Genomic DNA, 68,000 nt, shown 5'->3' with positions numbered 1-68,000 from the left:
TTGGCTCCCTCCTCCGGGCCCTTCCCTGCGGCTGGGAACGGCCGGGGCTGCTCGGAGGTGCCTCCATCCCCGCGCTGCCTACCGCTCGGGGCACGGAAAAGCGGCAGCAGGAGCGGGATGCTGCGCACAGGACAGCTCCCAGGCGGGATTTGCCCTTCCCAGGCTCCTTTCCAAAGATTTTCCAGCCCTGCCCGGCTCCTGCGTCAGGCCGGGATGAAGGAAAGCTCCCGGCTGTGGAGCAGCTGTGCCGGGGGAGGCCGGGCTTGCCGTGACCCCGAGCGCTCCGCGGCTCCCCTTACATCCCGGGAGGCTCGGGCAGAGCCGCCGGCTTTGTGCGACATTCCAGGGGGGCTGTGCTGCGGTTTAGGTGTTCTACACCCCTCCGAGGGCGGCAGCTCGGCTCCAGCCTGGGTGAGGGTTTGGGAGCTGGGAGATCCAAGCCGAGCTGGCCGAGGCTGTCCTGCTCCACCCCAGTTCCCAAATCCAGTGCGGGGAAGCAGAGTTGCTGATGGGTTTGGAGTTATCCCGGCTGCTGGCAGCGGCTTTCCCCGCGCGGATCCTGATTAAGGGATTTAACCTCCCTCCTTCCGGGCACAAAGCCTGTGCTGTTATTTTTCCATCGCCGGCTCAGGAGCCGGGAATTTGTGGGGCTGGTTTGGAGGCGAGCCCCGCAAATTCCTGGAGGATTCGGCTCCCTGGCCGGGCTGTGCCCTCGCTGTCCCGGTCAGGACCTGGGGCAGAGGCAGGAGGTGCATCCAGAAGGACTAATTAACTGCCTGTGCTTCTGGTTGTGCTAATTGTGGGGTTGGAGCTCTCCCCAGGGCCACGGGGCTGTCACAGGTGCTGCCCTTGGGGTGACAATTCCCACATCCAACCTCCTCCCGACCTTTTCCTCTCAGCTACACCCTGCACGGGGCTTTGAGTGGGGAGCTTCCCTCTGGAGCTAGGCTGGGAGAACTCAGAGCCCTTCTAGGGCCTGAAGGGGCTGCAGGAGAGCTGGAGAGGGACTGGGGACAAGGGCTGGAGGGACAGGACACAGGGAATGGGGACACACTGGGAAAGGGGAGATTGAAATGGGATTTTGGGAGGAATGAGGGTGGGGAGGGGCTGGGATGGAATTCCCAGAGAAGCTGTGGCTGCCCCTGGATCCCTGGAGTGTCCAAGGCCAGGCTGGAGCACCCTGGTCCATGAAAGGTGTCCCTGGCCATGGATGGGGTGGCACTGGATGGGATTTAAGGTCCCTCCCAGCCATTCCATGATTCCATGACCACCCCATGGGGACCTCCCTGCCTCTCTGGGTGCTGCTCCCCCTCCCCACGTGGCTCCCAAAGGTGGTCCCAGGCTCTGTCCCCAGCCGGTGATCCCAACCCAGCCCTCCGGTGCCCTTTGCCCGGCGCTTGGGGCTCCTGGGGCTGTGTTTGCTGTGTTTGCTGTGTTTGCTCTCCACGGCCACTCCCTGCCCTGCTCATCCCTCCCTGACTCACCTGGGCTGGCCCAGCCCCAGTGTCACCTGTCCCCACCACACCCCACCCCATCCCATAAAGGGGTTGAATGGCCCCAGCGGCAGCTCGTGGCCTTTCCACCCCTCCAGGCACCACCTTTTCCCTTCGTTGTGGCTGAGGGAGGAGGAAAAGGGATTTCTGAGGCGCCCTGCCCTAAAATGAGCTTTTCCTGGGTGCCTGTGGCTGCTGGCTCTGGAATTAAGGAGTGGGAAGGGTCAGGGAAGGCAGGTTTGGGATGGAGCCAGAGCAGGACACAGCCAGGACACTCCTGGGAGGAAGGGAAAGTGGCTTTATTTCGGGATGAGGTCAGGGAGGGAATGCAGTCTCCTCCGTGCCTCAGTTTCCCCAGGCTAAGCACACTGGTCCTGTGGGTGCTGCTGCAGTTTTCCACGTGGCCTCGTGGCTTCTCTCCCTGAATTCCTCATCCAAGGAACTTTTCCCGTGTGATTTTGGGACAAAGCAGGAGGAACATCAGCCCAGCTGGGGCAGCTGGGGCAGGATCCAGCATTTGGGATTCAGCTGGAATGAGCTATGCTCCATCCTGCCAGCTCGGGATGAGGCTGGCAGGGCCAGGGGAGCCAGGAATCCAGGGCTGGAAGGTTTTGCTGCCATCAGGGACCCTTGGCTCCCTTCCCTGGGTGCTTTGGCTCCGGGAGTCAGTGGCACCAGGTGTCCCAGAGCGATTCCTCCGGGATGGGGTCAGCCTGGCAGAGCTGCCAAGGGAGCTGGGAGAGGGAGGGATGCTGCGTGAAACCTAATTCTTGGTGGAATCCTATAGCCCAGTTTCTCCAGGACGGGGTCAGAGCTGCCTGGGGAGTTGGCAGAGAGAGGGATCCTGCAGGAAACCCATTTCCTGGTGGAATCCCACAGCCCAATTTCTCTGGAATGGGGTCAACCTGCGAGAGGTTGGGATCCTGCAGGAAACCCAATTCCCGGTGGGATCCCACAGTCCAGGACGTTTCTCTGGAATGGGGTCAGCCTGGGAGAGGTTGGGATCCTGCAGGAAACCCAATTCCTGGTGGGATCCCACAGTCCAGGACATTTCTCTGGAATGGGGTCAGCCTGGGATCCTGCAGGAAACCCAATTCCCAGTGCAGTCCCACAGCTCACGGTGACCTGGCTGCTCTGGTGACATCTCAGGAACCCCCAGCCAATCCCACATACATCCCAAGGCAGCTCCCAAGTGCCTTCAGCCTCCTAGGCACCTCTGGCCCAGCCTTAATTACTGCCATGAGCTTAATTAGCGTCATTACCCTGGGAATGAGCACCCAGCCCAAGGGCTGGTTTAGATTTTAATGGGTTTATTGCTCTGGGGAGGGACGGACTGGGACATCCCAGGGCTGGGGCATCTTGGGGACATCCTGGGAGTCTCCCTCGCCAACATCCCGCTATAATGCTGGAAAATTTCCACAGGGAAATCCCACCTGGCCATCGTGCAGAAGGTGAACAACGAGGGTGAGGGTGACCCCTTCTACGAGGTGCTGGGGCTGGTGACGCTCGAGGACGTCATCGAGGAGATCATCAAGTCCGAGATCCTGGACGAGTCCGACACCTACAGTAGGTTTTGGGGCTCCCATCCCCTGCTGGGGGGTCCCTCGTGGTCCCCTCGGGTCTGACCCTCTGCTCCCCACAGCCGACAACCGCAGCAGGAAGAGGGTGAACAACCAGAAGAACAGAAGGGACTTCTCGGCCTTCAAGGACCCTGACAACGAGCTGAAGGTCAAGGTGTCCCCCCAGCTGCTGCTGGCTGCCCACCGCTTCCTGTCCACTGGTCAGTCTGGGTTTGGGAGGCTTCCTGTGGCTCAGGACACCCCCAGGGAGGGTTCCTGGATGGAGCTGGGGGAGATCAGGGTGTCCTCATGTCCCTGCCAGCTCTGGTCACTGCAACTCACTTCACCTTTGGGGTGAAGAAATTTGGGCTCTTGTGCCCCTTTTTGTTCTGTTCCCTGCCAGAATGGGAGGGGACAAGGCTGGGGATGGGTGTTGTGATCCCTCGGGTCTTGTTGGCCTCTTTGGGACCCCTGGGATGGACATTCCGGCCCTTTGGAGTCCTTCAGGGTGGGAATTCCAGCCCTTCAGGTCTCCTACATCATCCCAGGGTGGGAATCCTGGTTCCTCGGGTCTCCTACACTGTCTCAAAAAGGGAATTCCAGCCCCTTGTGTCTTGTTGGATTCTTTGGGACCCCAGGGATGGACATTCCAGCCCTCTGGAGTCCCCTGGGGTGGGAATCCTGGTCTTTCAGGTCTCCAACACTATCCCAGCATGGGAATTCCAGCCCCTCGGGTCTCCTATGCCATCCCAGGATAGGAATTCCAGGCCCCTGGGCCTCATTGGCTTTTTTGGGACCCCTGGGATGGACATTCCAGCCCTTTGGAGTTCCCCAGGATGGGCATCCCAGCCCCTCAGGGCTCCTGCAGCAGGCTGAGCAGGGCCCTGTCCCTCTGCAATGATCCCATTCCCAAGGCTCTGCTGCAGCCCTGGAGCTGGGATTGGATATCCATCAGCCCATCCTGAGGGATTCCCCTCCACCCTGAGGGATGAACACCATCCCTGACCCCTTCCCCCTCTGCAGAGGTGACGCTCTTCACCCCCAACTATATCTCGGAGAAGATCCTGCTGCGGCTCCTCAAGTACTCCGACGTCATCCAGGAGCTGAAGTTCGACGAGGAGAACAAGAAGTCGCCGCGGCACTTCCTGTACTGCAAGAACAAACCCGCTGACTACTTCATCCTCATCCTGCAGGTGCTGGGGGTGGGAATTCCCAGGGGATCCAGCCCCGGGCAGGCTGTGGGACAGGGATGTCATTCCCAGGGATTGACGCTGTCTCTTCCGGCAGGGCAAGGTGGAGGTGGAGGCTGGCAAGGAGTGCATGAAGTTCGAGGCTGGGGCGTTTTCCTACTACGGAGTGATGGCCCTGAGCCCCACGCCGGGGGCTGGTGAGTGTCCCCAGAGCCTCCCTGGGACATTCCCGAGGTTCCAAACCTTCCCAGAACCATCCTGGGGGACAGCATGGCTCCCCTTGGAATGCTGGAATGGTTGGGAGGGAGCTTGAGGCTTCCTCTGTCAGGGACACCTTCCCCATCCCAGGGTGCTCCAACCTGGCCTTGGACACTCCAGGGATCCAGGGGCAGCCACAGCTTCTCTGGGAATTCCATCCCAGCCTCTCCCCATCCTTATTCCTTCCCAAATCCCATCTGAATCTCCCCTTTCTCAGTATGAAGCCATTCCCCCTGAGCATGTCTGGGTCCCCAATTCTCACAGATGTCCTGGATGTCACCGTGTCACCCTCCCACATTCCCAGGGGACAGAGCTGCCCCTCCTGGCCTTGTCCTCCACCTCTGCCCCCAGCCCCAATTCCAGGGCAGTTCCAGGGTCCCTCTTTGCCTGGGGACAGGTCCTGTGCCAGCCCTGCTGTCACCTGTGGCACCCTTGGGGTTGTGTCCCTTGTGTCCCCTGGGCTGTGCCAGCTCCTGGTGCCCACCCTTGTGCCTCTGGAGGATGGAAAACTGTCCTGGTGTCACCCAGCCCTGCTCCTGGTGACATTGGGAGCCCCTGGGGTGGTGTCCCTTGTGTCACCCAGGCCAGCTCCCTATGCCCACCCTGGAGGATGGAAAACTGTCCTGGTGTCACCCAGCTCCACTCCTGGTGACATTGAGGTCCTGCACCCCCTGGGCTTGTGTCCCTTGTGGCCCCCAGGCTGTGCCACTTCCTGGTGCCTCTGGAGGATGGAAAAGTGTCCCAGTGTCACCCAGCCCCACTCCTGGTGACATTGGGGTCCTGCACCCCCTGATGTCCCCTAGGCAAGAGGAGCAGGTGGCTGGCACCAGCTGGCACCCATGGCTGAGGTGTCCCTGTCCCCCTCCTGTCCATCATTCCAGTGTCACCCTGACTTCCCAAACACATTCCCCGTAATTCCCACCCCATTCCTCATCCCACATGGGGTGCCTGAGCCACCAGTTTGGGGATCCCAGTGCCCCAGGGCTGGGATTATCCCCTAGTCCCTTCTCCCCTGGCTGGAGCAGGAGGGGGACAAGTTTTCCTGCTGCCTCTGTGGGATTTTGGGACAAAGCAAGAGAAACATCTGGCCGTGGATCAGCTGGAATCCCAGCCTGAAACTAAACCTAAACAACTTCCACGAGGGAATTCCAGAAACCATTTCTGGCTCTGGAATGGGGCAAAATATGAGAAGAGTTTAACTTTTAGAATCCCAGGTTCAAACTAAACCTGAATAACGTCCATGAGGGAATTCAGGAAACCAGTTCTGGCTTTGGAATGGGGCAAAATATGGGAAGAATTTAACTTTTAGAACCCTAGCCTAAAACTGAACTTAAACAACTTCCATGAGGGAATTTGGGAAACCAGTTCTGGCCTTGGAATGGGGCAAAATACAGGAATGATGGGCTATTATGAGGTGGTCATGGCTGGATATGGTCTGGGCTGAGTCCTGGGGAGAGCAGATGGGATTGGGAAGGTCAGGGGATGCAGGTGGGTGACCCCAACCCCTGTCCCACTGGCATTGGGAGGGTTGGGTGACCCAGGTGGGTGACCCCAGCCCCTGTCCTACTGGGATCGGGAATGCTGGGTGACCCAGGTGGGTGACCCCAGTCCTGTTCCACTGGGATTGGGAGGGTTGGGTGACCCCAGCCCCTGTACCCCACAAAGATCTTCTCCCCATTCCACTGGGATTGGGAGATGCAGGTGGGTGACCCCAGCTCCTGTCCCCCCAGAGATCCGCTCCCCGTCCCACGTGAGCGGCCTGAACCGCTCGGCCTCGCTGAGCTACCACGAGCGCTCGGACTCGGCGTCATCGCCGGTGAGCGGCAGCAACAACCAGCTCAACGCGGCCGGCGCCCAGTACGTGGCTGACTTCAGCGTGCGCGCCCTCACCGACCTGCAGTTCGTCAAGGTGAGCTTCCCGGCGGGAACGGGGCCGGGAAAATCCCCAAGTGGGATCCGTGACCCCGGGAATACCCCTGGAGCAGCAGGATCCCTGACCCTGGGAACTGGGCTGGGAAAAACCGAAGAATGGGATCCCTGACCCCGGGAAAACACCAGAGTGGGATCCATGACCCTGGGAAAACCCCTGGAGCAGCGGGATCCCTGACTCTGCTCCCTGGGAATGCAGCCGGGAAAAGCCCCAGAGTGGGCTCATTCCTGACCCCAGGAATGTGGGAATACCCCTGGAGCAGTGGGATCCCTGACCCCATTCCCCATGAGAACCTCTGGAGCAGGATCCCTGACTCCATTCCCTGGGAATATGGCCAGAAATACCCCTGGAGCAGTGGGATCCCTGACCCCATTCCCTGGGAATATGGCCAGGAATACCCCCATAGAAGTGGGATCCCTGACCCCATTCCCCAGGAATACCCCTGGAGCAGCAGAATCCCTAACCCCGTTCCCTGGGAATATGGCTGGGAAAACCCCCAGACCGGGATCCCTGACCCCTTTCCCCGGGAATACCCCCAGACTGGGATCCCTGACCTGGGAATTCCTGGGAATATGGCCAATAGAACCCCCAGGGCAGTGGGATCCCTGACCCCATTCCCCAGGAATACCCCCAGACCAGGATCCCTGACCCCATCCCGCTGTCTCCCGGCGCAGATCACGCGGCAGGAATACCAGAACGGCCTGATGGCCTCCCGCATGGACAGTTGCCCCCAGTCCCCCGACAGCAATGCCCCCAAACCGGACCCGGGCATCCCGGAGAAACCGGAGCCCTCGGCGCCCGCGGACGAGACCACGAGTCTGCTGAACGAGAGGAACTGCCTGAGCCGCCGGAGCAACCACAGTGCCCTGGAGAACTCCATCTGACCCCGGCCCCGCCGGCGCGCTCCGCACGGCACGCAGGGACCCTTATCCCGGTAGGAATCGCTCCGTGCCGGACGGGCCGGGACGAGCCGGAGGCGGCGGCGGGGATGGAGGAGCTGGGATTCGCTGCTGCTCTCCGGACTGGCTTGTTTTGGAATTCATGGAAGCGGCGCCATCTTTGCCGGCACCGCGCCGACGGCTCAGGGAGATTCGGGTCTCGTTTGCTGCCCTGGGGACCCTTGGGATGGACATCCTGGCCCTGCCAGGACCCTCGGGATGGACATCCTGACCCTGCCAGGACCCCTGGGATGGACATCCTGATCCTGCAAGGACCCCTGGGATGGACATCCTGATCCTGCAAGGACCCCTCGGATGGACACCCTGACCTGCCAGGACCCTCAGGATGGACATCCTGATCCTGCAAGGACCCCTGGGATGGACATCCTGACCCTGCCAGGACCCTCAGGATGGACATCCTGATCCTGCAAGGACCCCTGGGATGGACATCCTGACCTGCTAGGACCCCTGGGATGGGTGTCCTGGCCCCTTGGGTCTTGTTTGCCACCGTAGGACCCCTGGGATGGACATCCTGACTCTACCAGGATTCCCTGGATGGAGATCCCGACCCTTCAGGGCCACCCAGGATGGACATCCCAGCCCTCCTGGTCTCCTACACCGTCCCAGGATGGGCATCCCCAGCCCCTCGGGTCTCGTCTGCTTCTTTGGGATCCCCAGGATGGACATCCTGTTCCTTTGGGGTCCTCCAGGATGAGAACCCCACCCCCTCGGGTGGGAATCAGGGCCCCTCAGGTCTCCTGCGCCATCCCAGGATGGACATCCCAACCCCTCAGGTCTCCTACACCACTTTGGGATGTCCCAGGTTGAGCATCCCAGCCCTTTGGGGTCCCCCAGGATGGGAATTTGGGTGTCCTACACCATCCCAGGATAGAATCCTGGCTCTGCCGGGTGTCCTACACCCTGCTGGGACCCCGGGATAGGTGTCCCTGTCCCTTGGGCCTGATCTGCCATGCTAGGATCCCCCAGGATAGGAATCCCGGCCCTTTGGGGTTTCCTACACCATCCTGGGACAGGAATCCTGGCCCTTTGGGGTTCCCTACACCGTCCTGGGATGGGAATCCCGGCCCTTTGGGGTCTCCTGGAGCTCTCTGGGACCCCCCGGGATGGGAATCCCAGCTCTTTGGGATCCCCTACACCATTTTGGGTCCCCCAGGAAGGGCATCCCGGCCCCTCAGGGCTCTCACACCGCTCCAGGATATTCTGGGATGGGAATCCCGGCCCCTCTCCAGTGTTTTGGGATCCCCCAGGACAGCAGCGTTCCCTTCTCCGCGCCCACCCCCCTTTTCCCGCTGGCCCGGGGGGCTCTGGGGGACGCGGGGATGGGGAGCTGGGGACCCCCGGAGCCAGCCCGGGACCCCCGGGGGCTCACAGCATCCCGGGGGGCTCCGGTGCCTTCCCCCCCCAGCCCGGGGGTGTCTCAGGGTCTCGGGGTTCGGGGTGTGGATTTCGGGGTGACACAGCGCTAGTGACCAAAGTTGTACAGGCAGGAGGGGGCCGAGGGTCTCCCCAAACCCCCCGGGACCCCCCGGTTGAGGGGCAGGGAGGGGGGAGACCCCCCCCTAAAATAAGCACAAGTTCCCTGGGTGAACTCCAGTAAGTTATTGGGAGAAGGTTTAATTATTTTTGTTAATCACATCTCGACGATCAGTTCCTAGGTCCTTCCGCGGGGAGATTTTAGAAATAATAATAATAATTAATAATAATAATTAATAATAATAATAAGCCAGGGCAAAAAAAAAAAAACCAAACAAAAAAAAGCAAAAAAAAAAAAAGCCCCTTTTTTATTAAATCTTCCTCTATGCAAACCCCCCCCTTCCTCCCCCGGGAATTCCTATTTATTGTTCAGGTTTGATTTGTATATTTGGGGAGCTCGGGCCCCGGGGGGGGCGGGGGGGGCCGGGCCTCCCCCTCCCGGTTCTGCCCCCCCCTCTCCCGCCGCCCCCTCCCGGTTGTGAAACCGACCGTGGAATTTTATTTCATGGGGTTTTTTGAGGGTTTTTTTGCCAGATGGGTTAATAAAAATCTATATCTGTACCTGGGTGCTCTCCGTGCTCCGTGAGGGGCGCCCGGTTACCGGGGGGGGGCGGGCAGGGCGGGCGGGGATTGGCTGTGCTCGCTGAGGCGGGGAGGCGTGTGATTGGCTGCAAGGCGGGGCGAGGCGGGGCTATGGGGGAAGGTGAGTGGTGATTCGCTGCGGGGCAGAGGGGGCGGGACAGCGGGGGGAGCGCGGGTGGTGATTCGCTGGGATGGGAGCGGGCGGGGCGCGGCGGCGGGACGTGAAGTAGGAGCTGCGTGAGGGGGCGACGGCGGGACCGGGACAGGGACAGGGCCGGGGCTCGGAGCCGGCCGCTCCACCCCGGCCCGGGTGCCCCGGCATCACTGGAGCCTCGGGGATGGATCCCTACCCGCCCTTTCCAGAGCCCCCGACCGAATCCGGGGGAGAATCCCGGGGCCACCACCCGGCGCCTGCACACCCCTGGAAGTGCCCAAGGCCAGGTTGGACGGGGCTTGGAGCAACATGGGACAGTGGGAGGTGTCCCTACCCATGGCACTGGATGGGATTTAAGGTCCCTTCCCACCCAAAGCATTCCGTGGTTCCATGAGGTCCCACCCGTGTGGAGGTGCTGGTGACGCTGGGGGTGTCAGGCCCTGGTGGAGATCCTCATCAGCCGCAGGAGTTCGGCACACCCCAGACCATGGAAGAACGGGAACGGGGTGGGTGTCCCACCCGGTTAGATCCCCGTGGAATCCCTCCGAACCATCCCAGCAGGAACCGGAGCCCTTCCACCGCGGAATTCACTGCTCCGACAAACGCTGCTGTCCACTTTTTAGTGCTTTCTTTAGGAAATAAAAGCCCCTGGAAGGCGCGGGAGGACCTGCACCTCCCTCCTGGGGTGACCCCGGCACCGGGCGGAGGTGACACAGGCAGAGTGTCACCCCGGGGCTGTGTCGTCCATGGGGGTGGCTGGGCTGTCCGGTGTCCCCTCAGGTGTCCAGCAGGTCCAGCACGGCCGGGTGGGCTCCGTCCCGGGGTAGCCGGCCCCGGGCATCGCGGAGGGCAGCGAGGGCCGGGCGGTGCCGCAGGAGGAGAGCGCAGAGCTCGCGGTGGCCCTGCTCGGCGGCCTGGGGACACCTCCGTCACCCCCGGCTGACACGGAGACCCCTGAACCCCCCGAAACGCAACCCTGGGGGAGGAGAAGCCCTGTGCCTCCACCCACTTTGGGCAGGGGGATCCCCCCGAGCCCCCCACCCACCTTACGTGACAGAGGGAAACCCCCCCATTGCTCCCACCCACCTTGTGCGGAGGGCTCCACCTGTGCCCCCCACCCTGTGCCCCCCACCCACCTCGGACAGGCTGATGTGGGAGGGGGACCCTCCATGTCCCCCCACCCTGTACGGGTGTCCCCCAATGCCCCCCACCCTGTACGGGTGTCCCCCGTGCCCCCCACCTTGTGCAGCCCGGTCCTGCCGTCGCCGTCGGTGGCCGCGGGGTCAGCGCCGTGCGCCAGCAGCAGCTCGGTGACAGCGCGGTGGCCGCAGTAGCAGGCGCGGTGCAGCGGGGTGGCCCCGCCGGGGGTCCGCGCGTCGCAGGGAGCGCCCCGCTCCAGCAGCAGCCGGCAGACCCCCAGGTGCCCGTTCCGGCTGGCGTAGTGCTGCGGGGATGGAGGGCTGGGCGAGGGGCCGAGACCCCCGGGACACCCGTGCCAGCCGGGTACCCAACGGGTCACGACCCCCGTGCCCGGGCCCGGTATCCCCGGTGTAGCCCCGTTTCCCCCGTACCAGGGCAGTGTACCCGCCAGGCTGGGACCCCCGTTCCCCCCAGGACCCCCCGTATCAGGGCCGTGTACCCGCCAGGCTGGGACCCCCAGAACCCCCCGTACCAGGGCAGTGTACCCGCCAGGCTGGGACCCCCGTTCCCCCCAGAACCCCCCGTACCAGGGCCGTGTACCCCGCCAGGTCGGGCTCCGCGGGGTCCCCGCGCCGCTCCAGCAGCTTCAGCACCCGCGCCTCGTCCCCGTCCCGCGCCGCCGCCCAGATCCCTGCGGGCAGCGGGGTTGGCTCAGACAGAGACCCCCGGGCCCGCCCCGAGACCCTCAGAGCCCCGCCGGTACCGGTACCCCAGCCCAGAGCTCCCCCGGTGTCCCTCCGGTACCGGTGCTGCAGCCCTGCCCGTGCCCCTGCTGTACCCCAACCCCTGCCCAGAGTCCCCCGGTACCCCCGATACCCCAACCCAGAGCCTCCCGAGCTCCCCGGTACCGGCACCCCGGCCCCCCAGAGCCCCCCGGACCCCGCTCGAAGTCCATCTCGGACAGGCTCTGGTGCACGCTGGGCACGGCCACCCGGCCCGGGCAGCACGGACCGGCCATCGCCACCCGCCCGGGGCAGCACGGACCGGGCGGCGAGTGGCGACCACCGGCCATGGCCCCGCCGGGACCGGGGGGACGGGGGAGACGGAAAAGGCCGAGGGGAGACGGAAAGGGCCGAGAGGAGACGGGGGGCGGCGGAGAAGGCCGAGAGAAAACGGAAAGGGCCGAACGAGGCCGGGAAGAGCCGAGGGAACCCGGGAAATGCCGAGTGAAGGCGGAAAGGCCCGAAGAGGGATTAAGGGGCCGAGGAGAGACGGAAAGGGCCGAAGTGGGAGGAAAGGAGACGGAAAGGGCCGAAGTGGGAGGAAAGGAGACGGAAAGGGCCGAAATGAGGCAGGGAGGACCGAAGGGAGCCGGAAAGGGCCGAGAAGAGCCGAAGGGCCCCGAGCCCTGGCCGTTATGGCGCATGCGCACTCTCCGCACCCCCTCCCCGCAGAGCCCCAGTCCCGCCGCCAGGGGGCGCCAACGGCCGCGCAGAGCCCAGCCCTGCCCCTCCCCCCTCCTTCCCCCCCCGGGGTCACCAACCCCCCGGGATGGGGACAGGGACACCCCCGGGATGGGGACAGGGACACCCCTGCAGGGATTGGGGCACCAGGGAAGTCCCTCCCCTCTCTGTGGCTCCCACACCCCCGCAGCTGTGGGAACCCCCTGGCATCACCCCCTGACACCTCTGGGGTCACCCCGAAGCAATGGGGATCCCAGGGGTCACACTCACGCCGGCATGGGGGTCCCAGAGCTTCCCCGCCCCGCTATGGGGACCCTGGGCTCCCCCATCCTTCCAGCTATGGGGTCCCAGGGATTGTCCCCAGATACTCATGGGGTACTCAAGCCCCCCTCCCCAGCTATGGGGTCCCAGGGCCCCCCGCCCCCCCTCTATGGACACCCAGGGACATCCCCCCAGTTACGGGGTCCCTACGCCTCAACCCCCCCAGCAATGGGGCTCCCAGGGTTCTCGTTACCCCCGTTATGGGGTCCCAGAGCTCCCCGCGATATTGGGGTGTTCCAGGGCTCCATTCTCCCCCATTATGGGGTCCCAGGGCTCCCATCTCCCCCCGTTCTGGGGTCCCCATGCCTCACCCCCCAGCAGTCATGTTCCCAGGGCTCTCCCTCCCCCTTACAGGACTCCCCCAGCCCCATTTCCCACGGCCCGGCCACCCCCCGCCCCCGTTCCCAGCCCCCGTCCCGTTCCCCGCAGCGTTCCCAGCCGCAGAGGCTCCCCGGGGATCCCCGCGCTGACCCCCAACATCCGGGGCGCCCCCCCGCCTGGGAACGGCTCTGCTCTGCCCTTTTATAGCCGCACGGAGATTTTCCATGAGCTCAGCGGGGGGGCACAGAGCCCCCCAGCCCGGCCGCTGCCCCCGCGGGCGCCGCTGCGCACAGAGAGACAATCCCGGGCTTTTTCCAACTCCTTTTATTATTAATATAAAAATACTCACGTATTTACAGCAAATAAATATATTTCGGTAACAAATAAATTACACTGGGGGGGGTTATACAAAAGGGGAGGGGGTCGTGCAGGGGGGGCAGGCGGGGGAGGGGACAAACGGCCAGGGCAGGGTGGGGACAGAGCCCTGGGAGGGGACACGGCGGGAGGGGGGAATAGAAAAGTTGTCAGGAAGAAAAACCCGATCGGTTCGGAAAGGAGCCCAAAAAAACGTCCTGGGGTCGCTGCCCGCGGGGGACACGGGGGGACACGGGGCCCGGGGTGTCCCCAAGGTGTGTCCCGCCAGGGGGACTCGGTACCGAAGGCGGAGGTGGTGACCGGGAGCAGCTCCGGGGCCCAAGGCGGGCAGCGGCCCAGATGTGACTCGGTGGCACCAGGGCAGGGCTGGGTGACAGCGCTGTCCCCAGGGTGGGTACCAGAGCCAGGGTGACAGGGCTGTCCCCAGGGCAGGTGCCAGGCTGACACTCCTGTCCCCAGGGCGGGTGTCCCAGCCCCAAAGCAGATACTGGTGCCAGGGTGACACTCCTGTCCCCAAAGTGAGTGCCAGGGAGCCCATCCTGTCCCCAAGGTGGGTCCCAATGACAAAATATCAGTCCTCAAAGTGGGCACTGGCTCTGGAGTGACACTCCAGTCCCCAAGGCAGTACTGGGGTGCCACTCCCATCCCCGAGGCAGATGCTGGGGTGACACTGCTGTCCTCAGGGTGGCTCCCAGTGCCAGTGCAGCAGTCTCCAAAGTGGGCACTGGCAGTGGGGTGACACTCCTGTCCCCAGGGCAGTGGCTGTGCTGGTATGTCCATCCCCAGCCAGGTGTCTGGTGCCCAGGCTGGCTGTCCCATGCCCAGGCTGGCTGTCCAGTGCCCAGTGCGGGTGTCCAGTGCCCAGCCTGGTGCCCGGCTGAGGTAGCTGCGCTCACACGGACGACTCCTCGGGGTTGGAGTCGGGCAGCGGCTGGCGCTGCTGCAGCTTGCGCCGCAGCTCCTCGGCCAGGTCGGCGCAGGCCGGGCGCTCCTCGTGGCCCAGCGCCAGGCGGATGTAGCCGTTGGAGGCCGAGCCGCGCAGGGGGCCCAGGTGGATGCGGGTGGGCGAGTGCAGCGGCTGCCCGGGGATGGCGGCGGGCGGCGAGGCGGCGCCGGGGCCGCCGTTGCGGCAGCAGGCCGTGCCGGCCGTGCCCGCGTGGCCGGGCACGATCTTGAGCGAGCCGTCCGAGTAGTAGTAGCTGGAGGGGTCCCAGAGCTTCTCGTCCGAGTCGGAGGCGGCGCTGGGCACGAAGCGCGGGCTGGGCGGCTCCTTGGGCAGCTCGATGGGGTACACCAGCGTGCTCTCGATGGCCTTGGCGCCCTTGCCCAGCTCCTCGCGCAGGCGGCGCCACAGCGACAGCACGGCCAGCAGCAGCGCCAGGCACAGCGCGCCCAGGCACACGGCCAGCACCCACACCGCGCCCGCGCCGTCCGGCGCCGCCCGCGTCTCCAGCGGGGCTCCGGGGCCGGGCAGCACGGCCACGCGGTACTCCTGGGCGGGCAGGCGGGCGCCCTGCTCCTCGGCCAGGCAGCGGTAGGTGCCGCTGTGCTGAGCGCCCGCGCCGGGCACCACCAGCGCCCGCAGCCGCGCCTCGCCCAGCACCAGCACCTGCTCGGACGCCAGCGCCCGGCCCTCGAACGTCCACAGCGCCCGCGCCAGGTTGGAGCCCAGGCGGCACGTCAGCACCAGGTCTGTGCCTGCCACCACCGTCACGTTCTTGGGCGTCAGCGGCCCTAGGGGACAGCGGGTCAGTGGGTGAGGTGGGATGGGATGGGGTGGGATGGGATAATGGGATGGGATGGGGTGGGATGGAGCCATGTGGCACCGGGAGAGGCTCACCTTGCTGGGCCACCTGTGGCACGGAGCAGGCGCCTGTGTCGGAGCTCAGCACGTCCTGCACCAGGTGGGACCTGCAGGACAAGGGCAGTGAGGGGTGCCCTCGTGGTGTCCCCTGCCCAGGGAACTCTGCACCCACAGGATGTCCTGAGCAGGAAGGGACCCACAGAGATCACTGATCCACCCCCTGGCCCTGCACAGACATCCCAAAATCCCACCCTGTACACCCTGGGAGCAGTGTCCAAACACTCCTGGAGCTCTGGCAGATTTGGGAATGTCACATTCCCTGGGGAGCCTGGGCAGTGCCAGCACTCTCTGCGGGAAGAACCTTTCCCAAAATCCACCCTAAACCCCCCAGCACAGTCCCAGCCATTCCCTGGGAGCTGTCCCTGTCCCAGCCAGCCCTGCTGTCCTGCTGTCCCCATGTCCTGCTGTCCCCATGTCCCCACATCCCGCTGTCCGCATGTCCGTACCCGTTGGTGCCATCGGTGGGGACGCAGGCGCTGCCGTTGCGGCTCCAGGCGCAGTAGGGATCCCGTGCCAGGACACAGTCGGTGCAGGACTGGTAACGCCCGCAGTCGGCCAGGGGCAGCTGTGCCACCTGCAGCCGCGAGCCGGCGAACAGCAGCTTCTGTGGGGGGACAGGTGAGTGACACTATAGGGACACTGCCACCGCCACCCCCTACCCCAACAGCAGCTTCTGTGGGGTGGGGACAGTGGTGAGTGACACCATGGGGACACTGGGTGGGTGTCCAGCTTCTGCTGGACAGAGGTGAGTGACACCGCAGGGACACTGCCACCCCCTGCCCCAACAGCAGCTTCTGCGGGGGTGGGACAGGTGAGTGACACCGTGAGGACACTGTGGGGACACTGCCACTGCAACCCCCTGCCCCAACAGCAGCTTCTCAAGGGGGACACAGTGAGTGACACTGTGGGGACACTGGGGGGACACTGCCACCACCATCCCCTGCCCCAAACAGCAGCCCCTGCAGGGGTGGGGACAGGTGAGTGACACTATGGGGACACTGGGGGAACACTGCCACCACCACGCCCTGCCCCAACAGCAGCCCCTGCAGGGCGGGGAGTGGCTGGGTGACCCCGCGGTGACCCCATGGTGACACTGGTGACACCACCGTCCCTGCACGCTCACCTTGGTGGCTGCCAGCACCAGGCTCTCCACAGGCTGCGCTGGCTCGAACACCTGCAGCTCCTCCACCAGGTGGATGTGGCTGCCCAGGTCCAGCGCTTTGTGCACCCAGCCGTCACCTGTGGGGACAGGGGACACTCAGGGACAGGGCCACCTTGGCCACTGTCCCCATGGTGTCCTGTGCCCTTGGCACCCTGTCCCCTCACTGCCCTGTCCTTCGGTCCCTGTCCCCTCAGTCCTCATCCCCTTGGTCCCCATCCTGTCCCCTTGGTCCCTGTGTCACCTGTTCCGACGAAGAGCACCTCGTAGACGGCCCTCTCCAGCCCTGCCACTCGGTCTCGGTCCCCTCAGTCCCTGTCCCCTGGTCTCTGTCCTCACAACACCCTGTCCCCTCAGTGCCCTCTTCCCTTGGTCCCTGTCCCATCAGTGCCCTGTCCCCTGTCCCCTCAGTGTCACCTGTTCCAATGAAGAGCACCTCGTAGACAGCCCCATCCAGCCCAGCCACACGATCCACCACGAGCTGGGTGAAGTTGGCATCCTTCTTGAGCAGCAGCGGGCGGCCGTGCTGGGGCGGCACCGCCTCGTCCATCAGCGGGTGCTTCTTGGCGAAGTTCAGCGTGTTGTCCGGCAGCTCCAGCGAGCTGGCAAAGCCGTTCTGGCGGTGCCAGTCCGTGATGCACTGCGGGGCACGGGACATGGTGAGGGCATGGGGGACACAGGGCATGGCCAGGGTGTGGGGGGCATGAGGCATGGTCAGGGTGTGGGGGGCACAGGGTGGATCCCAGTCCTGCTTAGGAGGGCACAGAGGGCACGGGGATGGATCCCAAATCCTCTCAGGAGGCACAGATCGATCCCAACCCCTCAGAGGGTACCATCAGCCCCACAGACGGACCCTAATCCCTCAGAGGGCACCACCAGCCCCACAGATGGACCTCAATCCCTCACAGGGCACCGCCAGCCCCATGGACAGATCCCAACCCCTCAGAGGGCACCACCAGCCCCATGGACAGATCCCAATCCCTCAGAGGGCACCACCAGCCCCATAGATGGAACCCAACCCGTCAGAGGGCACCACCAGCCCCATGGATAGATCCCAACCCCTCAGAGGGCACCTCCAGCCCCACAGATGGACCCCAATCCCTCAGAGGGCACCACCAGCTTCACAGATGGATCCCAACCCCTCAGAGGGCACCACCAGCCCCTCAGCCAGCCCCACCCACCCCACAGCCATCCCCAGTGTCCACACTCACCGCGCCAGGCCGGGGGCTGGGCACCTCGTCTGAGTAGCGTCCCCATTTCTGCGCCTGCTCCCGGTACTCCTTGTAGGGCCCCTCGAAGGCCTTCTTCACCTCCAGGATGTGGTAGCGGCAGATGGCAGACACATCCACGTCCCCCCTGTGGGCACACGGGGGTTGGTGGCATCCACTGCCACCATCCCACTGTCCTGGTGCTCCTGAGAGGGCTTGGGACCCATCCCACCCCCAGGACCAGGCACCACAGTGACCATGGGCACAGGGACAAGGCCACCATGGGCAGCAGGACAGGGCTGCTGTGGTGACCATGGGCACAGGGACAGGGCACCACGGTGACCATGGACATAAGGACAGGGCCACTGCAGGCACCATGGGCACCAGGACAGGACTACCATAGTGACCATGGGCACTGGGACAAGGCCACTATGGGCACAGGGACAGGGCTGCTGTGGTGACCATGGGCACAGGGACAGGGCAACCATGGTGGCAATGGGCACAAGGACAGGGCCACTGCAGGCACCATGGGCACCCAGACAAGGCCACCATGGGCACCAGGACTTGGGCACTGCAGACATCATGGACACAGGGACAAAACCACCATAGAGACAGGGTCACTGTGGGCACCACGGCCACCAGGACAAGGCCACCATGGACATCAGGACAGGGCCACCAGGGCAGCAGGGCACTGACCAGCGGGCGCGGAAGACGCCGAAGAAGGCGGTGTCCTGCCAGCGCTGCCCGCGCAGGGTGAACACGGCCTGCAGGCGGTTGAAGTGCAGCTGCTGCTCCGGCGCCGAGCACAGCAGCCGCGCCTTCAGGAACGTCGTCCACTTCTTCTGCAGCGTCCGCGCGCCGCCCACGTCCCCCTGCGGGCACAGCGACAGCGGGGTCACCGGGGACACCGGGATAGGGCCACAGGGGTGACCAGGGACACCGGGATAGGGCCATTGTGGTGACCAGGGACACTGGGATAGGGCCATTGTGGTGACCAGGGACACCGGGATAGGGCCATCATGGTGACCAGGGACACTGGGATATGGCCATCGTGGTGACCAAGGACACTGGGATATGGCCATCGTGGTGATCAGGGACACTGGGACACAGCCACTGTGGGCGCTGGGACAGGGCCACTGTGGGCGCTGGGACAGGGCCACCGTGGTGACCAGGACAGGGCCACCATGGGTACCAGGACAGAGCCCCTGTGGGCACCAGGACAGGGCCATCGCAGGCACCAGGACAAGGCCACCACGGTGACCACGGGCACAGGGACAAGGCTACCATGGGCACCAGGACACAACCACCATGATCACCACGGGCACTGGGACAGGGCCACCACAGGCACCATGACAAGGCCACCATGGGCACAGGGACACGGCCACCACTGGCACCAGGACAAGGCCACAGTGGGCACCATGACAAGGCCAGCACAGGCACCATGACAGGGCCACCATAGGCACCCGGGCAAGGCCACCATGGTCACCCCATGGCAAAACCCCCAGCAGAGGGGGGCAATGGTGGGGAAAATGAATTCCACCATCCCTGTGCCCATGAGTGGCATGTGCTGGAAGGTTCTGGAAACCAGGACTGGTGCCAGAACAGAGGAATCAAAGAAAGCCTATAGATGAAAAGATTATGCTAGTAATAATAATAACAATAGCAATAGTAGTAATTATTGTAGTACTATAATAACTGAAATAGAAACAGAAATGCAATCATTCCATACCCATCCCCTGCTGGGGGTGCATCAGGGTGGACAAACCCCACACACCCAGCACCAAAGCCATGTCAGCTTCCCACCCCACCAAAGGCTCAGGGCGTGTCCCTGCCGGTTCCCCGGTGTCCCCAGGTGTCCCCAGGTGTCCCCAGTGTCCCCGTACCTTGCAGACCCGTGCCACACGAGCCACCAGCTGCTCAGCATAGCAGTCGTACTCGACGGCGCGCTCGCTGAAGAAGAAGTACACCTTGTCGTCATCGCCGGTGCTGCTGCCCGCGCTCTCGGGCACGAAGGCCGACGCCACAAAGTGCGGCTCTGCAAGACCACCGTGCCGTCAGCCCTGTCCCCTGCCTGTCCCCTGTCCCCTGTCCCCATCCCCGTGCCCACCGTTGAGCCAGGAGGTGAGGTACTCGGTCTTCATGGAGTAGTGCGGGCCCAGGTTGCGCAGGATGACGGGCTCCGTGCCCAGGAAGTTGTTGAAGGTGGCAGAGTAAAGCTCGCCGTCTGTGACAAAGGGGTTTAGGTGTTTAGGGGGGTGTGGGGGGCACGGGGACACCCCCAGGGCCCCAGCAGTGTCACCTACCCACGATGAGGCCGGTGTGGCCCTTGGTGGGGTCGTAGGGACACTTCCCCTTGCCGTCCTCAAATGCCACCTGGTCCAGGGTGAAGCCGGACAGCTCCTGGGGGCACAGGGGTGGGTTGGGGTCCCAAACCCTTCCTAGCTCATGTCCCCCCACACCCAGAGCAACCCTGGGCATAGGGACACCCCCTGGGTGACCCTCCTGGGCACAGGGACGCCCCCCTGGGTAACCCTCCTGGGCACAGGGACACCCCTGGGGCACCCTCTTGGGCATAGGGACACCTCTGGATGAGGGACAGGGACACCCTGGGTGATCCTTCTGGGACAGGGATGGTCATAAACAACCCATTAAAGGGACAGGGACACCCTTAGACCACTCCCCTGGACATAGGGATATCCCCCAGCTGATCCTTCTGCGACAGGGATGCCCCTGGATGAGCCATTAAGAGGACAGGGACACCACTAAATGATGCTCCCAGGGACAAGGACATCCCTGGATCACCTTCCTGATGACAGGGCCACCCCTGGCTGATGCTCCCAGGAACAGGGACACCTCTAGATAACCCATTATGGGGACAAGGACACCCATCCATGATCCTCCTGGACATGGGGACACTCCTGGATGACTCATTCTGGGGACAGGGACATCCCTGGGTGACACTCCTGGGAACAGGGACCCTTGGATGGTGGTCCTGGGGACAGGGACACCACTGGATGATCCCTTATGGAGACAAGGACACCCCTGGACCACCCTGGACACAGAGACTTCTCCCAGATGACCCATCTGGGCCACTCCAACACCACCCCAAGGGCACAGGAGACACCCCCAGGCCTCCCTCACAGACACAAAACCATGTCCTGCACACAGGGACACGCCAAATGCCACCCGCGGGGACAGGGACATCCCGCAGGGACACTCCTGGGCCTCATCCCCAGGGGGCAGGGGAGAAGCTGGGGTCCCCACAGGTTTTGGGGTCCCACTCACGATGTAGGTGCACTTGGGCTGGAAGGCATAGGTGCCGCAGGCGTAGAGGTGGGAGCTGTTGTAGCTCTGCAGGAAGCGCACGTAGTTGAAGCAGTCGGTCTGGGAGGGGACAGAGGGGACATTCAGGGGGTGACAACACACGGGGAGCCACCCCTGGGTGCCCCAAACCCCCCACAGCACCCATGAGTGACCAACCCACCTGGTTGTTCTTGCCCTTCTGCACGCACTCTGCTTTCTTCTCCAGGGGGGCCTCCCATGAGATCTGGGGGTGACAAAGGGTCAGGGGCTGGGATGTCACCCCCACCCCAAATCCCCCCTGTTCAGGGTGTCCTGGGGTCTCACCGCCGCCTTGAGCTCCACGGTGCCGGTGGCCAGGGCGAACACGGCCTCGCGAGCACCAACGTACAGCAGCGCCTCCGCCTCGTCCAGCGTCAGCGTCAGGTAGTGCGACACCCCGCCCTGCGAGAAGCGCTTGGCCGCGTCCTGCAGCTCTGCGGGGACACGGGACACCGCGCTGGGACACCACAGCTCTGCGGGGACGCGGGGCTGGGACACCACAGCACCCCCTGGACCCCATCCCACAGCTCTGTGGGGACACGGGCACAGGGGACACAGGGCTGGGACACCACAGCTCTGCGGGGACGCGGGGCTGGGACATCACAGCAGCCCCCAGCCCCACTGGATCCCATCCCACAGCTCTGAGGGGACATGGGGACACGGGGACACAGGGATGGGACACCACAGCATCCTCTGGCCCCACTGGATCCCACTCCACAGCTCTGCGGGGACACAGGGACACTGGGCTGAGACCCTCAAACAGCTCTGCGGGGACATGGGGACACCGGTCTGGGACACCACAGAATGCCCTAACCCCACTGGATCCCACCACACGGCTCTGCAGGGACATGGGGACAGCAGGTTGGGACACCACAGTACCCCTCACTCCCACCAGACCCTGTCCTACAGCTCTGTGGGGACTGGGGGACACTGGGCTGAGACCCCCAAACAGCTCTGTGGGGACACAGGGACATTCGGATGGGACACCACAGCACTCCCCACCCCCACCAGACCCCATCCTGCAGCTCTGTGGGAACACAGGGCTGGGACCCCCACCCGTAGCTCTGTGGGGACACTGGGCTGAGACCCCCCGACAACTCCGTGGGGACATGGGGACACTGATCTGGGACCCCCGCCCACAGCTCCATGAGGACACCAGGCCAGGACCCCTGCTCCCCCCCGCCCCCACCGGCCCCCCCGGAGCCCCCTGGCCCCATGGCACACAAAGGGCTCTTTGTCACCGGCGGCGCCGGACGAACACAGTGGCCTTTGCAGGGACCCCGCGGCCCCCCCGCGCCCCCCCCGCGCCCCCCGGCCACCCCCGGGCCCTGCAGAAAGGAGCCATTGACGGGACAGCGCCAGGGCCCCCGGGCAGGGACAGGGACAGGGACAGGGGCTGGCACGGCACGGGGGCGGCACGGGGACGGCACGGGGACAGCGGCACGGCAAGGGGTGGGGGACCTGGGCACAGGGACAAGGGACACGGCATGGGGACAGTTGCACAGTAAAGGGGTGGGGGTCCTGGGCACAAGGACAAGGGACAGTGCACAGGGACAGTGGCACAGTAAAGGGGTGAGAGTCCTGGGTGTGGGGACAAGGGACACTACACAGTAAAGGGATGGGGACCTGGGCACAGGGACAGGGACACTGCACAGGGACAGTGGCAGAGTAAAAGGGTGGAAGTTCCGGGCGTGGGGACAAGGGACACTTCCCCGGGACAGTGACACAGCAAAGGGGTGGGGGTCCTCGGCATGGGGACAGGGGACACGGCAGAGGAGTGGGGGTCCCAGGAGACAAGGATGGGGACAAAGGACACAGCATGGGGACAGTGACACAGTAAAACGGTGGAGGTTCTGGGCGTGGGGACAAGGGACACAGTACAGGGACAGCGGAACGGCAGAAGGGAGGGGGTCCCGGACGTTGGGAAAGTGACATAGCACAGGGACGGTGCTGTGTCCCCACAGCAAAGGGGTGGGGACAGGAGACATGGCACAGGGACAGCATGGGGACAGTGGCACAGTGAAGGGACCAAAGGCTCAGGCACAGGACAGTGGCATGGGGTGGGGTCTGGCATCAGGACAGGGGACACTGGCACGGAACAGGGATAGATGACAGGGGGCATTGCCACCAGACGGGGACAGAGGAATGTGGCACGGCACGGGGACACAGGGCATGGCACAGGGACAGGGACGCTGGAGCTGGCATGGCACAGGGACACAGGGCACGGCAGATGGGGACACAGGGTGACAGCACGTGGCAGGGACAGAGGCTGCTGGCATGGGAGGATAGAATCCTAGAGTGTTGGCAGGGCAGGGGGACATGGCAGAGGGATGGGACAGGACATGGCAGAGAGATGGGACAGGACGTGGCAGAGAGATGGGACAGGACATGGCAGAGGGACGGGGACAGGGGACATGGCACAGGGATGGGACAAGGGACATGGCACAGGGATGGGGACAGGGGACACGGCAGAGGGATGGGGACAGGGCACAAAGTACAGGGATAGGGACAGGGGACACGGCACAGGGATGGGGACCTCAGGCAGTGGCACAGGACTGGGACACAAAGCAGTGTCCCTGGGTGTCCCCCCTGTGCCCCCACAGACCCCCAGCTTTGGGGACACCCACCCTTCCCCACAGTGCTGACAAGACTTAGGGGGGGGTTAAAAGCCACCTGAGGTGACGACAACAGCCACCACCGTGTCACCCCACCATGATCAGGGGACACAACCAACCCTCCCACACTGTGTACCTCAGTCCCCCGCTGTCCCCGAGCCCCTGGGTGTGTCCCCGGTACTCACCCGCGTAGGGGACAGTTCTCCTGGGCACGGCACTCCACGAGGCCCCCGGGCTGGTGGCAGCGGCGGCGGCAGCGGCGGCGAGGGCCAGCAGCGAGGCGAGGGCCAGCGGCCGGCCGGGGGCCATGGCGGCGGGGCGGGGGGGACCGCGCGGGGTCCCTGGGGGGTCACACGGCCCCGTTAGGGCGGCGGCGGCGTCACGCGGGCAGCGCGGGGACAAGGCGGCATTGAGGAGCGCGTCACGAGGTGGGGGCACCCCGCACAGCCCCGGGGGTGTCCCGAGCCTGCCCCGCCCCGGGGGGAGCCCACGGAACGGGAAACGGGCCTGGCCGCTGCCCGCCCCCCCGCGTCCTGCCCGGGACCCCCGGTGCCCCGGGGCTGCCCCCGCCGTGCCCCCCCGCCCGGGCCGGGCAGGATGCGGCCGGGAATTGTTCTGCCCTGCCCGGCGGGAAGCAGGAAGTTGGGGGGGCCCGGGGGGGCCCCGCGCCGCCCGGGAAGGATTTCCGGGAGGGTGGGGGGACGGGAACGGGCGTGGGAATGGGGGACACCCCGGCGGGGCTTCCTGGGGCAGGGCGGGGGCTCACGGTGCCACGGGCACAGCTGGGGTGTCACGGGCACATCTGGGGTGCTATGGGCACAGCTGGGGTGTCACGGGCACAGCTGGAGTGTCACTGGCACAGCTGGAGTGCCGCTGGCATGGGCAGGGTGGGATGATCCTGACCAGAGTGACGGGCACAGCTGGGGTGTCACAAGCACAGCTGGGGGGCCATGGACACAGCTGGGGTACCAGAGGCACATCTGGGGTGTCACGGGCACAGCTGGGGTGCTGCTGGCACATCTGGGGTGTCACGGGCACAGCTGGGGTGTCATTGGCACGGGCAGGGTGGGATGGCCCTGACCAGAGCACGAGGGGCAAAGAGGGGGTGCCATGGGGATCAGTTGGGGTGTAACAGGGAATAATGGAGTGCCCTGGGCATGGCTGGGGTGCAACAAGGACAGTTGGGGTGCCCTGGGCAAAGGTGGGGTGCCCTGGCCATGGCCAAAGTGCCACAGGCACAGCTGGGGTGCCCTCAGGGTGCCAGGCAAATCTGGGGTGGCACGAGCCCAGCTGGGGTGCCACAGGCAAAACTGGGGTGCCACAGGGAGAGTTGGGGTGCCATGGGCAGAGCCAGGGTCACACAGGCAAAGATGGGGTGTCATGGGCATGGCCAGGGTGCCAGGGCCACAGCTGGGGTACCACGAGCACAGTCACCGTGCAACAGGCAAATCTGGGGTGCCACAGGCACAGCTGGGGTGCCCTGGGCACGGTCAGGGCACAACGGGCACATCTGGGGTGCCACAGTCACAGCTGGCGTGCCCTGGGCACATCCGAGGTGCCACAGGAACGGCCACAGCGCCGTGAGCACGGCCAGGGCTCAACAGGCACAGCTGGGGTGCAACAGGCACAGGCACGGGGACAAAAGCACAGCGAGGGTGCCACAGGCCACAGCCACGGCCGGGCTGTCCTGGGCACAGCTGGGGTGCCAGGGCAGGGCCGGGGTGCCCAAAGCGGGGACAGGCACCCTCAGGGGACAGCGGGCACGACAGGTCACCGCGGTCCCGAGCTTGGCGCCGGACAGCCGGGGGTGCCACGGGGGCCTGGGGTGCCACGGCCCCGCAGCGCTGCCATCCCGGCCGGGGGTCCTCATGCCGGTCCCACCCCGGGGTCCCCACACCGGTCCCATCCCGGGGTCCCCACGGCGCTGCCCTCCCACCCCGCTGTCCCCACGGCCCCCCCGGCGCCCCCCGCTGCTCGTACCGGGGGAATTCCCGGTGCACCGACGGATGCGAGCGGCAGTGGGGGCGGGGGGATTCCGGCCCCCCCATCCGCGGCGGGGGAGCCGGCGGCGATCCCCGGTACCGGGAGGAACAAAGCGCCTCCCCCTCCTCCTCCCGCCCCCGCGGCTCCGCCACAACAATACCGGGGCGGGGCGGGGGGGCCGGCCCGGCGCGGGGGGGCCCGCACTCACCTCGGGGCGCGGCGGCGGCGGCGGCGGCGGGGCGGGAGGCGGCCGTGAGGGGCGGGGGGGCCCGGGGGGGCCCGGGCGGCGCGGCGGGCGGCGGGAGGCGGCGGCGCGGGGCGGGCGGCCCGGCGGGGCCCGGGCGGGGCTGCGGAGGGAGGCGGCGGCGCGGGGCGGGGGCCCGGGGGCGCGGGGGGGCCCGGCCGGGGCGCGGGAGGCGGGAGCGGCCGTGAGGGGCGGCGGCGGGAGCGCGCCGCGCGGCTCCGCGGGGCTCCGCCCCGTGCGTGACGTCACGGCCCTGAGGGAAGGGGGCGCGGGTCGGGTCGGGTCAGATCGGAACCGCTCGGGTCGGGTCGGGTCAGATCGGAACCGCTCGGGTCGGCTCCGGTAGGATCGGAACTGTTCGGGATCGCTCGGGTCCAGTCGGAACCGCTCGGATCTAGTCGGAACCGGGTCCAGTCAGAACCGCATCCGTTCGGAACTGCTCGGCTCAGATCGGCACAGAACCAGTCGGATCTTACTGGAACCAGTGGGCTCAAGCCAGCTCAGCGCAGCCTGGCTCAGCTCGGTCCGGGCCGGATCCAGAACCAGTCACCCCAGCTCAGCTCAGCTGGCCTTAGCTCAACCCAGCTCAGATCAGAACCAGCTGGGCCATATTGGAACCAGCTGCCTCAGCCCGGCTCAGTTCAGCTCAGTTCATGTTGGATCAGAAGCAGTAGGAGCATGTCTGGAACCAGTCAGCTCAGCTCAGCTGGGCTCAGCTCAGCCTGCTTTGGGTTGGATCAGAACCAGTCAGCTCAGCACTGGTCAGTTTGGATTGGGTCGGATTGGATCAGAACCAGTTGGCTCACCTCAGATTGCATTGGAACCAGTTGGGCCCAACTGGAACCAGTCAGCTTAGCTTGGGTCAGAACCAGCAGGTTTAGCTCAGCTTGGCTTGGCTTAACCCTGCCCCACTCGGCCTGGGCCTGGCTCAGCCCACTTCAGCCCCACTGGCCTGGCTCAGCTCAGCCAGGCCCAGCTCAGATCTTGGCTTGGCCCAGTTTGGGGTGTCCTGGTTGGGCTCAGTCCAGTTCAGTCTACTGTAACCAGTCTCAGCTCAGCCCAGTTTGGTTTAACCCAGCTCAGTCCAGTTCAGCTCCACTCGCCTGGCTCGGCTCATCTCAGCTTGGTTTTACTCAGCCCAGTTTGGCTCAGCTCATCCCAGTTCAGCCCAATTTAACCAGGCTTAGCCCAGTTCAGCCCAGCTTGGCCAGTCCCAGTTCAGTTCTGCTCATCCCAGTTCGGCCCGGCTGGTCCCAGCTCAGCCCAGTTTGTCCAGACTCAGTTCGGCTCAGCTGATCCCAGTTCAGTCCAGTTCGGCCAGTCCTAGCCCAGCTCAGGTTTTGGGGTGGCCATGGCCCTGCTGCCCCGGGCGAGGGGGGGACACCCCCGGGATTTGGGCAGGACCCTCCTTTCCTCCCACAGCTGGGGCAGAGGGACACCCTGGCACCTCCTGCTCCAGCTGTGCCAGGTGACTCTGGGGACACAGGGGGTCAGGGACACGGTGGGACCCCCTGTGCCTGTCACCCACCTCCGTGCCACACTCCCCGGTGCCACACCCGGAGCCACCCCCAGTGCCACTCCCGGTGCAAACCCTGGTGCCATTCCCGGTGCCACCGCCAGTGCCGTTCCCGGTGCCGTTCCCGCTGCCAGCAGCCGGATCCCGCCCCCTTTGTGCGGGAGCACATTAACGGATCAGCGCTGCCCCGGAGCCGCGGGGCTGGGCCAGTCCTGGCGCCCGCTTTCCGGGGCCACCGGGCACCTGCGGCCAGCCCGACACGGCACCGGGCACCGAGAGGCTCTCCCGGCTGGCACTGCCCGGGGCACCAGCCCGGGATACCTGACTGGGAATGCCCGGGATACCTGGCCAGGAATCCATGCCTGGGATACCTGCCTGGGAATCCTGTCCGGGATATCTGACCAGGAATCCTGCCCAGAGTCCCTGCCTGGGATATCTGCCCAGGATATTTTCCCAGGATACTTTCCCGGGTTACCTGCCCAGGATACTTTCCCAGGATATCTGTCTGGAATACCTGCACAGGAATCCTGCTGGGGATCCTTACCTGCCTGGGATATCTCACCAGGGATCCTATCCATAGTCCATACCAGTGTCCCAGCCCGGGATAACCCACCAGGGGTCCCTGCCCAGGGTCCACACCTGGGATATTGGACCAGGAATCCTACCCGGGGTCCATGCCTGGGATCCCTGCCTAGCAATCCTGCCTGGGATATTTGTCCAGGACACCAGCCTGGGGTCCCTGTCCCTGTATCCTTCCCGGAATACCTGCCTGGAATACCTGCCCCTGTGCAGCACACCTGACCAGGAATCCTTCAGGATCCTGCCCAGAGTCCCTGTCCCGGCGAGGCCGAGGAAGGAGAGGAGGAGGACAAACCCCAGGTGGCACCATCGGTGTGGCAGCACAGCCGTGTCACCTCCAGGGACAGGACAAGGTGCCCTGTCCCCGAGGAGCCGCGTGGTGCCATCCGTGGCCGGGCTGACACAGCCGGCAGGCACTGCTCCAGGCGCTGGCATCGCGCTCGGGTAATTAACGGGGCAGAGATAATGAGGGCGCAGCGGGCACGCTCAGCGGGCACTTCAGCGGGCAGATGGCATCGAGCTTTGTCCCCGGGGCCAGTGCAGCGGTGGCACCGGGGGGAGGGGGGCTCTGCCCATGTCCCCTGTCACCCTGAGATGCCCAGGGACCCCCAATGCCTGGGGACCCCCCGATGCCCAGGGGACATCCTGCTGTTTAGGGACTTCCCAGTGCCCAGGGACACCCCAATCCCCGATGTCCAGGAACCCCTCAGTGCCCAGGGGCTGTGGGGACAGTGTGGGGCTGATCAGGGCCCCCCTTGGAGCACAGGAAGGGTCCTGGGGACAATGTGGGGGTGACCAGAGCCCATCTTGGGGCACAGAGAGGTCCATGGGAGCAGTTTTGGGGTGACCAGGGTCTCCATTGGCACACAGGGAGGTCCATAGGGACAATTTGGGGGTGACCAGGGTCCCCTCTGGGGCACAGGGAGGTCCATAGGGACAATTCAGAGGTGACCAGCATCCCCACTAGGGCACAGGGAGCTCCACGGGGACAATTTGGAGGTGACCAGGGCTCTCCATTGGTGCACAGGAAGGTCCATAGGGACAATTTGGAGGTGACCAGTGTCCCCCCAGGCACACACGAAGGTCCATAGGGACAATTTGGGGATGACCAGTGTCTCCATTGGTGCACAGGGAGCTCCACAGGGAGAATTTGGGGATGACCAGTGTCCCCTCTGGTGCACAGGGAGCTCCACGGGGACAATCCGAGGCCGGCGAGGTCCTCTTTGGGCCACCACGTGTCGCTTACCCGGGAAGGGGCGTGGCCTAGAGGCGGGGGCGTGACCCACGGACAAACAGCCAATAGGAGGCGGCGGAGGCAGCGCAAACCACGCCCCCTCACCCGCCCCGCCGCGTTCAACCCCCGCGGCGCTCAAACGTCAATCAAAGCGTGGCGGGAGGGCGGCTGAGCCAATCACAAACAGGTTCCCCCGTGGGGGGCGGGACTTGACTGACACCAACCAATCACAGCAGGGTGGGCGAGGCCCCGCTGCCGCCGCGCACTCCGGGTCGCGCCGCCGTTTCCGGTTGCCCCGGAAGTTCCGGCGCTCGCGGTCCCGGTGCGGCGGCGGCGCGGCCTGCTCCGCTCCTGCTCCCGGCTGCCTGCCCGCGCCCGCCGCAGCCATGGCGGACGTGACCGCCCGCAGCCTGCAGTACGAGTACAAGGCGGTGAGTGCGGGCTCGGTGCCCTGAACCCTTCCCGGTACCGGGAATCCGCGCGGCGCTCTCCAACCCCGGCCCGGTGCCCTTCCCTGGCTCCCTCCGGTACCCTGAGCATCTCTCCGGTACCGTGAGTTCCCCTCAGTGAATCCCCTCACCCCCTCAGGCCCGTTTCGGGACCCTCAGCTCTCCTCAGCCTCACATTGGGGTTTCTCTGACCCCCCAGCCCCATTTGGGACCCCCAGTCCGGTTTGGGGTTCCCCAGCCTCCCCTCAGCCCCATTTCGGTACCTTTGGACTCCTCATCAGCCCTGATTTGGGGTTCACAGATCTCCCTCAGCTCCACTGTGGGATTCCCTGACTCCCCTCAGGCTCACTCTGGGACCCCCAGCCCGCCCTCCGCCCCATTTCGGGAGCAATTTCAGGATTCCCGTCCCCACTGGGATCCCTCAGACCCCTCAGCCCCATTTCAGGACCCCCAGATCCCCCTCAGGACGTTCTAGTGTCCATTTTAGGACCGCTGAACACGTTTCAGCATCAATTTGGGACCGCTCTGACCCCCCCAGCCCCATTTCAGGACCCTCTAGACCCCATTTTGAGACCCCTGAACCCCTTTCAGCCACAATTCAAGACCCTTCAGGCCCCCCCAGCCCCATTTTAGGACCCCCAGATCCCCCTCAGGACCCTCTAGACCCCGTTTTGGGACCCCATAACCCCTCTCAGCCCCATCTTAGGACCCCACAGCCCCCTCCCAACCCCATTTCACCACCCCCAGACCCCTCTCAGGGCCCCCAGCCCCATTTCAGGACTCTCTAGTCCCCATTTCAGGACCCCATAACCTTTCTCACCCCCAATTCAAGACCCCTCAGCCCCCTCAGCCCCATTTCAGGACCCCCAGGCTCCCTTTAGGACCCTCTACTCCTCATTTTGAGACCCCTGAATCCAAATTTAGGATCCCTCAGATCCTTCCCAACCCCATTTCAGGACCCCCAGATCCCCCTCAGGATTCTCTAGGTCCCATTTTGGGATCCCTGGACTCCTCTCAGCCCCAATTTAGGACCCCACAGTCCCCTCCCAGCCCCATTTCAGGACCTCCAGCCCCATTTCAGGACCCCATAACCCCTCTCAGCCCCATTTCAGGACCCTCTAGTCCCCATTTCAGGACCCCAGAACCCCTCTCAGCCTCAATTCAAGACCCCTCAGATCCCCTCCAGCCCCATTTCAGGAGCCCTGAACTCTCTGAGGTCCACTTTGAGACCCTTCAGATCCTCCCCAGACCTCTCTCAGGACCCCCCAGCCCCATTTCAGGACCCTCTAGGCTCCATTTTGGGATCCCTGGACCCCTCTCAGCCCCAATTTAGGACCCCACAGCCCCCTCCCAACCCCATTTCACCACCCCCAGACCCCTCTCAGGGCCCCCAGCCCCATTTCAGGACTCTCTAGTCCCCATTTCAGGACCCCATAACCCCTCTCAGCCCAAATTTAGGACCCCTCAGACCCCTCCCAGCCCCATTTCCAGCCTCCCACCCCCCTCCCCATGCCTCCCTGCCCCGTGTCTCACCCCATTCCCATGTTCCCAGAACTCCAACCTCGTGCTGCAAGCTGACCGCTCCCTGATCGACCGCACACGGCGCGATGAGCCCACGGGAGAGGTGCTGTCCCTGGTGGGCAAGCTGGAGGGAACCCGCATGGGGGACAAGGCGCAGAGGACAAAGCCCCAGATGCAGGAGGAGAGGAGGGCAAAGTGAGTGGGAAACTCAGAATTCTGTCCTGGGATAATGGGGTGGGACGTTGGAAATGGGAAGGTTATCCCAGAGCAGAAAACCCCAAATGCAGGAGGAGAGAATGGCCAAGTGAGTGAGGGGAATTGGGAATTTCATCCTGGGATAGCAGGGTGGGATTTGGGAAGCTGGAGGGAACCCGTGTGGGGGCCAAGGCGCAGAGGACAAAGCCCCAGATGCAGGAGGAAAGCAAGGTAAAGTGAGTGAGGGGGACTGGAAATTCTGTCCTGGGATAGCAGAGTGGGATGTTGGAAACAGGAAGGTTATCTCAGAGAGCAAACCCCAAATGCAGGAGAGGAGGGCAAAGTGAATGGGAATTGAGAATTATATCCCGGGATAAAACTGTGGGATTTGGGGAAACTGGAGGGGACAAAACCCCAAATGCAGGAGGAGAGGAGGACAAAGTGAGTGATGGGAACTGGGAATTCCATCCTGGGATAATGGGGTGGGATTTGGGGAGCTGGAAATTCCATCCAGGCATAACAGGGATGGTGGAAACGGGAAGTTATCTCAGAGGAAGAAACCCCAAATGCAGGAGAAGAGAAGGGCTAAGAGAGTGGGAACTTGGATGGAATTCCCAGGATAGCAGGGTGGGATCTGGGGAGTTGGGAATTCCATCCTGAGATAGCAGGGTGGGACTGGGGGAATTGGAAAGTTATTCCAGAGGAGCAAACCCCAAAGGCAGGAGGAGAGGAGGGCCAAGTGAGTGGGGATTGGGAATTATATCCTGGGATAACAGGGTGAGGTTTGGGGAAACTGGGAATTGCATCCTGGGATAATGGGGTGGGATGTTGGAAATGGGGAAGTTATCCCAGAGGAGCAAACCACAAATGCAGGAGGAGAGAAGGGCTAAGAGAGTGGGGATTGGGATGTAATTCCTGGGATAATGGGGTGGGATGTTGGAAACAGGAAAGTTATCTCAGAGGAGCAAATCCCAGATGAAGGAGGAGAGAAGGGCCAAGTGAGTGGGGGGAACTGGGAATTTCTTCCTGGGGTAACAGTGTGGGATTTGGGAAGCTGGAGGGAGCCCACATGGAGGACAAGGCACAGAGGACAAAGCCCCAGATGCAGGAGGAGAGGAGGGCAAAGTGAGTGGAAAACTCAGAATTCTGTCCTGGGATAATGGGGGTGGGATCTGGGGAAGCTGGAGAGAGCCAAACCCCAAATGCAGGAGGAGAGAAAGGCAAAGTGAGTGAGGGGAACTGGGAATTCTGTCCTGGGATAACAAGGTGGGATTTTGGAAACTGGAGGGAACCAAACCCCAAACGCAGGAGAAGAGAAGGGCTAAGTGAGTGGGAATTGGGATGGAATTCCCGGGACAACAGGGTGGGATTTAGGGAAACCAGAGGGGACGAGGCACAGAGGACAAAACCCCAGATGCAGGAGGAGAGGAGGGCAAAGTGAGTGAGGGAAATTGGGAATTATATCCTGGGATAATGGGGTGGGATTTGGGGAAACTGGAGGGAACCAAACCCCAAATGCATGAGGAGAGAAGGGCCAAGTGAGTGAGGGGGAATTGGGAATTCTGTCCTGGGATAACAGGGTGGGATTTGGCGAATTGGGAATTCCATCCTGGGATAACAGAGCCTCAGGATGGGTGGGGATGGGTTAGAGGGTGTTGAAGGAGGTGGAGGAGGTTGGGGGTTTCACTTGCCAAGTTCCACCCTGGATGCCAAATCCTGGGAAAGCTGCTTTGCCTGGGTCCCCATTGATCCTGTTTTCTTCATGGGACCCCATTGATCCTATTTTCCTCTTGGGATCCCATTTATCCCCTTTTTCTCTGTCTTGTTTTCTTCCTGTGCCCCCACTGATCCCATTTATCCCATTTTTTTCCCTGCTGGCACCCCGTTTATCCCATTTTCCCCTCCTGTGCCCCCGTTTTTTCCCACTGATCCCATTTTTCCCCTCCTGTCATCCCACTGATCCCATTTTCTCCCCTCCTGTGCCCCACTGATCCCATTTTTTCCCCTCCTGACACCCCATTTACCCCATTTTTCGCCTCTTGTCACTCCACTGATCCCATTTTTTCCCTCCTGTGCCCCCACTGATCCCTTTTTTTCCCCCTCCTGGTACTCCATTTATCCCATTTTTCCCCTCCTGGCACCCCATTGATCCCATTTGTTCCCTCCTGTGCCCCCACTGATCCCTTTTTTTCCCTCCTGGCACCCCATTTACCCTATTTTTCCCCCCCTTTTCACCCCATTTACCCCATTTTTCCCCTCTTGTCACCCCTTTTACCCCATTTTTCCCCTCCTGGCACCCCACTGATCCCATTTTTCCTTCTCCTGGCGCTCCATTTATCCCACTTTTTCCCCTCCTGTGCCCCACTGATCCCATTTTTCCCCACTGACCCCATTTCCCCGTTTCCCCAGGCGGCGGAAGCGGGACGAGGACCGGCACGACATCAACAAGATGAAGGGTTACACGCTGCTCTCCGAGGGCATCGACGAGATGGTTGGCATCATCTACAAACCCAAAACCAAGGAGACCCGCGAGACCTACGAGGTGCTGCTCAGCTTCATCCAGGCGGCCCTGGGCGACCAGGTGAGCTGGGGTTGGTCATTTGTGGGGTCATGGAGTGGTTTGTGGGGTTGTAGGATGGGTTTGTGGGGTCACGGGATGGTTGGGGTCACGGGGAGTTAAGGAGCACTGGTTTCACCCCACATCCTTCCAGGATGCTCCAGTCTTCATGCAGCCTGGCCTTGGGCACTTCCAGGGATCCAGGAGTTTCCCATTTCCTCATGGGCACCTCGAGAACTCATCCCTCCCTCCCCTCCATTGCTGCTGTTCTGGGTCCATTCCCACTCAGATCCACCTCTCGGAAACCCCAAAAACCCTCAGGACATTTCCTACCCAGAGTTCCCATCCCTTTCCCATTCCCAGCTGCAGGACTGGGATCCAGGAGTGTCCCATTTCCTCATGAGCATCCCGAGAAGTTCTCTTTCCCTCCTTCTCTCCCCTCCACTCCCTCACTCTCCCCTCCATCCCATCACTGCCATTCTGGAGCCATTCCCACTTGGAATCACCTCTCAGAAACTCCAAAAACCCCTCAGGCCATTTCCCACCCCGGATTCCCATTCCTTTGTCATTCCCAGCCACAGGACTGGGATCCAGGAGTGTCCCATTTCCTCATGAGCACCTTGAGAAGTTCTTCCCTCCCTCCTTTCCATCACTGGTCCTCCAGGTCCAATCCCACTCAGATCCACCTCTTGGAAACCCCAGAACCCCTCAGGCCATTTCCCACCCTGAATTCCCATAACCCCTCAGCCCATTTCCCACCCAAATCCCCATAACCCCTCAGCCCATTTCCCACCCTGAATTCCCAAAACCCCTCAGGCCATTTCCCACCCAAATTCCCAAAACCCCTCTGACCATTTCCCACTCTGAATTCCCATAACACCTCAGGCTATTTCCACCCCAAATTCCCATTCCTTTCCCGTTCCCAGCTGCAGGACTGGGATCCAGGAGTGTCCCATTTCCTCAAGGGCACCCAAAAAATTCTCCCTCCCTGTCTCCCCTCCATTGCTGCTGCTCCGAGTCCATTCCCACTCAGATCCACCTCTCAGAAACCCCAAAAACCCTCAGGACATTTCCCACCCCAAATTCCCAAAACCCTCAGACTATTTCCCACCCCGAATCCCCACAACCCCTCAGACCATTTCCCACCCCGAATCCCCACAACCCCTGAGACCATTTCCCACCCCGAATCCCCACAACCCCTCAGTCCATTTCCCACCCCAAGTCCCCACAACCCCTCAGACCATTTCCCACCCCAAATTCCCAAAACCCCCAGCCCATTTCCCACCCCAATCCCCATCTTTCCCCCCAGCCGCGGGACATCCTGTGCGGGGCGGCGGACGAGGTGCTGGCGGTGCTGAAGAACGAGAAGCTGCGCGACAAGGAGCGCCGGCGCGAGGTGGAGCTGCTGCTGGGCCCGGCTGACGACACCCGATACCACGTGCTGGTCAACCTGGGCAAGAAAATCACCGACTACGGGGGAGACAAGGAGATCCAGAACATGGGTATGGGGTTTTGGGGTTTATGGGGATAACAAACAGCCAGGGATTTGGGGACAAGGAGATCCAGAACATGGGTATGGGGATTTTGGGGTTTACGGGATTCCTCAGGTTAACAAACACTCGGGGACCAGGAGATCCAGAACATGGGTATGGGGTTTGTTTGGGATTTATGGGGTTTCTGGGATTCACAAACACCTGGGGACTCAGAGATTAGGAGATCCAGAACATGGGTACAGGGTGTGTTTGGGGTTTATGGGGTTTCTGGGATTCAAACACTCAGGCACAAGGAGATCCAGAACATGGGTATGGGGTTTTTGGTATTTATGTGGTCAAGAAACACCTGGGGATTAGGAGGTCCAGAACATGAGTATGGGGTTTTGGGATTTATGGGATTCTCAAACACTCAGGGATTAGGAGATCCAGAATATGGGTATGGTGTTTTTTGGGATTTATGGGGTTAACAAACAGCCAGGGATTTGGGGACAAGGAGATCCAGAACATGGGTATGGGGTTTTGGGGTTTATGGGATTAACAAACACTCAGGGATTAGGAGATCCAGAACATGGGTATGGGGTTGTTTGGGATTTATGGGGTTAACAAACACCTGGGAATGGTTTAGGGCTTGGGGAGAAGGAGATCCAGAACATGGGTATGGGGTTTTTGGGGTTCTTGGGGTTAACAAAAACCTGGGGATTAGGAGATCCAGAACATGGGTATGGGGTTTTGGGATTCTTGGGGTTAACAAACACTTGGGGACAAGGAGATACCGAGCATGGGTATGGGGTTTTGGGATTTATGGGATTAACAAACACCCAGGGATTTGGGGACAAGGAGATCCAGAACATGGTTATGGGGTTTTTGGGCTTTATGGGATTCTTGTACAGCACTAAATTCCATCCCCTGTTCCCCCAGATGACAACATCGATGAGACCTATGGGGTCAACGTGCAGTTCGAGTCTGACGAGGAGGTAGGGATGGGGCTGGGGGGCTCCTGCCATCCCATTTTCCTTATGGGGCCACTTTTATCCCATTTTCCTCTGTCCCATTTCCTTCTTGGGATCCCATTTATCCCCTTTTCCTTTATCCCATTCTTCTCATAGGATCCCATTTATCCCATTTTCCTCTGTCCCATTCCCCTCACGAGATCACCTCGATCCCATTTTCCTTATGGAACCACCTTTATCCCATTATTCCCCTTTATCCCATTATTCCCCTTTATCCCATTTCCCCTTTATCCCATTCCCATTTATCCCACTTCCCTTTATCCTATTTCCTTCCGTCCCATTTTCCTCACAAAACCACTTTTAGCCCATTTTCTGCTGTCCTGTTTTCCTCATGGGACCCCATTTATCCCATTTTCCCATTATTCTCTCTCCCATATTCATCATATTAGTCTTTTTCTTATTATTTTCTATTTCATATTTATCCAATTTTCCTGTTATTCTCTATCCTACATTCATCCTGTTTATGGCATTTTCCTGTTTTTCCCATTTTCCTGTTGCCCTCTATCCCATATTTATCTTATTTTCCTATTTTTCATATTATCCCATTTTGCCGTTATTCTCTAACCCATATTTATCCCATTTTCATCCCATAATTATCCCATGATTATCTCATTTTTTGCATTATCCTGTTTTCACATTTTCCCATTATTAACTCATATTTATCATGTTTATCGTATTTATGATATTTATCCCATTTTCTTGTTATTCTCTATCCCATATTTGTCCCATTTTCCTGTTATGCTCTATCCTGTATTTTTGATGTTTATCACATTTTCTCATTATTCTCTACCCCATTTTTATCCCATTATCCCCCATTTTAATCTGATTTTTATCCCATATTTATCCCCCGTTAACCCCATATTTATCCCCTATTTATTCCCCCTGTACCCCATATTTATCCTGTTTTCATCCCGTTTGTTTTCATCCCGTTTGTTTTCATCCCGTTTGTTTTCATCCCGTTTGTTTTCATCCCGTTTGTTTTCATCCCGTTTGTTTTCATCCCGTTTGGTTTCATCCCGTTTGGTTTCATCCCGTTTGGTTTGGTTTCATCCCGTTTGGTTTGGTTTCATCCCGTTTTCTTGTTATTCTCTATCCCATATTTATCCCGTTTTTCGCATTATCCCATTTTCCTATTATCTCTTATCCCGTATTTATCACATTTATCATATTTATCCCATTTTCCCGTTATCCTCTATCCCACATTAATCCCATTATCCTGTTACTCTCTATCCCACATTTCTCCCATTTTCCTGCCATGCTCTATTCCATATTTTTGATGTTTATCCCATTTTCTCATTATTCTCTATCCCATATTTTATCCCATATTTTATCCCATATTTTATCCCATATTTTATCCCATATTTTATCCCATATTTTATCCCATATTTTATCCCATATTTTATCCCATATTATTTTATCCCATATTTTATTTTATCCCATATTTTATCCCATATTATTTTATCCCATATTTTATTTTATCCCATATTTATTCCATATTTTATTTTATCCCATATTTTACTTTGTCCCATATTGATCCCATATTTTATCTGATGTTTTATCTGATATTTTACCCCATATTTTATTTTATCCCATATTTATTCCATATTTTATTTTATCCCATATTTTGTTTTATCCCGTATTTTATCCTGTATTTTATCTCGTCTTTTATCCCACATTTCTCCCACATTTTTCCCATTTCCCCACCCTGCTCCAGCTCTTCCCAGCAGGGGATTTTTCTGGGATGTCCTTTCCCAGCCCGGGTGGGATTTAGGGCTTTAATCCCAAATAATTTCAGTAATCCCATTAATCCCAATAATCCCAATAATCCCGTGGGGACAGCTGGGGACACTGGGATTGTGTGGGACAGGGAGAGGGAATGGGGGAACAGCGGGATTGGGATTGGGGGAAAGAGGGATGAGAAGGGGATTTTGGGGGGAAAAAATGGATGGAAATGGGATTTTGGAGGGAAAAAAGGGATAAAAGTGGATTTCATGGGGAAAAAAAAAGGGTAAAAATGGGATTTTGGAGGGAATAAAGGGGTAAAAATGGGAATTTTGGTGGGAAAAGTAGGATATAAAAGGGATTTTTTGGGAGAAAGAGGGATAAAAAGGGGATTTTGGAGGGAAAAATGGGATTTTGGCAGAAAAAAGGGATAAAAATGGGATTTTGGGAGGAAAAATGGGATAAAAAGAGGAATTTTGGGGGCAAAGAGGGATTAAAAGGGGATTTTGGGGGGAAAAGTAGAATAACAAGGGGATTTTGGAGGGAAAAGACAGAGAAAAATGGGATTTTGGACAGGAAAATGGATAAAAATGGGAATTTTGGGAGGAAAAAAGGGATTAAAAGAGGATTTTTGGGGGAAAAGAGGGATAAAAAGGGGATTTTGGAGGGAAAAGTAAAATAACAAGGGGATTTTGGAGGGAAAAGAGGGATAAAAAGGGGATTTTGGGGGAAAAATGGATGAAAAGGGGATTTTGGACGAAAAAAAGGGATAAAAGGGGATCTTTGGGGGTAAGCGACGGGAAAAAATGGGATTTTGGGGGAAAAGAGGAATGAAAAGGGGATTTTGGAGAGAAAAGGGGGATAAAAATGGGATTTTTTGAGGCAAATCCTGAAATATCCCATCAGGAAACTTGACAGATTGGGAGGAAAAGGATAAAATGGAGATTTTTGGAGGGGAAAAAGGGGTAAAATTGGAATTTTTGGCTGAAAAAAATGGATGAAAAGGGGACTTTTGGAGGAAAACAGATATAAAATTCGGATTTTTGGATGAAAAACGGATAAAATTGAGAGTTTTTGGAGGAAAAAAAACCCCTGATATTTTGGATGAAAAATTATAAAATTGGGATTTTGGGGTAAAAAACAAAGATAAAAATGGGATTTTTGGTTAATAAAAGGGATAAAAATGGGATTTTTGGATGAAAACCAGGGAAAAATTGGGATTTTTGGAGGAAAAACAGGGATAAAAAAATAGGGATGAAAATGGGAATTTTGGGAGGAAAAAGGGGATAAAAATGGGATTTTTAGATTACAAAATGGATAAAAATGGGATTTTTGAGAAAAAACTGGTAAAATTGGGAATTTTGGAGGAAAAGCAGGGATAAAAATGGGAGTTTTGGATTAAAAAAATATAAAAATGGGATTTTTGGAAGGGAAAAATGGGAATTTTGGGAGGAAAAATGGGGATAAAAGTGGGAATTTTGGGAGGAAAAACAGGGATAAAAAACAGATAAAAATGGGATTTTTGGAGAAAAAATAGGGATAAAAACAGGGATAAAAACTGGGAATTTTGGGAGGAAAAAAGGTATAAAAATGGGATTTTTGGATGAAAAAATGGGAATTTTGGGAGGAAAAATGGGGATAAAATAAAGTGGGAATTTTGGAGAAAAAACAGATAAAAAGGGGAATTTTTGGAGGAAAAGCAGGAATAAAATGGGATTTTTGAGAAAAAAAAGGGATAAAATGGGATTTTTGGATGAAAAAATGGGAATTTTGGGAGGAAAAACTGGGATAAAATGGGATTTTGGAGAAAAAAACAGGGATTAAATTGGGATTTTTGGATAAAAAAATGGATAAAAATGTGATTTTTGGAAGGGAAAAACGGGATTTTTGGGATGAAAAAATGGGAATTTTGGGCGGTAAAACAGAGATAAGAAGCAGGGATGAAAATGGGATTATTGGAGGAAAAAAAGTATAAAAGTGAGGTTTTTGAGAAAAAAAATGGATAAAAATGGGATTTTTGGAAGGGAAAAGAGGGATTTTTGGATGAAAAAATGGGAATTTTGGGAGGAAAAACGGGGATTAAAAAATGGGAATTTTGGGAGGAAAAACAGATTTTCGGATAAAAAAATGGGGGACAAAAATCAGATTTTTGGAGGAAAAAAGGTATAAAATTGGGATTTTTGGAAGGGGAAATTGGGGTTTTTTTATGAAAAAATGGGAATTTTGGCGGTAAATCCCAAATTCCCATTTCCCAGGAAGGAGACGAGGATATCTACGGCGAGGTTCGGGACGAGGCGTCGGACGAGGACCTGGAGGGGGACGAGGCTGTGGTGCGCTGCACCCTGTCTGCCAACGTGAGTCAGGGCTGGGGAATGGGAATTCTGGGGGAATTCTGGGGAAATTTGGGGTGGAGTTGGTGTCGTTTGGGGTGGAGAGAAACTTTGGAATTGTCCCGCATTTCCCAAAATGGGATTTAATGCCAAAACCCTTCCACTCCCCCCAACCTCCGCCCCCCCAAACCTGGGAAATAACAGGATTTTTGGGATTTTCCAGAGGAAACTTTGGCATTCTGTGGGGGTTTGGGTGGAGCTGATGTGGTTGCCCCAAAAGAACCCTTGGGGTTGTGTCCAACATCTCCCAAAACAGCATTTAATCCCAAAAAACTTCCATTCCACCCCCTTAAACCCAGGAAATAACAGGATTTTTTTTAATTTTTAAAATTTTTTTGGAGGATTTTTTTGGGATTTTTTTTTCTTTTTGGGGGGGATTTTTTGGAGATTTTTGGGGATTTTTTGGTTTTTGGTAGATTTTTGTGATTTTGGATTTGGGGGATTTTTGGGGTTTTTTGGATTTTAAAAATTTTTTTGGGGATCTTTGGGTTTTGAAAAATTTTTTTATTTTTGGGGATTTAAAATTTTTTAATTTTTAAAAAATTTTGGTGATTTAAAAATTTTTAAAATTTTTTTGGTTTTTAAGATTTTTTGTGGAATTTTTTTTAAGTTTTTGGGGGGGATTTTTTTTGGATTTTTAAAAAAATTTTTTTTTTTTTTAATTTTTAAAAAATTTTTTTTATGATTTCTTTGGGCTTTCCCAGCTGGTGGCCTCGGGGGAGCTGATGAGCTCCAAGAAGAAGGATCTGCACCCGCGGGACATCGACGCCTTCTGGCTGCAGCGCCAGCTCAGCCGCTTCTACGACGATGCCATCGTGTCCCAGAAAAAGGCTGACGAGGTCCTGGAGATCCTCAAGGTCTGGGAGCTCGAAACCTGGAAATCTGGGATGTGTTCTGTTGGAAAAAGGGGAATTTGGGTCAAAAGTTATGGGTTTTATGTCATGTTAAATGGGATTTTTGCGTTTTAATTTGGGTGCTGGAGAAGGTTGGGGTTGGTTTTGATTCCCAGGGATTTCCTAATGGGAATGTGGTGGAGTTTGCTGGGAGATCCTCAAAATTTGGGATGTTTTCAGTCCAAAAAGTGTGAATTTGGGTCAAAATTTGTGTTCATTTCATTTAGTTAGATGGGATTTTGGCTGAACTGGAGAACTTTGGGATTGATTTTGATTCCCAGGGATTTCCTGGTGGGAATGTGGTGGAGTTTCCTGGGAGATCATCCAGATCCTTGGGATTTGGGAATATTTTTCCATCCAAAAACCAGGAATTTGACTCAAAACTTAGTGTATTTTGTCCTGTTAAATGGGATTTTGGCATTTTAATTTGGGTACTGGAGAAGTTTGGGTTGGTTTTGCTTCCAAAGGATTTCCTGATGGGAATGTGGTAGAGTTTCCTAGGAGATCCTCAAGGTCCATGAGCTCGAAATTCAGGAAGTTTTCCATCAGAAAAACGGGAATTTGGGACAAAATTTGTGGGTTTTTTCTTCCGTTAAATGGGATTTTGGCGTTTTAATTCGGAAAAGGGAGAGCTTTGGGATTGGTTTGGATTCCCAGGGATCTCCTGATGGGAATGTGGTGGAGTTTCCTGGGAGATCCTCAAAATTTGGGATAGTTTTCCTTCGGAAAAGTGGGAATTTGGGCCAAAATTTAGTGCTTTTTGTTCTGTTAAATGGGATTTTGGCATTTTGATTTGGGAACTGGAGAAGGTTGGGGTTGGTTTTGATTCTCAGGGATCTCCCAATAGGAATGTGGTAGAGTTCTCTAGGAGATCATCCAGATCATCAAAATCTGGGATGTTTTCTGTTGGAAAAATGGGAGTTTGGGTCAAAATTTATGTGTTTTGTTGTGTTAAATGTGATTTTGGCTGAACTGGGGAAGGTTGGGGTTGGGTTTGATTCATAGGGATTTCCCAGTGGGAATGTAGTGGAGTTCCCTGGGAGATCCTCAAGGTCCGTGAGCTCGGAACATGGAAATTTGGGATGTGTTGTGTTGGAAAAACGGGAATTTGGGTCAAAATTTGTGGGTTTTTTCTTCCATTAAATGGGATTTTGGTGTTTTGATTTGGGAACTGGAGAAGGTTGGGATTTCTCAATGGGAATGTGGTGGAGTTTCCTAGGAGATCCTCGAAATTTGGGATGGTTTGTGTCGGAAAAATGGGAATTTGGGTCAAAAGTTACGTGGTTTTGGTCATGTTAAATGGGATTTTGGCCAAACTGGAGAAGGTTGGGGTTGGGTTTGATTCCCAGGGATTTCCCAATGGGAATGTGGTGGAGTTTCCTAGGAGATCCTCAAGGTCCGTGAGCTCGGAGCCTGAAAATTGGGATGTGTTCTGTTGGAAAAACAGGAATTTGGGTCAAAAGTTACGGGTTTTTTCTTCCGTTAAATGTGATTTTGGCCGAACTGGAGAACGTTGGGGTTGGTTTTGATTCCCAGGGATTTCCCAATGGGAATGTGGTAGGGTTTCCTGGGAGGTGCTCAAAATCTGGGATGGTTTTCCATCAGAAAAGTGGGAATTTGGACTCAAAATTCCTTCTGTTTTTCTTCATCCCATTAAATGGGATTTTGGCCAAACTGGAGAAGGTTGGGATTGGTTTTGATTCCCAGGGATTTCCCAATGGGAACATAGTGGAGTTTCCTAGGAGATCCTCAAGGTCCGTGAGCTCAGAGCCTCAAAATCCAGGATGGTTTCTGTCAGAAAAATGGGAATTTGGGTCAAAATTTAGTGCATTTTTTCTGTTAAATGGGATTTTGGCCAAACTGGAGAAGGTTGGGCTTCCCGATGGGAATGTGGTGGAGTTTCCTGGGAGATGATCCAGATCCTCAAAATTTGGGATGTTTTTCCATCTAAAAATTGGGAATTTGGGTCAAAATTTAGTGCATTTTGTTCTGTTAAATGGGATTTTGGTTGAACCAGAGAAGGTTGGGATTGGTTTTGATTCCCAGGGATTTCCTGATGGGAATGTGGTGGAGTTTCCTGGGAAATCCTCAAAATCCGGGATGTTTTCTGTTGGAAAAATGGGAATTTGGGTCAAAATTTATGTGTTTTGTTCTGTTAAATGGGATTTTGGCGTTTTGATTTGGGATCTGGAGGAGGTTGGAATTGGTTTTGATTCCCAGGGATTTCCTGATGAAAATATGGTGGAGTTTCCTAGGAAATCCTCAAAATGTGGGATATTTTTCCATTTAAAAAGTGGGAATTTGGGTCAAAATTCCTTGTTTTTATTCATCCCATTAAATGGAATTTTGGCCAATCTGGAGAAGGTTGGGATTTGTTTTAATTCCCAGAGATCTCCTGATGGGAATATCATGGAGTTTCCTGGAGATCCTCATCCATGGAGATCCTGGTGTGGAAAACTGGGAATTGAGGAGGCTGGGATTGTTTTCCAGGCTCCAGGATTGCTTTTCCAGGAATTTTTTCCTTCTCAGAACTTCTCCAGAACCTTACCTGGGATATTTGCCGCCTGAGAGTTTTGCTGAACTTATCCAGATAAGGGAAACTGGGAAAAGGGAATTTGGCATCAGGAAAAGCAGCTATTTTTGGAAATTAAGGACAAGGAAAATAAGATTTTCTGGAAAACTTGGATCAGGAAAAACAGCTTTTCTGTGAAATTAAGGACAAGGAAAATCAGATTTTCTGGGAAATTTGGCATCAGGAAAATCAGATTTTCTGGGAAATTTGGCATCGGGAAAAACAGCTATTTTTGGAAATTGAGGACAAGGAAAATCAGATTTTCTGGGAAATTAAGGACAAGAAAAAGCAGCTTTCCTGAGAAATCCCCATCCCGAGAGACAACCCTCCTTTTGCTGAGCTTTCCCCTGAACATTCCACGCTTTTCCCCTCAACATTCCACGTTATTCCCCTGAACATTCCCTGATTTTCCCCTCAACATTCCACGTTTTTCCCCTCAACATTCCACGTTTTTCCCCTCAACATTCCACGTTTTTCCCCTCAACATTCCACTGTTTTCCCCTCAACATTCCACGTTTTTCCCCTCAACATTCCACGTTTTTCCCCTCAACATTCCACGTTTTTCCCCTCAACATTCCACGTTTTTCCCCTCAACATTCCACGTTTTTCCCCTCAACATTCCACGTTTTTCCCCTGAACATTCCACGTTTTTCCCTCAACATTCCCGTTTTCCCTCAACAGTTTTCCTATCGTTTTTCCCTCAACATTCCACGTTTTCCCCTCAACATTCCACGTTTTCCCTCACTTTTTGTTCCCCTGAACATTCCACGTTTTTCCCCTCAACATTCCACGTTTTTCCCCTCAACATTCCACGTTTTTCCCCTCAACATTCCACGTTTTTCCCCTGAACATTCCATGTGTTTTCCCCTCAACATTCCACGTTTTTCCCCTCAACATTCCACGTTTTTCCCCTCAACATTCCATGGTTTTTCCCCTCAACATTCCCTGATTTCCCCTGAACATTCCACGTTTTTCCCCTGAACATTCCAGGTTTTTCCCCTGAACATTCCATGTTTTTCCCCTCAACATTCCCTGATGTTTCCCCTCAACATTCCCTGATTTCCCCTGAACATTCCGTGTTTTTCCCGTTTTCCCAGACGGCCAGTGACGATCGGGAATGTGAGAACCAGCTGGTGCTGCTGTTGGGCTTCAACACCTTCGACTTCATCAAGGTGCTGCGGCAGCACCGCATGATGAGTGAGTCACTGCCTTGTCCCCTGGTTTTCCCCGTTTTTTCCTTACTTTTTCCCTTTTCTTCCCTATTTATTTTCCCCCTATTTTTTCCCTATTTATTTTCCCCCCTAATTTCCCCTCTATTTGTTCCCTATGGTTTCCCCTATGGTTTCCCCCCTAGTTTCACCCTATTTTTCCCCATTTATTTTTCCTATTTTCCCCCCATTTTCACCCTATTTATTTTCCCCCCTGTTTTCCCCCCTATTTTTTCCCTTTTTATTTCCCTTTCCCCCTATTTTTCCCCTATTTTTCCCCTATTTTCCCCATATTTTTCCTCTTTATTTTTCTTCCTTTTCTTCCCCATTTTCTTCCCCCATTTTTCTTCCCCCTATTTATTTTTTCCCTTTTTTCCCCCCTATTTTTTCCCTATTTCCCCTTTTTTTCCCAGTTTTCCGATGGGATTCTGGCACGGTCCAGGTGGTGTTGGACCTGGTTGTGCTCGTTTTTTAGGATTTATCCTGGTTTTTCTGAGGGTTTTCCCCCTTTTTCCCAATTCTGGGAAGTGCCCAGAGTGAGGTGGAGAAGGGAAGAGGGAATTTGGATCGGGAAAAGCAGAATTCCTGGTAAATTTGGGATTGGGAAAAGCAGAATTCCTGGGAAATTTGGGATTGGGAAAAGCAGAATTCCTGGGAAATTTGGGATTGGGAAAAGCAGAATTTCTGGGAAATTGGGCACCAGGAAAAGGAACCTTCCTGGGGAATGTTCATCCTGAGAGATGATGCTCCTTTTGCTAGGATCACCCCTGATTTTTCCCTGGATTTTCCCCTTGATTTTTGCCTGGATTCCCTTTGATTTTTCCCCTGTTTTTTTCCCCGGATTCCCGTTGAATTTCCCCCCTGTATTTTTCCCTGATTTTTCCCTGGATTCCCCCTGATTTTTCCTTTGATTCCCCTTGATTTTTCCTAGATTCCCCCTTCATTTTTCCCTGGATTTCCTCCTGACTTTTCCCTGGATTTCCCCTGATTTTTTTCCTGGCTTTCCCCCTGATTTCCCCCCCATACTGTTCCCTGGATTCCCCTGATTTTCCTTGGATTCCCCTTCATTTTTCCCCTTTTCCCCCTGATTTTTCCCTGGATTTCCGCAGTCCTGTACTGTGTGCAGAGTGAGGCAGAGAAGGGAAAAGGGAATTTGGTGTCAGGAAAAAGAATTCCTTGGAAGTTAGGCACCAGAAAAAGCAGCTTTTTTGGGAAATTAGAGTCTAGGAAAAATAGCTTTTTTGGGAATTTTCATCCTGAGAGATGACTCTCCTTTTGTTGGGATCAGCCCTGATTTTTCCCTGATTTCCCCTAATTTTTCTCTGGATTTCCCCCTCGTTTTTCCCCGAATTTTCCCTGATTTCCCTGATTTTCCCTGGATTTCCCGGTCCTGTACTGCACACTGCTGGCCAGCGCCCGGAGTGAGGCAGAGAAGGGAAAAGGAAATTGGGCATCAGGAAAAGCAGATTTCCTGGGAAATTTGGAATCAGAAAAAGCAGCTTTGCTGGGAAATTGGACACCAGGAAAATCAGTTTTTTTGGGAAATTGGGAGATAGGAAAAGCAGCTTTTTTGGGAAATTAGGATCAGGAAAAGCAGTTTTCCTGGGAAATTTGGTGCTGTGAAAAGTAGCTTTAATGGGAAATTGAACACCAGGAAAAGGAATTTTTCTTGGGAAATTGGGAGCCAGAAAAAGCAACTTTCTTGGGGAATTTTCATCCTGAGGGATGATGCTCCTTTTGCTGCGATCACCCCTGATTTTTCCCTGATTTCCCCCTTATTTTTCCCTGAATTTCCCCCTCGTTTTTCCCTGAATTTCTCCTGATTTCCCTGATTTTCCCTGGATTTCAGTCCTGTACTGCACGCTCCTGGCCAGTGCGCAGAGCGAGGCAGAGAAGGGAAAAGGGAATTGGGTGTCAGGAAAAACAGAATTTCTGGGAAATTAGGAATCAGAAAAAGCAGCTTTTTTGGGAAATTGAGAGTCAGGAAAAGCAGCTCTTTTGGGAAATTGGGAGTCAGGAAAAGCAGCTTTTTTGGGAAATCAGAATCCAGGAAAAGCAGCTTTAATGGGAAATTAGGGACCAGAAAAAGGAGCTTTTTTGGGAAAATAGACATCAGGAAAAGCAGGTTTTTTGGGGAATTTTCATCCTGAGTGTTGATGCTCCTTTTGCTGGGATCAGCCCTGATTTTCCTTGTATTCTCCTTGACTTTTCCCTGGATTCCCCCTGGGTTTCCCTATATTTCCCCCTCATTTTTCCGTGAATTTTTCCCTGATTTTCCCTGGATTTCCCAGTCCTGGACTGCACACTGCTGGCCAGCGCGCAGAGCTGGAGAAGGGAAAGGGAAATCGGGCGTCAGGAAAATCAGATTTCCTGAGAAATTTGGAATCAGAAAAAGCAGCTTTTTTGGGAAATTGGGAGTCAGGAAATGCAGCTTTTTTGGGAAATTAGGGACTAAGAAAAGCAGCTTTGCTGGGAAATTGGACACCAGGAAAAGCAGGTTTTTGGGAAATTGGACACCAGGAAAAGCAGTTTTCCTGGGAAATTTGGTGCTGTGAAAAGTAGCTTTAATGGGAAATTGAACACCAGGAAAAGGAATTTTTCTTGGGAAATTGGGAGCCAGAAAAAGCAACTTTCTTGGGGAATTTTCATCCTGAGGGATGATGCTCCTTTTGCTGCGATCACCCCTGATTTTTCCCTGATTTCCCCCTAATTTTTCCCTGATTTCTCCCTTGTTTTTCCCCAAATTTTCTCTGATTTCCCTGATTTCCCTGGATTTCAGTCCTGTACTGCACATTCCTGGCCAGTGCGCAGAGCGAGGCAGAGAAGGGAAAAGGAAATCAGGTGTCAGGAAAAGCAGATTTCCTGGGAAATTAGAAATCAGAAAAAGCAGCTTTGTTTTGAAATTTGGAGTTATGAAAAGCGCCTTTTTTGGGAAATTGGGAGTCAGGAAAAGCAGCTTTTTTGGGAAATCAGAGTCCAGGAAAAGCAGCTTTGTTGGGGAATTTCCATCCTGAGCGATTACTCTCATTTTCCCTGTGTTCCCCTTGATTTTTCCCTGGATTTCCCCTCGTTTCTCCCTGATTTCCCCTGGATTTTCCCTGGATTTTCCCACATTTTCCCTGGTTTCCCTGGGTTCCAGTCCTGTACTGCACACTCCTGGGCAGCGCGCAGAGTGAGGCAGAGAAGGGGAAAGGAAATCAGGTGTCAGGAAAAGCAGATTTCCTGGGAAATTTGGAATCAGAAAAAGCAGCTTTTTTTGGAAAGTACGGACTAAGAAAAGCAGCTTTAATAGGAAATTGGACACCAGGAAAAGCAGTTTTTTGGGGAAATTAGGATCAGGAAAAGCAGCTTTTCTGGGGAATTTTCATCCTGAGCGATGACGCTCCTTTTGCTGGGATTCCCTCTGATTTTCCCTGGATTTCCCCTCATTCTTCCCCAAATTTTTCCCGGATTTTCCCTGGATTTTCACCCATTTTTCCGTGAATTTTTCCCTGGTTTCCCTGGGTTCCAGTCCTGTACTGCACGCTCCTGGCCAGCGCGCAGAGCGAGGCGGAGAAGGAGAGGATCATGGGCAAGATGGAAGCTGATCCCGAACTCGCCAAGTTCCTCTACCAGCTGCACGAGACCGAGAAGGAGGATCTCATCCGGGTCAGGGAACGGGGGTTTGGGGGGTCTGTGGGGTTTGGGGGAGTTTGTGGGGTTTGATTGTGGGGGTTGGTGGAATTAGTGGGGTTGGTGGGGTCTGTGGGGTTAGTTAGTGGGGTTTGATAGTGAGGTTAGTGGGGTTTGTGGGGTTAATAGGGTTTGGGGGAGTTTGTGGGGTTAGTGGAATTAGTGGGGTCTGTGGGGTTAGTGGGGTTTGGGGGAGTTTGTGGGGTTTGGGGGTTAGTGGAATTAGTGGGGTTGGTGGGGTCTATGGGGTCTGTGGAGTTTGTGGGGTTTGTGGGGTTAATGGGGTCTGTGGGGTTAATGGGGTTTGGGGGAGTTTATGGGGTTAATAGGGTTTGGGGTTTAGTGGAATTAGTGGGGTTTGTGGGGTTTGGGGGACTTTTTGGGGTTTGGGGGTCTGTGGGGTTAATGGGGTCTGTGGGGTTAATGGGATTTGTGGGGTTAATGGGGTTTGGGGGATTTGGGGGGTTTGGGGAGTTTGTGGGTTTAGTGCAATTAGTGGGGTCTGTGGGGTTAGTGGGGTTTGGGGGAGTTTGTGGGGTTTGGGTGTTAGTGGAATTAGTGGGGTTGGTGGGGTCTATGGGGTCTGTGGAGTTCGTGGGGTTTGTGGGGTTAATGGGATTTGTGGGGTTAATGGGGTTTGGGGGATTTGGGGGGTTTGGGGGAGTTTGGGGGGTTTGGGGTTAGTGGAATTAGTGGGGTCTGTGGGATCAATGGGGTCTGTGGGGTTTGGGGTCTGTGGAGTTAGTGGAATTAGTGGGGTCTGTGGAGTTAGTTGGGTCTGGGGGATCTGTGGGGTTAATGGGGTTTGGGTGAGTTTGTGGGGTTTGGGGGTTAGTGGAATTGGTGGGGTTGGTGGGGTCTGTGGAGTTAATGGGGTTTGGGGGATTTGGGGGTTAGTGGAATTAGTGGGGTTTGTGGGGTTGAGGTTAGTGGAGTTAGTGGGGTTTGTGAAGTTTGATAGTGAAGTTTTTGGGGTTTGTGAGTGGGGTTGCTTAGTGGGGTTTGATAGTGGAGTTAGTGGGGTTTGATAGTGGGGTTTGTTAGTGGAGTTTGTGGGGTCGGTGAGTGGAGTTTTTGGGTTTAGGGAGGTTAGTGGGGTTTGTGGGATCTGTGGGGTTGGTGGGGTTAGTTAGTGGAGTTTGTGGGGTTAGTGGAGTTTGTAGGGTTTGATAGTGGAATTCATGGACTTTGTAGGGTTTGATAGTGGAATTACTGGGGTTTGTTAGTGGAGTTTGTAGGGTTTGGTAGTGGAATTACTGGGGTTTGTTAGTGGAGTTAGTTAGTAGAGTGAGATAGTGGAACTTGTGGGATCTGTGGGGTCTGTGGGATCTGTGGGGTTTGTGGGATCGGCTGGCTGGCAGGCAGAGCTGCTGGCTCAGCTGGGATTTCCCCAAATCCGTGGGAAGGACAATCCTGTTAGCATTTCCCCTTTCCCAGGAAAAGGGTTGGATCAGCGATTTCCCAGCTGGGAGCTGTTTGGGGTGAGGGGAGGTGGGAGAAGGGAGTTAGGGAGCAGGAAAATGGGAAATTTGGGATCAGGAAAAGCAGCTTGTTTGGGAAATTTGGGATCAGGAAAAGCAGCTTGTTTGGGAAATTTGGGCACCGGGAAAAGCAGCTTTTTTGGGGAAATTTGGATCAGGAAAAGCAGCTTGTTTGGGAAGTTTGGGGACCAGGAAAAATGGGAAATTTGGGATGAGGAAAAGCTTTCCTGGCTGTCACTTCCACAGGGCTGGAATTTGGGATTTGCACTCCCATGAGGGATTTTGGGGTTTTTGAGGAATTCACATCCCATTCCTGCTGAATTGTGGGAAAACCCCACAGGCTGTGTGGGATTGAGGGTTATCCTGGTTTGTGATAATCTGTGGGATCCTGATATTCCCAGGGATTAAATCCCAATATTCCCATGGCTCAATCCTGATATTCCCTGGGGTTAAATCCCGATATTCCCTGGGGTTAAATCCCGATATTCCCTGGGGTTAAATCCCGATATTCCCTGGGGTTAAATCCCGATATTCCCTGGGGTTAAATCCCGATATTCCCTGGAGTTAAATCCCGATATTCCCTGAGCTCAATCCCGATATTCCTGTGGCTCAATCGCAATATTCCCTGGATCTCAATCCTGATATTCCCTGGATCTCAATCTTGATATTCCCTGAGCTCAATCCCGATATTCCCTGGGGCTCAATCCCAGTATTCCCAAAACTCATTCCCTGGGTTCTATCCCGATATTCCCGGTTCTCAGTCCCAATATTCCCTGAGCTCAATCCTGATATTCCCTGGAGTTAAATCCTGATATTCCTGTGGCTCAATCCCGATATTCCCAAGGTTCTATCCCGATATTCCTGTGGCTCAATCCCGATATTCCCAAGGTTCTATCCCGATATTCCTGTGGCTCAATCCCGATATTCCCAAGGTTCTATCCCGATATTCCTGTGGCTCAATCCCGATATTCCCAAGGTTCTATCCCGATATTCCTGTGGCTCAATCCCGATATTCCCAAGGTTCTATCCCGATATTCCTGTGGCTCAATCCCGATATTCCCAAGGTTCTATCCCGATATTCCTGTGGCTCAATCCCGATATTCCCAAGGTTCTATCCCGATATTCCTGTGGCTCAATCCCGATATTCCCAAGGTTCTATCCCGATATTCCTGTGGCTCAATCCCGATATTCCCAAGGTTCTATCCCGATATTCCCTGGAGCTCAATCCCGATATTTCCTGAGCTCAATCCTGATATTCTCAAAAATCAATCCTGATATTCCTGTGGCTCAATCGCGATATTCCCTGGATCTCAATCCTGATATTCCCTGGGGTTAAATCCCAATATTCCCTGGAGTTAAATCCCAATATTCCCAGGGGTTAAATCCCGATATTCCACAGGAGGAACGTTCCCGCCGGGAGCGCGTGCGCCAATCCCGGATGGACACTGACCTGGAGACGATGGACCTGGACCAGGGAGGAGAGGTAAATCCGTGGATTTTTCCTTAAAAATCCTTCCAATCCTCTGGAGTAAGCTTTCCTGGGAAATTAAGACCAGGCGAAGCCACTTTTTTGGGAAATTGGGAGTCAGGAAAAGTAGTTTTTTGGGAATTTAGGGACCAGGAAAAGCAGCTTTCCTGGGAAATTGGGAGCCAGGAAAAGCAGGTTTTTGGGGAAATTTGGATCAGGAAAAGCAGTTTTTTTGTGAAATTGGGAGTTGGGAAAAGCAATTTTTTTTGGAAATTTGGCACCAGGAAAAGCAGCTTTAATATGAAATTATTAACCAGCAAAAGAACCTTTCCTGGGAGAACGTGCATCAGGAAAAATATCTTTTTCGGGAAATTTGGAGCCAGGAAAAGCAGCTTTCCTGGGAAATTTGGTGTCAAGAAAAGCAGCTTTTTTGGGAAATTGGGAGTCAGGAAAAGCAGATTTTTTTTGGAAATCTGGCACCAGTAAAAGCAGCTTTAATGGGAAATTGATATCAGGAAAAGCAGCTTTAATGGGAAATTATTAACCAGGAAAAGCAGCTTTTTTGGGAAATTTGGATTAGGAAAAGTAGCTTTAATGGGAAATTGGGAGCCAGGAAAAGCAACTTTAATGGGAGATTATTAACCAGGAAAAGCAGCATTTCTGGGAAATTGGGATCAAGAAAAGCAGCTTTTTTTGGGAAATTGGGAGCCAGTAAAACCAGTTTTAATGGGAAATTAGGGACCAGGAAAAGTAGCTCTTCTGGCAAATTGGGGATCAGGAAAAGTAGCTCTTCTGGCAAATTGGGGATCAGGAAAAGTAGCTCTTCTGGCAAATTGGGGATCAGGAAAAGTAGCTTTTCTGGCAAATTGGGGATCAGGAAAAACAGCTTTTTTGGGAAATCGGTCACAGAAAATCATCAATCCCGGGATATTTCCCGCCTGGTGTTTCACTGAGCCGTGCTCCGGATGCACAGCCATCCCAAGAGCAATTCCCTAACCATTTTCCCAAATTTCTGGGATTTCTGGGATTTTCCAGGCGCTGGCCCCGCGGCAGGTGCTGGATCTGGAGGATCTGGTGTTCGCCCAGGGCAGTCACTTCATGGCCAACAAGCGCTGCCAGCTGCCCGACGGCTCCTTCCGGCGCCAGCGCAAGGGCTACGAGGAGGTGCATGTGCCAGCGCTGAAACCCAAAGCCTTCGGGGCTGACGAGGTGAGCTGGGAATGGGGAGAGCCCAAAAATGGGGGGAGAGTGGGAATGGGGGTCCTGGAAATGGGGTGAGCCTGGGAAATGGGATCCTGAAAATGGGTGTGAGCCCAAAAAGGGGATCCTGAAAAATGGGATCCTGAAAAATGGGATCCTGAAAAATGGGATCCTGAAAAATGGGGTCCTGGAAAATAGTGTGAGCCTGAAAAACGGGATCCTGAAAAATGGGATCCCAAAAAATGGGATCCTGGAAAATGGGGTCCTGGAAAATAGTGTGAGCCTGAAAAATGGGATCCTGAAAAATGGTGTGAACCTGGAAACTGGGGTCCTGGAAATAGGGGTGAGACTGGAAAATTGGGGTGATCCTGGAAATTGGAGTCCTGAAAAATAGCGTGAACCTGAAGAATGGGATCCTGGAAAATGGGGGTGAGACTGGAAATTGGGGATGAGCCCAAAAATGGGGTGTGAGCCTGAAAATGGGGTGAGTCTGAAAATGGGATCCCTAAAAATGGGTGTGATCCAGAAAAATGGGATCCTAAAAAATGGATGTGATACTGAAAAATGGATGTGAGGCCGAAAAATGGGATCCTGAAAATGGGGGTGAGACTGGAAACTGGGGTGAGCCTGGGAATTGAGGTCCTGGAAATGGGGGTGAGACTGGGAATGGGGAGAGACTGGGAACTGGGGGAGACTGGGAATTAGGGGAGACTGGAAAGTGGGGGTGATCCTGGAAATTGGGGTCCTGAAAAATAGTGTGAGCCTGAAAAATGGGATCCTGAAAATGGGTGTGAGCCCAGAAATGGGATCTTAAAAAATGGGCATGATACTGAAAAATGGATGTGAGCCTGAAAAATGGGATCCCTAAAAATTGGGGCGAGCCTGGGAATTGGGGGTGAGCCCACAAATGGGGTCCTGGAAATGGGGGTGATCCTGAAAAATTGGGGTGAGACTGGAAAATGGGATCCTGAAAAATGGGGGTGAGACTGGAAAGTGGGGGTGAGCCCAAAAATGGGGGTGAGCCTGAAAAATAGGATTTCAGGAGTGGGATCTCTAAAAATGGGCATGATCCAGAAAAATGGGATCCTAAAAAATGGGTGTGATACTGAAAAATGGGATCCTGAAAATGGGATCCTGAAAAATTGGGGTGAGCCTGGAAATTGGGGTCCTGAAAATGGGGGTGAGACTGGAAATTGGGGTCCTGATGGGAAAATGGGATCTTGAAATGGGATCTCGAAAAATGGGGGTGATACTGAAAAAAGGGTATGATCCCAAAAAATGGGATCCTGAAAAATGGGATTCTAGAAAAAGCGTGTAATCCTGAAAAATGGGTGTGTTCCCAAAAAATGGATCCCAAAAAAAGATTTTATCCCAAAAACAGGACCTCAGAGCCCTTCCTGTGCCTAAAGGGGCTGCAGGAGAGCTGGAGAGGGACTGGGGACAAGGGCTGGAGGGACAGGACACAGGGAATGGGGACACACTGGGAAGGGGGAGATTGCAATGGGATTTTGGGCAGGACTGAGGGTGGGGAGGGATGGGATGGAATTCCCAGAGAAGCTGTGGCTGCCCCTGGATCCCTGGATTGTCCAAGGCCAGGTTGGAATTTGGCTCAGTGGAACTCAATGGTTTTTAAGGTCTTTAAAATCCCTTTCAGCCCAAACCATTCCTGGGGAATTAGGGAACAGGAAAAGCAGATTTTCTGGAATATCTGGCACCAGGAAAAGCAGCTTTCCTGGAATGTTTGGCACCCAGAAAAGCAGATTTCCTGGCAGATCAGGGAATTGGAGCCCCCTGGGCTAGCAGAAGGTGTCCCTGGGGGTGACATGGGATGGATTTGGGGTTTGTTCCCATTCCGTGTCCCCAGCTGACCCCACAGCTTCCCCATGGCTGCAGCAACTTCCCAATTCCTGCTTTCCCACTTCCCAGTTCCCACATTCCCACTTCCCAGTTCAGTTCCCACATTCCCACTTCCCCATTCCCACTTCCCCTGCCCTGGTTTCTGCTCTGGGATTTTTGCTGAGCTCTCAGCTCTGCTTCTGCTGCTTCCTCCCCACGTGGGGCTGGGAAAGAGTGATGGGGAGAAATCCCAGAATTTGATCTTGATGTGGGAATGATTAATAAATCCCAGATTTTGATCCTGATCTGGGAATGATTAATAAGTTCTGGATTTTAATCCTGATCTGGGAGTGATTCATGGGGAGAAATCCCGGAATTTGATCTTAATCTGGTAATGATTAATGGTTAATAAATCCCACATTTTGATCTTGATATGGGAATGGTTAATAAATTCTGGATTAATGATTAATGGTTAATAAATTCTGGATTTTGATCCTGATCTGGGAATGATTAATGGTTAATAAATTCTGGATTTTGATCCTGATCTGGGAATGATTAATGGTTAATAAATTCTGGATTTTGATCCTGATCTGGTAAAGATTAATGGTTAATAAATTCTGGATTTTGATCCTGATCTGGGAATGGTTCATGGTTAATAAATCCCACATTTTGATCCTGGTCTGGGAATGGTTCATGGGGAGAAACCCCAGATTTTGATCCTGAAGTTCAAACAAATCCTAGATTCCTTGTTCTCTGTTTTTTCCCATTCCCAGCAGTTGGTTTTCATGGAAAAGCTGTCCATATACAGCCAGGCCAGGAGATCAAATCCTAAATTCCATGTTTTCCCCTTTTCCCCATTCCCAGCAATTGGTTTAGGTGGAAAAGCTTTCCCAATAGCCTGTGAGGTTGAACAAACCCTAAATTCCATTTTCCCCTTTTTTCCCATTCCTAACAATCAGTTTCTGTGGAAAAGCTTCCCAAATATGCCCAGACTGGGTGGTTGAAACAGATCCTAAATTCCATGTCTTTCCCTGTTTTTCTCTGCTCCCAACAATTGGTTTCTGTGGAAAAGCTGCCCAAACAGCCTGTGAGGTTGAAACAAATCCTAAATTCCATGTTTTTTCCCTTTTTCCCCATTCCCAGCAATTGGTTCCAGTGGAAAAGCTTCCCAAATACGCCCAGGCCGGGAGGTCAAAATAAATCCTAAATTCCATTTTTTCCCTTTTTTTGCCTTTCCCAGCAATTGCTTTCCATGGAAAAGCTTCCTAAATAGCCAGTGAGGTTAAAACAAATCCTAAATTCCATTTTTTTTCCCTTTTTCCCCATTCCCAGCAATTGGTTCCAGTGGAAAAGCTTCCCAAATACGCCCAGGCTGGCTTTGAGGGATTCAAAACCCTGAACCGGATCCAGAGCAAGCTGTACCGAGCGGCACTGGAGACTGATGAGAACCTCCTGCTGTGTGCTCCCACGGTGAGATCCTGGGGTTTGGGGTGAAAATCCTGGGATTTGGGATGAAAATCCATGGGATTTGGGGATCAGAAGCTCCTGCTGTGTGTTCTGACAGTGAGAAATCCCGGGATTTGGGGTGAAATCCATGGGAATGGGGATTTGAGGGCTCAGAACCTCCTGCTGTGTGCTTCGACGGTAAATTCCGGGATTTAGGGTGAAAATCCATGGGAATGGGGGTGAAAATCCATGGGATTTGGGGTAAAATCCATGGGAATGGGCATTTGGGGAATCAGAACCTGCTCCTCTGTGCTCCCATGGTGAGAAATGCTGGGATTTGGGGTGAAATCCATTGGGATGAGCGGTTTGGGGGATCCTTTCCAGGGATTTTCTGGGATTTGAGCAGTTTGGGATTTGTTGGGATTTGGGGGATCGTCTCCCCAGATAAACCGGGATTTTTTGGAATAGGGATCATTTTCCTGGAGAATCTGGGTTTTTTTTCTTGGGATTTGCTGGGATTTGAGCAGTTTGGGGATCCTTTCCAACGATTTTCTGGGATCTGATCAGTTTCCCGTTGCAGGGCGCGGGGAAGACGAATGTGGCGCTGATGTGCATGCTGAGGGAGATCGGCAAACACATCAACATGGATGGAACCATCAACGTGGACGACTTCAAGATCATCTACATCGCTCCCATGAGGTCCTTGGTGCAGGAGATGGTGGGGAGCTTCGGGAAGGTGAGGGAATTTTGGGATTGGATGGATGATGGATGGATGAGGGATGAGGGATGGAGGATGGATGGATGATGATGGATGGATGGATGATGGATGATGATGGATGGATGGATGATGGATGATGATGGATGGATGGATGATGGATGATGATGGATGATGATGGATGATGATGGATGATGATGGATGATGATGGATGATGATGGATGATGATGGATGATGATGGATGGATGGATGATGATGGATGGATGGATGGATGATGATGGATGGATGATGATGGATGATGATGGATGGATGGATGGATGATGATGGATGGATGGAGGATGGATGATGATGGATGGATGGATGGATGATGATGGATGGATGGATGATGGATGATGGATGGATGGATGATGGATGATGATGGATGGATGGATGGATGATGATGGATGGATGGATGATGGATGATGATGGATGGATGGATGGATGATGATGGATGGATGATGGATGATGATGGATGGATGGATGGATGGATGATGATGGATGGATGGATGATGATGGATGGATGGATGATGATGGATGGATGATGGATGATGATGGATGGATGGATGATGGATGATGATGGATGGATGGATGATGATGGATGGATGGATGATGATGGATGGATGGATGATGATGGATGATGATGGATGGATGGATGGATGTTGGATGATGATGGATGATGATGGATGGATGATGGATGGATGATGGATGGATGATGGATGGATGATGGATGGATGGATGATGATGGATGGATGATGATGGATGGATGATGATGGATGGATGATGGATGATGATGGATGGATGATGATGGATGGATGATGATGGATGGATGATGATGGATGGATGATGATGGATGGATGATGATGGATGGATGATGATGGATGGATGATGATGGATGGATGATGATGGATGGATGATGATGGATGGATGATGATGATGGATGGATGATGATGATGGATGGATGATGATGATGGATGGATGATGATGATGGATGGATGATGATGATGGATGGATGATGATGATGGATGGATGATGATGATGGATGATGATGATGGATGGATGATGATGATGGATGATGATGATGGATGGATGATGATGATGGATGGACGATGATGGATGGATGGACGATGATGATGGATGGACGATGATGATGGATGATGATGATGGATGGATGATGATGATGGATGGATGATGATGGATGGATGATGATGATGGATGGATGATGATGGATGGATGGATGATGATGGATGGATGATGATGATGGATGATGATGGATGGATGATGATGGATGGATGGATGATGATGATGGATGGATGATGATGGATGGATGGATGATGATGGATGGATGATGATGATGGATGATGATGGATGGATGATGATGGATGGATGGATGATGATGGATGGATGATGATGATGGATGATGATGGATGGATGATGATTGATGGATGGATGATGATGGATGGATGATGATGGATGGATGGATGATGATGGATGGATGATGATGATGGATGATGATGGATGGATGATGATTGATGGATGGATGATGATGGATGGATGATGATGATGGATGGATGATGATGGATGGATGGATGATGATGGATGGATGGATGATGATGGATGGATGGATGATGATGGATGGATGGATGATGATGGATGGATGATGATGGATGGATGGATGATGATGGATGGATGGGTGGATGATGGATGGAGGGGATGGATAGATGGACAGATTGATAAGGGATGGACAGACGGACGGTTGGATGGATGGAGACAAAGTCACATCTAGCTGGAGCCAGGCACCAGTGGTGTCCCCAGGGATCAGGATTGGATCCAGTCCTGTTCAGTATCACTGTCCATGACCCAGATCAAGGGCACCCTCAGTGAATGTGTGGGTAACTCAAAGGTGGGTGGGATGTGGATCTGCTGGAAAAGGATCTGGAGAAAGGTCAGGAGCCCCAGGAGAGGCTGAGGGAGCTGGGAAAGGAGCTCAGCCTGGAGAAAAGGGGGATCAGGGCTCTGCACAACTCCTGACAGGAGGGGACAGCTGGGGAGGTTTGGTATCTGACCCAGGGAACAGGGACAGGAGGAGAGGGAACAGCCTCAGGCTGGGACAGGGGAGGCTCAGGGTGGGATTTAGGGTGGATTTTGGGGTTATTCCTCCATGGAAAAGCTCTCCATGCTCATTCCGTGGGTTCTCTGCAGTACTTTGCCACCTATGGGACAGGATGAGCTGGAATGACCCCAGAGGACTTTTGGAGTGGCATTTAGGGTGGATTTTGGGGTCATTCCTCCATGGCAAGGTCTTTCCATGCTCATCTCCTCAGCTTTTCCCCAGTACTTGGCCATATATGGGACAGGATGAGCAGGAACTGCCTCAGGGGACTTTTGGGTGGGATTTGGGGTGGATTTTGGGATCATTGCTCCATGGAGAGGTCTTTCCATGCTCATTCCGTGGGTTCTCTGCAGTGCTTGGCCACCTATGGGACAGGATGAGCAGGAATGACCCCAGGAGACATTTGGGTGGGACTTGGGGTGGGATTTTGGGCAGGATTTAGGGTGGGATTTTGGGCAGAATTTTGGGTGGATTTTGGGATCAACCCTCCATGGAAAGGCTCTCCACATTCACCCCAGTGGCTTTTCCCCAGCGCTTGGCCACCTACGGGGACAGGATGAGCAGGAATGACCTCAGGGGACATTTGGGTGGGATTTGGGGTGGATTTTGGGGCCATCCCTCCATTCAAGGCTCTCCCCACTCACCCCCTGGTTTCACAGCGCCTGGCCACCTACGGGATCACGGTGGCCGAGCTGACGGGTGACCACCAGCTGTGCAAGGAGGAGATCAGTGCCACGCAGATCATCGTGTGCACCCCGGAGAAGTGGGACATCATCACCCGCAAGGGCGGTGAGCGCACCTACACCCAGCTGGTGCGACTGGTCATACTGGTGAGCACTGGGAGGGCTGCCCTGGGGCTGGAGCTGGGCTTTGGAGATGGTTCCACCCCAGAACGGGGTGGGAGGGATCTGGGGGAGGAATTGTCATCTCTGATGGTGGGATGGAATTCCCAGAGAGGCAGTGGTGCCCCTGGATCCCTGGAGTGTCCAAGGCCAGGCTGGAGCAATCTGGGATAATTAAAGTGTCCCTACCCATGGAAATGGGGTGGGATTTAGGGTCCCTTTCAGCCCAAACCATTCCAGGATTCCATGAGCTGGTTTAGATGGGATTTTGGGAAGGAATTTTTGCCCATGAAGGCAGTTAGGTTGCCCAGAGAAGACCTCAGAGCTTCCTCCAGGGTCTAAAGGGGCTGCAGGAGAGCTGGAGAGGGACTGGGGACAAGGGCTGGAGGGACAGGACACAGGGAATGGGGACACACTGGGAAAGGGGACACACTGGGAAAGGGAGATTGAAATGGGATTTTGGGCAGGAATGAGGGTGAGGAGGGGCTGGGATGGAATTCCCAGAGGAGCTGTGGCAGGCTGGAGCAATCTGGGATAGGGAAGGTGTCCCTGCCATGGCATAGGTGGCACCAGATGGGATTTGAGGTCCTTCCAACCCAAACCATTCCATGACTCCATGTCCTGGTTTAGATGGGATTTTGGGAATAAATATGGGACTCTCCCGCATCCCTGGGAATGTCGAGGGCCAGGTTGGAGCCACCTTCTCTGTGGAAAGCATTCCTGCCTGTGATGGCACTGGATGGGTTGGGAGTGACCTCAAAACCATTCCAGGATTCCGTGGGGTGGTTTAGATGAGATTTTGGGAGTGAGTTCCTGGCTGTGAGAGTGGTGAGGGGCTGGGATGGAATTCCATGGGAATTTATGGCTGCCTCACCTCTGGAAGTGCCCAAGGCCAGGCTGGAACCACCTGGTCCATGGAAGGTGTCCCTGCCTGTGGTGGCACTGGGTGGGATTTGAGGTCGCTTCCAACCCAAACTACTCCAGGATTCCATGAGCAGGTTTGGATGGGATTTGGGGAGGAATTCCTGGCTGTGAGTGTGGTGAGGGCCTGGGATGGAATTCCCAGAGAAGCTGTGGATGCTCCTGCATCCCTGGCAGTGCCCAAGGCCATGCTGGATCACCCTGACCCATGTCAGCTCTCCCTACCCACAGTTCCTCCAGCCGATTTTCGGGATCCTGCATCCCCCAACCCCACATTTGGGATCCAGGCTGACCCCATATCCATGTCCATCCCACACCAGGACGAGATCCACCTGCTGCACGATGACCGTGGCCCCGTGCTGGAGGCGCTGGTGGCCAGAGCCATCCGGAACATGGAGCTGACGCAGGAGGAGGTGCGGCTGGTGGGGCTCAGCGCCACGCTGCCCAACTACGAGGATGTGGCGACCTTCCTGCGCGTGGAGCCGGCCAGGGGGCTCTTCTACTTCGATAACAGGTGAGGGCATTCCAGAGGGCATTCCAGAGGGGATTCCGGAGTGTCCAGCTGGCTGGTTGCGCTCGGGATGCAGTTATGGATCTTTAGGGGCCATCAGAGGTGGTTTTGGGGTCTGGGATCTCATTGATGGCATTTTTGGGACCTGGGATTTTATTTATGGCATTTTTGGGATTGGGATCTCTTTTACGGCATTTTTGGGATTGGGATCTCATTCATGCCATTTTTGGGATCTGGGATCTCTCCATCCCACACATTTATGGCATTTCTGGGATTCCCTCCCCAGCAACACCCCAAACCCTCCCAACTCCCCTCAGTCGCAGCCCAAAGGAATTCAATCCCCCAAAACCCCAAATTCCTTCGCATACAATATTCTTTCCATCCCATTTTCTCCCTGAATTCCCTTTCCCAGTTTCCGGCCGGTGCCTCTGGAGCAAACCTACGTTGGGATCACGGAGAAGAAAGCCATCAAACGCTTCCAGATCATGAACGAGATCGTCTACGAGAAGATCATGGAGCATGCCGGCAAAAACCAGGTGGGGATTCTGTCCTGATCCTCCTAATGCTGGGAAAAATGGGGATTTGGGGCCTTTTTCGGGTCCTGGGGATCCGGAGGGGTTCAGGGGAGGAGTTGGGTTGGGCTTGCCATGGAAAGTGAGAGGAAAGAAAATGAGTTTTTCGTTTTTTCCAGCTTGGATTAATTAGGAATTGTGCTTTTGGGATGAAGGAATTTTCATCCATTCATCCATCAATCCCTGACCGCCAGGAGCATTAATTCCAGGCTGGGCCCTTTTTCTGGCTCTGCTGCCAGAATTCCCAGTTCCCATTCTCAGCTCATCCCATTCCCATTCCCAGCATTCCAAGCTCATCCCAGTTCCCATGCTCATCCCATTCCCAGAATTCCCAGCTGATCCCGTTCCCATTCCCAGCTCATCCCAGTTCCCATTCCCAGCTCATCCCAGTTCCCTTTTCCTGGCTCTGCTGCCAGAATTCCCAGCTCATCCCAATCCCATTCCTGGCTGATCCCATTCCCTTTCCTGGTGGATCCCGTTCCCATTCCCAGCTCATCCTGTTCCCATTCCTGGAATTCCTGGGTGATCCCATTCCCGGAATTCCCAGCTCATCCCAGTTCCCATTCCCAGCTCATCCCATTCCCAGTCCCAGCAGTCCCAGCTGATCCCATTCCCAGCTCTCCTACCTCACCCCGTTCCCATTCCCAGCTCATCCCAGGTCCCATTCCCAGAATTCCCAGCTCATCCCAGTTCCCTTTTCCTGGCTCTGCTGCCAGAATTCCCAGCTCATCCCAATCCCATTCCTGGCTGATCCTGTTCCCAATCCCAGCTCATCCCAGTTCCCAATCCCAGCTCATCCCAGTTCCCAATCCCAGCTCATCCCATTCCCAGTCCCAGCAGATCCTATTCCCAGCTCTCTCAGCTCACCCCGTTCCCATTCCTGGTGGGTCCCGATCCCATTCCCATCATTCTCAGCTCACCCCATTCCCATTCTGATCATTCCCGGCTGATCCCATTCCCATTCCCAGCTCTCTCAGCTCACCCCATTCCCATTCCCAGAATTCCCAGCTCATCCCTATTCCACTCCCAGCTCATCCCAATTGCCATTCTCAGCTCTCTCAGCTCATCCAGATCCCATTCCTGGCGGATCCCATTCCCAGCTCACCCCATTCCCATTCCCAGAATTCCCAGCTGATCCTGTTTCTGTTCCCAGCCCATCCCATTCCCATTCCCATCATTCCTGGCTGACCCCATTCCCATTCTCGGAATTCCCAGCTCACCCCATTCCCATTCCCAGCTCTCTCAGCTCACCCCGTTCCCATTCCCATCATTCCCAGCTCACCCCGTTCCCATTCCCATCATTCCCATCATTCCCAGCTCACCCCATTCCCATTCTCATTCCCATTCCCATCATTCCCAGCTCACCCCATTCCCATTCCCATCATTCCCAGCTCACCCCATTCCCATTCTCATTCCCATTCCCGTCACTCCCGGCTGACCCCATTCCCGTTCCCGTGGCAGGTGCTGGTGTTCGTTCACTCGCGGAAGGAGACGGGCAAGACAGCGCGGGCGATCCGGGACATGTGTCTGGAGAAGGACACGCTGGGGCTGTTCCTGCGGGAGGGATCTGCCTCCACCGAGGTGCTGCGCACCGAGGCCGAGCAGTGCAAGGTGGGATCCGTGGGGAACGGGGAAATCCTGTGGGAAAATGGGAACATCCTGCTGGGAGGTGGAAAAAACCGGGAAAATCCTGCGGGGAAAACGGGGAAATCCTGCAGGAAAACGGGAACATCCTGCAGGAAAACAGGAAAATCCTGTGGGAAAACAGGAAAATCCTGTGGGAAAATGGGAACATCCTGCTGGGAAAACTGGGAAAATCCTGCTGGGAAAACAGGAAAATTCCTGCTGGGAAAAATGGGAAAATCCTGCTCGGAAAATGGGAAAATCCTGCTGGGAAAACGGGAAAATGCTGCTGGGAAAATGGGAAAATCCTGCTGGGAAAACGGGGAAAATCCTGCTGGGAGTTGGGAAAAAATGGGAAAATGCTGCTGGGGAAAAATGGGAAAATGCTGCTGGGAAAAATGGAAACATCCTGCTGGGAAAACTGGGAAAATCCTGCTGGGAAAACAGGAAAATTCCTGCTGGGAAAAATGGGAAAATCCTGCTGGGAAAATGGGGAAAATGCTGCTGGGAGTTGGGGAAAAATGGGAAAATGCTGCTGGGGAAAATGCTGCTGGGGAAACGGGAAAATCCTGCTGGGAGTTGGGGAAAAATGGGAAAATCCTGAGGGAGCTGGGAAAATGGGAAAATCATGCTGGGAAAGTGGGAAAAATGGGAACAGTCCTGCTGGGAGCTGGGAAAATGGGAGAAGTCCTTAGGGGATGGGATGGGAGAAATGGGAAAATTCTGAAGGGATCTGGGGAAAACAGGAAAAGTCCTGCTGGGGTGGGAGAAATGGGGAAACTCCTGCAGAGGTGGGAAAATGGGGAAAATTCCTGCAGAGGTGGGAAAATGGGGAAAATTCCTTAGGGAAAGCCTTGTCCAGCCTTTATCCAGGGCAAGGCTGCAGTTCCCAATCCCGAGGGATTTCCCTGGATGTGGCACTCTGAGGGCTTCTCCAGCCTTTCCAACTCCATAATTCCACCCTTCCCGGGATGAATTCCCAGCCTTTCCCCTGGGATGAATTCCCACTTTTCTCCTGGGATATTCCACCCTGCCTTGGGTTCATTCCCAGCCTTTGCCCCAGGATATCCCGAATTTTCCAAGGAAGATTCCCAGCCTTTCCCCCAGGAAAAATTCCCAGGTTTCCCCTGGGATGAATTCCCACCCTTGCCAGAATATTCCAGCCTTCCCAGGGCTCCTTCCCAGCCTTTCCCTTGGCATGAATTCCCAGCCTTTCCCCTGGGATATCCCACACTTCCCAGGATGAATTCCCACCTTTCCCCCATATGAATTCCCAGCCTTTCTCCGGGATATCCCATCCTTCCTTGGGCTCATTCCCAGCCTTTCCCCGAGGATGAATTCCCATCCTTTTTCCGGGGATATCCCAAACTTTCCAAGGAAGATTCCCAGGTTGCCCCTGGGATGAATTCCCACCCTTCCCAGGATATCCCACCATTTCCAGGATGAATTCCCACCTTTCCCCCATATGAATTCCCAGCCTTTCTCCAGGATATCCCATCCTTCCTGGGGCGAATTCCCAGCCTTTCCCCGAGGATTAATTCCCATCCTTTTTCCAGGGATATCCCACCCTTCCTTGGATGACTTCCCTGCCTTTCTCCCAGGATGAATTCCCAGCCTTTCCCCCAGGATATCCCACCATTCCTGGGATGAATTCCCACCTTTCCCCCATATGAATTTCCAGCTTTTCTCCTGAGATATCCCGAACTTTCCAAGGAAGATTCCCAGGTTGCCCCTGGGATGAATTCCCACACTTCCCAGGATGAATTCCCACCTTTCCCCCTTACGAATTTCCAGCATTTCCCCCAGGATTTCCCAACCTTCCTGGGGTTCATTCCCAGCCTTTCCCTTGGAATGAATTCCCACCCTTCCCAGGAGATATCCCATCCATCTTGGGATGAATTCCCACCTTTCCCCTGGGATATCCCACCCTTCCTGGGGCAGATTCCCACCTTCCCCCCATATGAATTTCCAGCATTTCCCCCGGGATATCCCACCCTTCCCGGGATGACTTCCCTGCCTTTCTCCCAGAATATCCCATCCTTCCTGGGGTTCATTCCCAGCCTTTCCCTTGGAATGAATTCCCAGCATTTCCCCCAGGCTATCCCACCCTTCCTGGGATGAATTCCCACCTTTCCCCTGGGATTTCCCACCTTCCTGGCATCATTGGGATGCATTTTTCCCGCAGAACCTGGAGCTGAAGGATCTCCTTCCCTACGGATTCGCCATCCACCACGCGGGGATGACACGTGTGGACAGAACCCTCGTGGAGGATCTGTTTGCTGACAAACACATCCAGGTGGGATGGAATTCCAGGGGAAATCCTGGATTTATCTGGGATTTTTATTTATTTTATTTTATTTTATTTTATTTTATTTTATTTTGTGGTATCTTATTTAATTTTATTTGTATTTTATTTTATTTATTTTATTTATTTTTTATCAAACAACCTCAGCTCTTCAGATTCTCCAGGGGCAGCAGCTCTTCCAGAGGAAGTTGTTCTCTGGGTGCTTTCCCCTCACACTTCAATTCACAGATAGTTATTTTATTTTACTTTACTTTATTTTATTTTACTTTATTTTACTTTATTTTACTTTATTTTACTTTACTTTATTTTACTTTATTTTATTTTACTTTATTTTATTTTGCAGGGAGGGTGTTTTTGTTTTGGCTTTTGTTTGTTTGTTTGTTTTTTGTTGGGGTTTTCTGGGGGTTTTTGGGGGTTTGGAGGTTTTTTTGGCTGCTTTTATTGGGTTTTGGGTTTTTTTTGTATTTTGTTTCTTTTTTTTTGGGGGGGAGTTTATTGGTGTTTTTTGGTTTTGTTGTTGTTGTTTTTGTTTTGTTTTCTCTTTATTCTTTTTATAATATTATTTGTATTTTATTTGTATTTTATTTTTTTCTGTATTCTATTCTGTTCCATTCTATTCCACTCTGCTCTGTTCCATTCTGTTCTATTCAGTCCCATTCCGTTCTATTCTATTCTATTATTTTCTATTTCTATTCCATTCCATTCCATTTTTTATTGATTTATCCTGGATTTATCCAGGGTGTGATCCAGGTAAAAACACACAAGATCTGTGTTTTCTGATCTGGGGAAAGTTGGGAGGTGAGAAAAGAGGATTGGCCGCCAGGAAAAGCAGCTTTTGTTGGAAATCAGGGATCAGGAAAATCAGATTTCCTGGGAAGTTTGCAGCCTGAGAGTTTTCCTGAGGTGGTCTAGAAAGGAAAAGTGGGAAAAGGGAATTTGGGTGCCAAGAAAAGCAGATTTCGTGGGAATTTGGGTGCCAAGAAAAGCAGATTTCGTGGGAATTTGGGTGCCAAGAAAAGCAGATTTCGTGGGAATTTGGGTGCCAAGAAAAGCAGATTTCGTGGGAATTTGGGTGCCAAGAAAAGCAGATTCCCAAGTAGGAATTTGGGTGCCAAGAAAAGCAGATTTCGTGGGAATTTGGGTGCCAAGAAAAGCAGATTTCGTGGGAATTTGGGTGCCAAGAAAAGCAGATTTCGTGGGAATTTGGGTGCCAAGAAAAGCAGATTTCGTGGGAATTTGGGTGCCAAGAAAAGCAGATTTCGTGGGAATTTGGGTGCCAAGAAAAGCAGATTTCGTGGGAATTTGGGTGCCAAGAAAAGCAGATTTCGTGGGAATTTGGGCACCAGGAAAAGCAGCTTTTCTGGGAGATTTCCTGGGAAAATTCCTTATAGACAGAAGGCAAAGGATTTTCCCAGAAAATTTTGGCTGCCTTTGGATGTTCCTGGCTGGATTTGGAAGGTTCTTGGGGGGATTTGGACATTCCCAGCTGGTTTTGGGATGTTCCTGGGTGGATTTGGATGTTCCTGGCCAGGTTTGGGGGTTCCTGGCTTGGTTTGAACATTCCTGGGTGGATTTGGATGTTCCTGGTCAGGTCTGGAAGGTTCTGAGCAGATTTGGATGTTCTTGGCCAGATTTTGAGATTCCTGGCCAGATTTGTGAGGTTCTTGGGGGGATTTGGAGATCCCAGCCAGATTTGGGATGTTCCTGGCTGGGTTTGGAGGTTCCTGGCTGGGTTTGGAGGTTCCTGGTTGGATTTGGACATTCCTGGGTGGATTTTGGATGTTCCTGGTTGAATTTTGGACATTCCTGGCCAGGTTTGGAGGTTCCTGGACAGATTTTGGACATTCCTGGCTGGATTTGGAGGATCCTGGGTGGATTTGGGAGGTTCCTGGCTGGATTTGGAGGTTCCTGGCCGGGTTTGGAGGATCCTGGCCAGATTTGGGAGGTTCTAGGTGGATTTGGATATTCCTGGTTGGATTTGGATGCTCCTGGCCAGATTTTGGAAGTTCCTGGCCAGATTTGGGAGGTTCCTGGCTGGGTTTGGAGGTTCTTGGGTGGATTTGGACCTTCCTGGGGGAATTTGGATGTTCCTGATTGTATTTTGGGCATTCCTGGCCAGTTCTTAATGTTCTTGGTTGTGTTTGGAGTTTCCTGGCCAAGTTTGGAGGTTCCTGGCCAGGTTTGGATGTTTCTGGGTTGATTTTGAGGTTCCTGGACGGATTTTGGACATTCTTGGCCAGATTTGGGAGGTTCCTTACCGGATTTGGATGTTCCTAGCCAGGTCTGA

General features: G+C 55.1%; 4 protein-coding genes and 2 long non-coding RNA genes across 8 annotated transcripts in view; 4 read left to right on the top strand and 2 right to left on the bottom strand.

Annotated features, from left to right (window-relative positions):
• Positions 1-9,423, top strand: part of LOC146420102 (metal transporter CNNM4-like) — an 11,205-nt gene extending 1,782 nt beyond the window's left edge. Inside the window, exons 2-8 of one of the 2 annotated variants that reach the window (XR_014849268.1) lie at positions 2,916-3,059; positions 3,136-3,273; positions 4,076-4,245; positions 4,340-4,439; positions 6,231-6,409; positions 7,105-8,069; positions 8,112-9,423. Coding sequence is in view for 1 of the 2 variants with exons in the window: in XM_085048647.1 (XP_084904773.1) it covers positions 2,916-3,059; positions 3,136-3,273; positions 4,076-4,245; positions 4,340-4,439; positions 6,231-6,409; positions 7,105-7,314 (941 nt within the window). In the remaining variant the exon portion in view is untranslated. Of the gene's footprint in view, positions 1-2,915; positions 3,060-3,135; positions 3,274-4,075; positions 4,246-4,339; positions 4,440-6,230; positions 6,410-7,104 lie in introns of both variants that reach the window. The other variant, XM_085048647.1, reaches the window with a different exon arrangement.
• Positions 9,424-9,702: 279 nt separating this feature from the next.
• On the top strand, positions 9,703-10,256 carry LOC146420101 (uncharacterized). Its single transcript, XR_014849269.1, has 2 exons — positions 9,703-9,885; positions 9,975-10,256. It is a non-coding gene; the product is annotated as an uncharacterized LOC146420101 (long non-coding RNA).
• Positions 10,205-12,179, bottom strand: LOC146420100 (uncharacterized). The gene is made up of 4 exons (XM_085048648.1): positions 11,678-12,179; positions 11,326-11,429; positions 10,839-11,042; positions 10,205-10,512 (listed from the first exon to the last, which is right to left on the bottom strand). Exons 1-4 carry the CDS (start codon positions 12,162-12,164, stop codon positions 10,375-10,377), a joined length of 933 nt encoding a protein of 310 aa, XP_084904774.1. The 5' UTR covers positions 12,165-12,179; the 3' UTR covers positions 10,205-10,374.
• A 971-nt stretch (positions 12,180-13,150) lies between these two features.
• Positions 13,151-23,816, bottom strand: LOC146420099 (semaphorin-4C-like). Of its 2 annotated transcripts, XM_085048645.1 has the most exons (15): positions 23,592-23,816; positions 21,077-21,225; positions 20,934-20,996; positions 20,735-20,833; positions 19,753-19,849; positions 19,557-19,673; positions 19,333-19,484; positions 18,146-18,321; positions 17,453-17,597; positions 16,678-16,881; positions 16,486-16,504; positions 16,206-16,321; positions 15,529-15,686; positions 15,059-15,129; positions 13,151-14,952 (listed from the first exon to the last, which is right to left on the bottom strand). In XM_085048645.1, exons 1-15 carry the CDS (start codon positions 23,713-23,715, stop codon positions 14,111-14,113), a joined length of 2,532 nt encoding a protein of 843 aa, XP_084904771.1. In that variant the 5' UTR covers positions 23,716-23,816; the 3' UTR covers positions 13,151-14,110. The 2 variants fall into 2 exon arrangements, with proteins under 2 accessions (XP_084904771.1, XP_084904772.1); XM_085048646.1 differs by lacking the exon at positions 16,486-16,504 and having other exon boundaries at positions 16,659-16,881; positions 23,592-23,764.
• A 5,081-nt stretch (positions 23,817-28,897) lies between these two features.
• On the top strand, positions 28,898-65,989 carry LOC146420097 (U5 small nuclear ribonucleoprotein 200 kDa helicase-like; the record flags this gene model as incomplete). The annotated part of the gene is made up of 18 exons (XM_085048650.1): positions 28,898-29,393; positions 30,964-31,127; positions 33,537-33,708; positions 34,994-35,186; positions 36,096-36,151; positions 40,165-40,263; positions 41,004-41,156; positions 44,862-44,961; positions 48,484-48,620; positions 51,525-51,608; positions 52,629-52,802; positions 55,962-56,099; positions 56,656-56,811; positions 59,599-59,769; positions 61,023-61,216; positions 61,626-61,749; positions 63,247-63,396; positions 65,594-65,989. Coding segments are annotated over exons 1-18 (2,706 nt in total), but the record flags the coding sequence as incomplete, so codon positions are not given.
• Positions 41,848-42,745, top strand: LOC146420098 (uncharacterized). Its single transcript, XR_014849267.1, has 3 exons — positions 41,848-42,001; positions 42,174-42,372; positions 42,518-42,745. It is a non-coding gene; the product is annotated as an uncharacterized LOC146420098 (long non-coding RNA).
• Positions 65,990-68,000: the final 2,011 nt, after the last annotated feature.

The sequence above is a fragment of the Lichenostomus cassidix genome, unplaced genomic scaffold (genome assembly GCF_008360975.1).
Source record: "Lichenostomus cassidix isolate B80296 unplaced genomic scaffold, HeHo_3.0 HiC_scaffold_714, whole genome shotgun sequence".
Lineage (NCBI taxonomy): Eukaryota > Metazoa > Chordata > Aves > Passeriformes > Meliphagidae > Lichenostomus > Lichenostomus cassidix.
This window is presented reverse-complemented; position numbering and strand designations above follow the sequence as displayed.

What these genes read in the sequence shown, in the direction of transcription:
- LOC146420100 (XM_085048648.1), bottom strand. Translation starts at nt 12,164, where the DNA reads ATGCGCCATAACGGCCAGGGCTCGGGGCCCTTCGGCTCTTCTCGGCCC. An exon ending in CGAGATGGACTTCGAGCGGG is followed by an intron (nt 11,430 to 11,677) that starts GTCCGGGGGGCT and finishes CGCTGCCCGCAG; the next exon opens with GGATCTGGGCGGCGGCGCGG. An exon ending in GCAGGACCGGGCTGCACAAG is followed by an intron (nt 10,513 to 10,838) that starts GTGGGGGGCACG and finishes AGGTGTCCCCAG; the next exon opens with GCCGCCGAGCAGGGCCACCG.
- LOC146420099 (XM_085048645.1), bottom strand. Translation starts at nt 23,715, where the DNA reads ATGGCCCCCGGCCGGCCGCTGGCCCTCGCCTCGCTGCTGGCCCTCGCC. An exon ending in GAGAACTGTCCCCTACGCGG is followed by an intron (nt 21,226 to 23,591) that starts GTGAGTACCGGG and finishes GTGTCCCCGCAG; the next exon opens with AGCTGCAGGACGCGGCCAAG. An exon ending in GGCGTCTTCCGCGCCCGCTG is followed by an intron (nt 17,598 to 18,145) that starts GTCAGTGCCCTG and finishes GTGTGCCCACAG; the next exon opens with GGGGGACGTGGATGTGTCTG.